The sequence below is a fragment of the Callospermophilus lateralis genome, chromosome 6, assembly GCF_048772815.1.
Source record: "Callospermophilus lateralis isolate mCalLat2 chromosome 6, mCalLat2.hap1, whole genome shotgun sequence".
Taxonomy (NCBI): Eukaryota; Metazoa; Chordata; class Mammalia; order Rodentia; family Sciuridae; genus Callospermophilus; species Callospermophilus lateralis.
In genome coordinates, this window is record NC_135310.1 from 68225093 (window position 1) to 68297181 (window position 72089).

General features: G+C 31.8%; 1 protein-coding gene and 1 non-coding gene across 5 annotated transcripts; both read right to left on the reverse strand.

Annotated features, from left to right (window-relative positions):
• Positions 1–4474: 4474 nt before the first annotated feature.
• On the reverse strand, positions 4475–36204 carry Manea (mannosidase endo-alpha). Of its 4 annotated transcripts, none has more exons than XM_076859917.1 (5): positions 36105–36204; positions 30998–31215; positions 18668–18777; positions 9227–9303; positions 4475–8209 (listed from the first exon to the last, which is right to left on the reverse strand). In XM_076859917.1, exons 2-5 carry the CDS (start codon positions 31023–31025, stop codon positions 7558–7560), a joined length of 867 nt encoding a protein of 288 aa, XP_076716032.1. In that variant the 5' UTR covers positions 31026–31215; positions 36105–36204; the 3' UTR covers positions 4475–7557. The 4 variants fall into 4 exon arrangements, with proteins under 4 accessions (XP_076716032.1, XP_076716028.1, XP_076716029.1 ...); XM_076859913.1 differs by having other exon boundaries at positions 30998–31579; XM_076859914.1 differs by lacking the exon at positions 36105–36204 and adding an exon at positions 35882–35969 and having other exon boundaries at positions 30998–31579.
• Positions 36205–55551: 19347 nt separating this feature from the next.
• Positions 55552–55658, reverse strand: LOC143402712 (U6 spliceosomal RNA). Its single transcript, XR_013091775.1, has one exon. It is a non-coding gene; the product is annotated as a U6 spliceosomal RNA (small nuclear RNA).
• Positions 55659–72089: the final 16431 nt, after the last annotated feature.

The following is a 72089-nucleotide window of genomic DNA, read 5'->3' on the forward strand; positions in this document are numbered from 1 at the left end:
CAGGCTTGTGCCACTGGGCCTGGCAAGGCTTATGTGACTTTATAAGATTTCTTTTTTCCATAATAATTTTATGGTAGTGTTATAGAAATGCATTTTTTTCTAGTTATCAATAACATAAAAAATAATTAATGTTAAATAGCAATCTCAGAAGATATCTAGTCCAATCTCCTCATTTTAAACATAAGTAACAGGTAAATCATAAACATTTTGGCTTCTTTTTCCTAATTTATGAGTTATGGTTAATATTCTGACAATTGAGCAAATGTAAATCCTTTTTCTATATAAAATTGTGACATATATAAGTAATTTCATTTTCCTTTATGGAACTTATGTTAGTTTTAATTTCCTTTAACTTTGATCATTTATGAGAAACATTATGACACAGACTTATCTAATTAATCATAAGGACTCAATAGACATAAAGTTGTAAGACCTAGAAAGACTAAAAAGCATTTTGAAAGCAGAAAGCTAGTGTCTAAGTCGAATAAATCCCATTCATCAGTGTACTCTGGGGCATAAACTCAAGAAATAGGCAATTAATATAAATACTCCAAAATTTGTAGGAAATCTCTTGAAGGATACACGCATGGTTTGTTCACTCGTGTGTGTGTGTGTGTGTGTGTGTGTGTGTGTGTGTGTGTGCGTTTGTATGCATTTGATATATGTATCAAATTGGGCTTTGGCATAATACTTTAGTCATTGCATTCATAAGAAAGAGTATTGTATAATTTTTTATGATGCTGCTGCTGAAGATACTTCATTATATTACAATATTTTTATAAAAATTCTTAGAAGAAATTCTTCGTGAACACCAACAAGTAGCCATACTTGTTGATAAATTTACCTTTATCTTATAACCATGAAAATTGTTCAATATAGATGACTTTTTCATGTTGTCTATTAAAATTTTAGAATTGAATCTGTTACCATTAGCATAGTAATACATGTTGTCATACTCTTCAGTTTTCATCCAGTACTGGTCTCAATGTGATTCAATAGGTATACTCCTAATTTTGTGGTGCTTCTAAGATTGTATTTTCATGTTCTGTCCACTCTAATAAATTTCTGATATACTTTTCAAATCAAAATGGATAAGAAAGAAAGGCAGGTAAACTGAGAACTAGAAAGATAAAGATTAAGTAGTAAGTAGGCAAGTAGAGACACGTGGCAAAAAGAACAGAAAGTAGACTGTAAAAAGTGGGATTTAGAACGAATGTAGGTATGTTTATCTTTTTTTACCTACTTCTCAGCTTCAAAAATGGAACTATATCTAATAAAAAAAAATGTCAAATAAAAACATGTCAGATCCTTTTCAGGGAGTATAAAATCAAACTAGCTACCCCAAAGTCAAATTAGTACCAATAATAGAGAAAATTGGTTAAGAAATATACACCTGGATTTCTTCTGCTCTTAAAAACTGTTAAGCTCTGGGGTAAGTTATCACAATGCCCCTTATGAATCCAGGGATTGTCTATTATTGTTATATGCTTGGAATTTATCCAATTCATCACAATAAGTAAATAATCATAAAATCCTGAGTGTAACAAAATACTGAGGACATTTATCATAAAAGTTATATATTCTTTTGTTTTTTGATGTAACCTTTCCAAACTCATTCTATGATGCTAGTGTCACCCTGATACCTAAGCCAGATAAAGTCACATCAAGGAAAGAAAACATCAGACCAATATCCCTGATGAACATAGAGGTAAAAATTCTCAATAAAATTCTGGCAGATTGCATGCAGAAACATATTAAAAAGATAGTGCACTATGATCAAGTGGGGTTCATCCCAGGGATGCAAGATTGGTTCAATGTATGGAAATCAATAAATGTGATTCATCAAATCAATAGACTTAAAAGATAAAAATCATATGATCATCTCAATAGATTCAGAAAAAGCATTTGATAAAATACAACATCTTTTCATATTCAGAACACTACAAAAACTAGGGATAATAGGAACATACCTCAACATTGTAAAAGCAACTGATGCTAAGCCCAAGGCCAACATTATTCTAAATGGAGAAAAATTGGAGACATTTCCTCTAAGAACTGGAACAAGACAGGGATGCCCTCTCTTACTACTCCTACTCAGCATAGACCTTGAAACTCTAGCCACAGCAATTAGAAGAAAAAAAATTAAAGGGGTACAAATAGGAAAAGAATGACTCAAAACTATCACTATTTGCTGATAACATGATTCTATACTTAGAGGATCCAAAAAAACTACACCAGAAAACTTCTAAGCTGGATCCATCCTACATTCAAAAACACTCTTCAATACTTGCTAACATGTTATAAATAGAATATAATTATATATGGATATAGGTGGACATTCTTTTTAAAAATCCACTCTTTATGTTTGGGAGGCTGAGGAAGAGGATTGCAAGTTCAAAGCCAGCCTTAGCAAATTAGCAAGGCCCTAAGCAACTCAAGGAGACCCTGTCTCTAAATAAAATATAAAAATAGATGCTGGGGATGTGGCTCAGTGGTTAAGCATCCCTGGGTTCAACTCCTAGTACCAAAAAAAAAAAAAAAAAATCCATTCTTTATTTATTAACTTGTAATATTTACCTTTGGTGGCAAAATACTTAAAATCATTTCTACAGAATCTCAATATCTGTATTCTAATTAGAAGAAAAATGCCTAAAATCTTTTTAAGGATGAATCAAGGAAAAATAAACATAAAATGAGAAAATAGTACTGCACTAACAGAATATTTTATTTGGGAATTAAATTATGACTTTGATTACAAAGACCTAAAACTCAGGTGGAAAGGAGAATTTGGGTTCAGCAACTGTTCATATAATCATTGTCACTAAATAATTTTTGTAAAATATATAAAAAGATGAGAGAGTAATGTTCAATCATTTAATTGAATAAATATTACAACAAAGGTATTTTTAAAGAATTTTGCAATCATATTTGCAGTTGGGCTTTTTATAGCTCCATTTTATGTATGTGTATATGTATTTAATTTAATTTTTTTTTTTTTTTTTGTGGTAGTGGGATGGAACCTAGCACCTTGCACATGCTAGAAAAGTGCTCAACCACTGAGTTACATTTTCAACCATTTTTAAAATTTTTTGAGACAGGGTCTCAGTAAATTTCTCAGGCTGGACTGGAAATTGCAGTCCTCCTGTCTAGCTTCCTGAATACCTGGGACAGGCATGTGCGATCATGCTCACTTTTAGGCAGCTCCATTATACTATTAATAACTTAATATTCTGGAATGTGGTTATTATAAATTTGGGGAATCAAGGTATAATATATAGGCCACATGTGGTGACTCATCCTTGTAATCCCAGCTACCATCTCAATATAAAATTTAAAGAGGGGCTAGAGACACAGCATAGTGATAGAGCTCATTATGCATGAAACACTCGGGTTCCATTTGTAGTTAGTACTGAAAAAAAAAAAAAGACTTATAGAAGAGCCACATTCAATAAATACTAATTTAGTATGTACAAACAAAATATTTTTCATCTAAACTTGACTAAAGATGAATGAGTATCTATAAACAATGAAGGCAAAGAAGTACCTCAATTCTTAAGGAAAAAAAACTGCCCTAAACTGACAATTCAGCTTTAAAGTAGCTATATAACAAAGGAATGATAAATTTAACTTGGAGTACATAGTTTTTTAAAAAAGGAATGCTCTATACCATAAAGCTTTTTTGCATGTGACTAGGTCCATTTATCATTTGGAAATGGTATATATTTATGTGAATAAATAAAATTTTGCTGGTCTTTAAGAAAATCTTCTTTTTTGGCACTGTAGTATGAGAGTGTTTGACTTTAATTCAAAATTTTCCATTTACCCTAGTTTTATTCAACACAGTACAAGATATCCTAGCTAGAGCAATCAGAAATGAGAAATCAATAGATATTCAAATTGAAAAGGAGAAAGTCAAATTGTCACTGTTTCCAGATGACATAATCTTAATTATATTAAACGCTGAAGATTCCACACACAAAAAAGCATTAGAAAAACAATTTTTAAAATTCTTCGAAGTTGCAGAGTACAATATTAACATACAGATTCAGTAGTGTTTCTGTATTCATCAATAGAAAGTTACCTGAAAAAGAAATCAAGAAAACAATCTGATTTAAAATTGCTATAAAATTTTGATATAAATAGTTAAGGATTGTTTCTATAGGCATTGTAGAGTTTTGGAAGAGTCATTATGCCTACTTAATAACTGATCACTCTAAAAAAGCACCTGGTGATGAATTGGTAGATTCTCTGGTGACTTTGCTGTTTTATGAGATAAGTTTTCCAATAAATGTTAGAGTTAATATATGATTTTACCTGAAGCAGGAAAAAAAAGTGGAAAAATGTCTTCCAAAATTAAAAAGAAAATCTTTGTATGTGAATATGTGAATGTTGACAAATACCACCTATCATCTATTAATAAGAAATCAAAACATTTCATAAATAAAAATGAATACATTTTTATACAACAACAAAATATTTTCATGTATGCTTTTATTAGGTGAAAATTATCTATTCCATATAAGAAAATAGTTGTTTCTCAAATCATACCATCTTAAACAAAAAAGTAACACACAACTCAGATAAACATTAATAACAGCAGTTTTTGACAACATTAGTCCTTAAAAGGGGCAATAAAATATTTGGTGTCTGTATAATCAAACTAAGTGACTAAATCATAAAAAACAAAATCCTATAAAAGAATCCTTTATGATTCATGTATTACATATATCACTTTGTATTTTAAAGGTTATTTTAGCTTATCAAATTTGAACACATAGTTTTTAAAACAAGAAATCAATTCTTTGCTTTTATTTATTGGGATCATTATAATCTGAATTCTATTAAAATCAAATGGCAAAGGGAATTGTAATGGATACCTGAGGAAGATTATGAAAGCATTCATCCTTAAGAACTAACAAAATTATTAGAAACAATTTAAAATACAGTCACCCCTTGGCATCCATGGGGGATTCATTGCAGGACCCCCAATGAATAGCAAATCTGTGAATGCTGGAGGAGTCCCTAATATAAAAAGATATATAGTATTTGCATATAACCTACACACTTACTTCTGTGTATTTTAAAGCATTTCTTGGTTATTTATAATACCTAATACAATGTAAATGGTATGCCAATAATTGGTAGATTGTATTATTCAGGGGATAATAATAAGAAAAAGTTTATATATTCACTACATATGCAACTTTTTTCCCTGAATATTTTCAATCAACAGATGGATAAATATGCAGATGTGAAACCCATGGATACAGAGGAATATTCAGATAATTGTAAATGAGCCATTATGAAAAAATACTTCAACAGTTTTTGGCATTGAGAATAATTTTTACAATGAAGACAGAATATATTTTATTATACTTTGAAATCTAACTGCTACTCTCTGGTTGGAGAAAGGTGTTAGGAAATCACAACAAAGCATAGAGGTAAAGCATGAATTACCTATGTCTGCAGTGGGAAGAAGGTATTTAGAGTGGTGGTATCCCTTTTGGGAATGTGTTGATCATGTTTTTACATATGTTCTCTTAATCTCAACTATTTAACAAAGTTTATATATATATTTTTTTATCATGGAGGCTTCAAAGATACAATGTAAGAAATGGAGAAATTTCCTCTGTAGCAGCTATTTCTCCAAAAAATTTTAATAAAACATGGTATATTATAAAAGATTAATATATATGTTATAATTTACCTTTATAATAATATATAGTGGTTAACTGGATATGAAGGAAAAAATCAACAGGTTACATTTGTATGACTATCGCTCTGAAGATGCTTGGTTGTATCAAAATATTATTATAGTGATTCATTCTTATAATTTCCTCAGAGAATCTAATTTTCTGTGGCCTGATTATTCTCTGGGAAATAACAACTTTTAAGTTATAAATAAATTTAACATTAATGATGAATTTTTTCAGAAATATGAAATTTTACTTCAAAAAATCTTTTTATTTGAAGGATTATTTTATTATAAATTCTAGTATTAATTTGTTTCTGAATATTTTTATACTCAGAAGATTCATATGCAAAATTTGTTAGCATTTCCCTATTTCTTCTTAGTAGAATTAAATATGTAACAAGTAACATTTATATAAAAGAATATATTTTAGATTTTCATTGTATGTAGTTACAAATATTAAGTAGAATAATAGAGTGCATTGTATTATTCTTTTGTTTTTAAAGTTAAAAAGATCACCTGTTAGCTTACAGCACACAATGATCAATTTGTCACAATCTGACACTTACTGATCATAAGTATGTTAACCTGACAGATACCATAAAATAATAATATTTTCAATTGGAATATCAGTATGTACAAGAATTCAAAGTATTGTATTTTTCAGAGATTACTTTAAATATGAAAGAATTTTTGTTTCTTTTATATCTAAAGTAATAAGTAACTGGACCCAGTATGCATGCTTATAATCCCAAGGATTCTGAGACTGAGGCAAGAGGATTACAAATTGGAGGACTAAGGCAAGAGGATTGCAATTTGGACCCTGTCTAAAAAAAAAAAAAAAAAAAAAAAAGAATAGGGATTGGGTAGGGACAGGTGTGTAGCTCAGTAGTAGAATATCACTGGGTTCCATTATCTATGATAAAAAACAATTTAAAATATTAAAAAACAATCCAATAATAGTATTAACTTTTTGCTTTCTTAGTTAACAGTTGGTCTTTAACATAAAATTTTGAGACATGAATAATAAACAGTAACTAAAGATTGGCAAAGAATCCCAAAAATAATACTTGGGGCACTGTATCTTGATCACAATCGGGAAAGGAATGCTTTCCTAATAATTGAGAGGCAACCACTTATTTTTATAAAGTATTTCCCATAGTTTCTAATATCTGGAATGCAGCATAAGAAGCACTCTAAAGATACAAAACAGCAAAACACCAAGCAAGCTACAAGTAATCAGAGACCTTAAAATGCTGATACAGACTGTGCTGTGGAAAAGAAATCTTCTAAACACAATATGGTTCACAATAAGCCTTAAGATATCTTATTTAAAAAAAAGACTATTATTTACAGCAATTTTAAGTTCACAGGAAAATTGTAAGAGTGATTATATTATACTTAAACATTTCATCACTATGGGAAAGTTGTCCAGAGTCTGAATATTAATACAATAAAGTTGATTGAATCATGGTCAAAATTAGAAATGAAACATATACACCATGTTTTTGTTTGTTTTTCTTTAGGCATAGTGAATGCACAGGAGGCAAGCAGGAATTTACCATGTGCTAACTGATTTCTGTAACACAAGCATTTATCTAATGTGAAAAAAAAAATTGCCATCAAATTAGAACTTCAATTTAAGCCAGACATGTAATAAATAATGCCATAGGAATGTTATTTACACAATTTTTGTTACATATTTACTCAGTGCAGTATGGTAATAAGTGGCAATGATAATACTCTTTTAAAAAGGTAAAAATTATAACATCAATAATGCATATTGATTTTTACAGTTTTTTTCATAATTCAAAACTAAAGTCATTTATTGAAATGAGGTGCTTCTTAAAATTATTAAACCTTAATCAATGTAGCTGTTGATCTGATGTGTAAGTTGTTCTATCCTTACTGTATTTTTCAGACCACTTGCGAGTTAGTTCCAGATAAAGACTTGGTTTATGAGGCCGATAATCCAGGTAAACTGTATTACTGGTTCTTTTGGGTACAGCTTTTTCAATTTGAGTTCCTTCATGCCACTCATTAAAAGACGTGATAGAAATTAAACTGGGGTGTGTCTGAAGAGCAGCACTAAGCGCAACTTCATAATACTTCCCATTGATTCGGTTCCGAGTGTTTTGAGAGTTCCAGGGACGAATGCTGGTATCTATGTATCCTGGGCCCACACTTGGAATAAATATTAAATTGTATTTATCACAAAAGTATTTTAGGTTGGCCCAATTCTGATGTGATGAACCATAAGTAAATCCATTTGTGGCAAAATATGTGTAAATTCCATCAAAGCCACTTTTAAGAATGTCATATTTATGTTTTTCTTCTACGAGAAGTGCAATAAATAATCCATCATAAGGAGAATTGCGAACACTCTGAGACCCTGATGTGGTTAACAGATTGGCCCATTTTTCAGGTTTTGTGATATAGGAATCATAGACATAAAACATAGGAAGAGCATTTCCAGTCTTTGTCTTATATCTATAAAAAGCTGGGTGATTTCCATACCTAGAACACAAACATATTTAAAAGAAAATTAATATTCATGATTTGTTTGACATAGAAAAAACTGATATGTATCAAAAATGAAGGTAATCAGTACAGTTTGAGTACACCATTGTTCTTCAGGGAGTTAGTCATAAAAATATAATTAAAATGCATTTTTATAAACATTAAAATACTGGACATATTATCAAACAAGATATTACATTACTAAACAATATATTAAGTACACTGAGGTTTACGAATGGTGACAAATGCCATAAAAAGCTCATTATTTTCTACAGGGAAATAATAAACTGATTATTTTATATCAGTAATAAGCATTCCTTTGTTGTTGACAAGTGTCTTTTGTAAGAGTATGGCATCTGTCAAAGATTACTATTAGTAAAATCCTTTAAAAAATGAAACTATTTTAATAAATTCTTTCCTGTTAATGATACTAGATAGAAATAAAAATTAGGTAAGTGTCCATTGGTATAAGTAACATTATCTAAACCTTTTTTAAAAGATAAAACTATATTTATATTATTTTTAAAATATAAACTTAAAAATCAATGACAGAAATCATCTTATAAATGTAAAACAATGAAATCAGCAATCTTTATTTTTGCAAAAGAAACTTGTAAAAAATGTCAGAAATGGTTGGGCATTGTGGGTAAACCCAGTGGCTTGGGAGGCTGAGACAGGAGGATCACAAGTTCAAAGCCAGCTTTAGCAAAATCAAGGCACTAAGCAACTCAGTGAGACCCTATTTCTAAATAAAATACAAAATAGGGCTGGGGATGTGGCTCAGTGGTTGTCAAGCACCCCTGAGTTCATTCCCTGGCAACAACGAGAACAAAAAATCAGAAATATTCCTCAAAAAGTTTGAGACGTTTATTGTGAGTATAGTCTAAATTAATTTTATTAAAATTCAAAGTTCATACACCATTCAAACCTCTCAAGTATAATTTAAACGTGGCCTTCTTATAATAACTATCACAGGATAATACAACAGTAATTATATACATTGAAGAAACTCACTTGTCTATAATGTACTTGACATTTTTGTACATGTTTTCATCATCTCGATTGCTATATGGTTCTATGTGAAAAGTAACCTAAAAGAAGAAAATAAAATCAATTACAGAAAAAAAATTATCTAAGGTAAAAATAAAAATGAATTATATTTTATATATTTTTAAAAGTGACTGATTCAATAACCTTATCTTAAGGTCAATTTTTTTTTTGTACTTAGAAGATATCAGAGAATTCTTAGTAATAAGGGTTTCCTCTGCTAATCAGTATGTGAAACTCTATATCTATTACTTCAGTTAACCTTCAGAGTTCCATAAAGTAGTTACTGTCTCCATTTTCTAAATGAGGGAATTTAAAGTTAATATAGGTTCAGTAATATTCACAATTTGTTTGACATAGAAAAAAATGTTAATGTATCAAAAATGAAGGTAATCAGTACAGTTTAAGTACACCATTGTTCTTCAGGGAGTTAGTCATAAAAATATAATTAAAATGCATTTTTATTTTTAAACATTAAAATACTGGACATATTATCAAACAAGATATTACATTACTAAACAATATATTAAGTACACTGAGGTTTATGAATGGTGACAAATGCCATAAAAAGCCCATTATTTTCTACAGGGAAATCATAAACTGTTTTTTTTTAATATCAGTAATAAGAATTCCTTTGTTGTTGACAAGTGTCAAAGTGTAGGAATGTTATTTATACAATTTCTGTTACATATTTACTCCCAGGGTCATCCAGTTTGTAGTAGGCAATATAGGTAATCTGAATTCAGAACTGAATTTAGTGTGCAAATACTTTATGAAACACGTCAAACACTGTACAATACTTTATTTTTTAAAATATCTTATCATAAAATGTATAACATATATCTTTACATTGTACATGAAATATATAGGCACACACTCAACATTAAGATACATATTTTTAAATGTTTTTCCTAGTGGATTACAGTTATTCATGAAAGTGAGGCTCATGCTATATAGAATATAATTATCTCTACTTCAGTCCCAAGTACCTCCTCTTCTCTTTCCTACTCTCTTCCTGTTCCCATTCCTCTACTCTTTGGTCTGCCTTCTATTTTCTTATAGTTTTTTTTTTTAAATTTGTGTTTGATAGATATACACAAAGGTGAAATTCACTATATTTGCGTGTGTGTGTGTGTATGTATATGTATGTGTTTGTGTGTGTATATATATATCATATTTTCACTAAACTCACTCCACTGTTCCTCCCTTTTTCCACTGCTCATCCCTTCTCTACTCTGTTGATCTGTATTTTTCCTTAGTTTGTCTACTTTCTGAATATTAGATAAAACATTTGACCCTTAATTTTCTGATTCTGGCTTATTTCACTTAGCATGATAGTCTCCAGTTCCATCCATTTACCAGCAAATGCCACTATTGTGGGCTGGTTCCACAACTTGGCTATTGTGAATTGTGCTGCTATAAATACTGATATGCCTGTATCAATATAATTTATGCTGATTTCATTCTTCAGGATAAATACCAAGGCATGGGATAAGTGGGTCATATGGCAGTTCCATTCCTACTATTCTCTTTTGAGGAAACTTCATGCTGCTTCTCACAGTGGTTGTAGTAATTTGCAATTCCACTAACAATGTATAACTTTTTTCTCACATTCATGCTAGCATTCATTATTATATTCTTAATGACTGCCATTCTAACTGGAATGAGATAACATCCCAATGTAGTTCTGATCTGCATTTCCCTATTAGGAATGTTGAACGTTTTATCATTGATTTGTTGGTCATTTATATTGCTTCTTTTGACAAGTTACTGTTTAGTTCTTTTGTCCATTTATTGATTGGGTTATTTATTTTTTGGAGTTAGGTTTTTTGAGTCCTTCGTATATTCTGGGTATTATTCCTCTGACAGAGGAGAAACTGGCAAAGATTTTCTCCCATTCTGTAGTCTCTCTTTTCATGCTCAATTCCCCTGCCATGAAGCAGCTTTTTAATTTGATGATGTCTCATTTACTAATTTTACTTCTAGAACTTTACTTCAGGGGTCTTGTTAAGGAAGTTAGTGCTAATATATTAGAGTGTTGACCCTATGTTTTTTTCCAGCAGTTGAAAAGTACCTGGTCTAATTTCTAGATCTTTGATCTATTTTGAGTTGATTTTTATGCTGGGTGAGATAGGGATATAGTTTCATTCTTATATGTATGATCCAATTTTCCAGCCATTTTTTAAAAAATGTTATTTCCCAAACATATATCTTTGGCACCTCTGTTAAGTATCTCATGACTGAATCCATGTAGACTTGACTGTCTTCTCTTGTAGTCCACTGGTATTCCTATGAGTTTTTATGCTGATACCATGCTATTTTTGTTACTATAGCTCTATAGTATAATTTGTGATTAGGTACTGTGATGTTTCCACCATTACTCTTCTTGCTCAGGATTACTTTGGCTATTCTGATTCTTATTCTTCCATATGAATTTTTGTGAAGAATGTTATTGTATTTTGATGGGCATTGTATTGAATCTGTGTATTGCTTTTGATAGTATAGCCATTTTGACAATATTAATTCTGTCAAGAACATGTGAGGTCATTCTATCTTCTAAGGTCTTCTTTAATTTCTTTCTTCGGTGTTCTACAGTTGTCATTGTAGAGGTCTTTTACCTCTTTGGTTACATTTATTCCCAAGAATTTCTTTCTTTAGGTTATTGTGATTGGGATAATTTTCCTGATTTCTCTCTTAGATTAATTATTGGAGATTTAAGCATTAGAATATATCAAATTGGCAGGAAACAAAACTCATGTCTCTATAATAATATTTAATGTAAATGATCTAAACTCTCTAGTCAAAAGATACATACGGGAAGAAAGCATTAAAAAAATAAGACACAAACATATGTTGTTTATAAGAGACTTATTTTTCAGGCAAAGACATAAACAGATTAAAGATGAAAAGATGAAAAAGGATACACCATGGAAATGGAGACCAAACACAAGAAGGGGTAGCTACTCTTAGACAATGTAGATATCAAGTTAAAATTAGTTAGAAGAGACAAAGAAGGTCAATGCGTACCAGATAAGAGAATCATTCAACAATGAGATATAATAATTGTAAATAATTATCTCTCAAGTATTTATGCACCTATGTACACAAAACAAACCCTTTTCAATATAAAGAAATAAAGAGACCACTATACAATAATACTGGGTGATTTCAACAAACCCCTCTCACCAGACATAAATTAAGACACCTTAGAACTAAAAAATACTGTTAATCAAATGGACCTCACAAACATCTATAGAATATTTCATCTGTAACAACTGAATTACTTTTTTCTCCATGGCACATGGAATTTTCTCTAAACTAGATCATATTTTTGGACAGAAAACAAATCTTAACAAACAAAAACACAGAGATTAATCCTTGCATTCTATCAGATCATAATGAATGGAATTAGAAATCAATAAGAAGATAAAGAAGTAGAAATCATTTTAACACTTGTAGATTAATAAAATGCTTATGAAGGAGGAATGGGTTTTAGAAGAAATCTAAGGAGAAATGAAAAGATTCTTGGCAACAAATTAGATCAAAAAGAACATAACAAAATATCTCAGGCAGTACGAAGGCAATTCTAAGAGGAAAGAAGAACAAACTAATTTCAAAATCAGTAGAATACAGGAAATAATTAAATAATTAAGATCAGAGATGAAATTGAGAGTAAAAAATAAATATAATAGATCAATGAAATAGAGAATTATTTGAAATGATAAGCAAGGCTGATATCTTTCTTTAAATGTCCAATTAACCTGTACTGTTATAACAAATTACTGACAAAGTAATATCTAATAGTGATATAGAACAATAACTTTCATAGTGTTTATGCTGTTTATATCTTAAGTCTCTATAATAATAGTAGAAAGCAGTAATTTAAATTCTTTTGGCTGGGGATGTGGCTCAAGCAGTAATGCGCTCGCCTGGCATGAGCGGGGCACTGGGTTCGATCCTCAGCACCACATAAAATAAAATAAAGATGTTGTGTCCACCGAAAACTGAAAAATAAATATTAAAAATTCTCTCTCTTTAAAAAAAATGCTTTTAAATGTACTGTGAAGAGATTTAAATTTTCTACCCAAAAATGATTATACATAAATCTATAAAATCTGATTATGACTAATAAAACTATCTTGTAGGCCACTTCAAATTGTAAGGTAAACAATACAGATGATGACTTCCCATAAATTACAATCAATTTAATATTTTTAAAAGAAAAAATATAACAATTTTCACGTTTATTCCTAATTTTACTTATTTATCAACAGCAATTAAAAAATTTATCATTTCTCACTCAAAAAAAAAACTGGTTCACTGATATATTATTCTTCATGGTGTAAGATAGGGAGGATATTGTGAGTAGAAACAATCCTACTGATTTTTATATTCTTTTCAAAATCATCTTACCGAATTACAATTACAAGTGCTAAAGCCCCTGTTCTAGCAAATATTTAGGGAAGATCCAGCTCTTTTGGAGACTGGATCTAATAACAGAATGGAGCACAATCCCTTTATTTAAATGGGGAGGAAGGCCAATGGGATTAAGAGTGAAGAACTTCCTGAGGAAAACAGGAAAAACATGGCAAAGACAACTTGGTTGGGGCTTAGCAGGTTGAGCTCACCTCTATGCCAAACAGCTGCATTTGAACCTAGGGCTGTGTGAGCTAATGGACATGGTGTCGCATAATCTTAGCAGTTTCAAATTGGGGGAATTTCATACAAGAATTCTCAGAAAAGCAACCCACCTGCCTTGAGATGGCTCAAACAAACTCATAATAAATTCACAGCCCCCAACACATTTTAAAAACCACCTGAAAGTATAAAAACAGTTTCTTGAGCTCTCATTTCCTAGGACTATTTCAGGGACTGATCAGAAGAGTGGCCCTTGAATTTGTTTTATAGAAGTGACATCAATAACTTATCCAGTCTCAGAGATGGTATCAGAGCCTGGGGGCTCGCCTATTTGCAGATTTCAGATAGCAATGAAAACTCACAAAATGGCACTGAGAGACACAGCAGGTGACAACTCTTCCTAGTCAGTTTATTTGAGAGATGCTATCCTAAGTTTCAGGACTTTAAATTCAAGAGGAAGCAGCTATATGAAAAAGTATACAATAAAATGTGTGCCTATTTAGCTATTTCTGTCTCCCTAGAGTTTCACTTCTGTTCCCTAATAACTACTGAATTTTTAAATTGCAAAAAGAAAATTAAAACAAAATTAATTTTTTATATATTTATTTTGAAAAAAAATTGACTGTGATTCAAATAATCTTTTACACAATTCAATGACAAGTTTTGGACAAACCAGTCTATGCTCAATTAGGGTATATGAACTCTAAGAAGTTAGAGACTAGGTTAAAAAAAACTCAACAAATTTAGTAATGTGAAAACTCAAAGTAAAGGGTTGCTTGTTAAAAGCCACTCCACTGCACGTTTTCATTAGGATTCGCAAACACACTGAACTGAACAAGAATAAACTTGAAGAAATATGAGCAACCTGAAGAAAAGTAAAAAGTATCAGACATGAAATATTACTGCCCAAATACAAAGAACAGAGTAGACGATATAAAAAAAAAGAAAGAAAAAGGAGGAAAAAAAATGGTATCATGAGCACAAGAGCAAGAATAAGCATTAGTTTTATATTGATTTTAAGTGCTTCTTAAATTACATTATTAGGTTACCACATGACATGACTTGTGCCTTTTTTGTATTGTTTCATTGAATTCTTTCTCCATACTTAGGCAAATGTCATATTCTTTAATTCCTGCCATTTTATAATACATTTTGTTATCTGGAAGACAATTTTCCTTCATTTACCATTCTTTAAAAGTCTTACTTGAATCAAAGATATTTATAAACTTTTATAATTTCTCATCAAATTCATGTTTATTCATTTATGCAGATTCTATATTTCCCTCAATAAAGTACTGAAGATTTTTTTGTATATCTACTGATTTTATCTTCAATGTAATTTTTTCAATTTTTTTCCAAAATTTAGGAATCCTTTTGAATTCTACACTTATTGGCACCAGCCATCTTATTGAAATCATTATTATTTAAAACAATTTTTTTAAGATTTGTTCTTTTTAGATACACATGATAGCAGAGTATATTTCGACTTATTATACATACATGGAGTAAAACTTATTCTAATTAGGATTCCATTCTTGTGGTTATATATGATGTGGAGTTTAACTGGTAGTGAATTAATATACAAACAGAAAAATTATGTTTGATTCTGTCTTTCCTATTCCCATCCTCCTCCCTTCCCTGCATTCCCCTTTTTCTAATCCAATGAACTTCTATTCTACCCTCTTCCCTGTTATTGTGTGTTAGCATCTGCATTTCAGAGAGAATGTTTAGGCTTTGTCTTTTGGGATTGGCTTATTTCATGAAGCATGATAGTCTCCGGTTCCATTCAATTACCAGGAAATGCTATAATTTCATTCTTCTTTGTGGCTGAATAATATAATATTGCTGTGTGTGTATAAAATATATATATACACACTTATATATATACATATTTAAATATATATGGGGTTACATGAAATTCATATAATATATATATATATATATATATATATATATATATATATATTTATATTCATATTTATATCCTTATCTTTACCCATTCATCTGTTGAAGGACACCTAGGTCAGTTAAAGTATTTCTAATAGTGTCTAGGTAATTTTCATGATGCTACTCTTTTCCCATAGGTAAAATTATTGATATCAGTTATTAAAGATATCCTTTGCCAAGTTAAAGAATTTTGCTTATTGAGAATTTTATAGACCATTATTACCAAGTAGTTATTGCCTTGAATTTACAGTATCCATTAAGATGATCCTGTTTTATCTTCTTTAAATAGTCAATGAAATTTTATTTAATAACATTTATAGATTGCTTATTCTGTGTCAGATACTAACCTCAGAGATTTTACATGTATTACCTCATGAATTCTTCTTACCACTCAATCAGGTAGGTTCTATAAATATTTCTATTTAGGAGATGAAGGAACTAAGACACAAGAGTTGTATATGAATCTAAAGCCAGGTTTGAATACAGATTTGAAATTGGATTTCTTATTCTTGGAACCATTCTTAGATCACGCTAATATATTAAACAGTTTCACCCAAATTTTCTTTAGGAATTTTTATTAGATCAATCTAGAAGTCTCTTTTTTGTACTATTTTTGTTGAGTTCTAAAAAAGGATTGTGTAAACTTTATAGAATAAATTAGAAAGTTTTCTGAGATTGCATCCCAAAGGTAGCCCACATTGACCCTCATCTTCTGGTATTTACAACCTTCGTAATCCTTCCCATATTATGACAGAACTAGTTTATAAATATACAAACAAATAGTAAAGGGCAAAAGTGATAATACATCATTTCCAAACTTAGATCAATGACAACAACAACAAAGAGTGTAACTTCTATATTGTACCCTCTTTCTGTCAAATCATTCAACGTATTTTGGAGAATCCAGATGCCATGTCTTAAAGTGACTCTAGTAGTCTTGTGAAGAGGTGTACGAAGAGGAAAACTTAAAACTCCTCGTACTTCAGCTGGAAGGAACTGTTGTCAACTACTATAAGAGAAAGTTTATAAGTGGATGCTCCAGTCTCCACTGATAATAACACCAACCAACAACTGGCCTATAACTTCCTTGAGAGATCCTGAACTGAACAACCTAGTTAACACACTTTCGGATTCTTCACCCTTAGAAAATGTGAGAGATAATAAATGTGTATTGTTTTAAGCTACCAAGTTCTGGGGCAATTTTTTTTATGCATAAATAGTACACTTTACAATATCAATATTTCAGTATCAAAAGAATCAATAACTAATAAGAAAATCTAGTACTTTGGGGAAGGCATTTATTTAACTAACTTTTAGATTATTTACTAGGAAAATTAATTTAGAATTTTTTAAACCTCTTTCTTGTACAAAATTTAAAAATTAAAAAAAAAAAAAAAGAAGACAAAACCTTGGGCATTTTCCAAAAACATCAATTTCTTCTGAATTTCAAAAATTCCAATATATAATTTAAAACTTTCTTTTATACCTATAAATATATTACCTTCTAATTTTTGATATTGTTTTCTCCATTTTTTAAAATTCATTTTTCAACTCACAAGTGGTTCACGTATTCCCTCTCTCCCTAACATGGAAACAATTATAATGAATCTATGTAGGATACTGATTTTAAAGATTTGGATCTTATTTAATTAGTATTAATATTTTAAGAATTCTCTTTATGTTGCCCAGGCTGGCCTTGAACTTCCAATCCTCGTATTTCATCCTGCTGAATAGCTAAAATTATAGTAGTGTGCCTTAATTCAGTTTTAATTAATTTTTCATATCATTATTATTGTTCTTTCTTCTATTTAATTTTATTATCCATGTCCCATTGATATGGATCATGAAATAATCTTTATTATCTATTTTATAACATCTTCAATGAAAGTTTGATTTTTTGTTTACAGCAGGTACTATTTAAATTTTATACAATTTTGTATTTTTAAAATAGTTTTACTTTAATCAACTTTAAGCTACTTTGAAAGTGGTTAGAAAATATAGATTCTATGACTATAATTTTGTGAATATTATAATTAATGTTGCTACCTATACACAAATTAATTATACTTGAATTTTAAAATGATGCTTACTTTCTTATTCAGTAAAAAATTTCCTCTTGTAATTTCTATTTAAATCCCTTTAATCATCACTCATTCTTGTTTCCATAACTAATTAATTTGTAAAATAAGTAATATCCTACCTTGTGAAAAACTTTCCCTCATTTGGATATACCTTAATATTTGAGAATATATTTACACTAACAGCTGTCTTCCAACTTTCACCTGTTCTAAATATATACAGGATTGTGTGTTTATGCATATTAAACAGACCTTAAGAAAAAATCAGATTTGGGAAAATATTTGAGCAGTAATTTATTTTATAATTACTTTATAAAGATGTAAAGTCATATGATTAATAATACTTTTTTTTAGATTTTTGACATCTATAACCTTTAGATATAAATCATCTACAATTTCTGCACTATCTTTAACAAAGAATCTTTCTGTCCTCTTTCTGCTAAAATAAACAAAGATTTACATAAAACATGACTAGAAAATTAGTAAGGGATCTTTAAATTATTATAATTTGGACAATGTTTGAAACTGAAATAGAAATTTTTATAATTTATAGAAATTATTATAATTTGGACAATGTTTGAAACTGAAATAGAAATTTTTTTATGAAGCAGTAATATTTTAAAAGATTCTCAATCATTACTTTCATGCATATTAAGTTCTTAATTAAATTATCACTCCAAAAATTGCTTTACTATCTTCTTGTACAAAAGTTAACTTACGTATATCTTGAAAATAAATTAAATACCTTCAGATTATATTTATGAGCTTTATCCAAAATAGTTGGTACCAAGTTATCAGTAGCTTCTCCATTCTCATCACTTGAATCAGGTGGGTACCAAGATAGAGCTAGTACACCTAATAGAAAAAAAGGAGGAGGGAAAAAAAAACAAAAACAGGAAACAAGATGATTGCAAGTAGTCTAAAAAAGGCAGAATAAGTTTCAAATAGCTAACAGTATGAAAGAATAATTAACAATAAAAAAGAAACATATTCAAAAGAACTTATTACTTTCTTCAGGTCACATAATATGTTAGTTTGTTTAGCCAATATTTATGAACTCTTTATCAACAAATTCTTTTTAATATCAATGTTTTTAATTAATACACTTTTTTCACAATAAGTTTAAGGTTTACAGGAAAATAAAACAAAAAGTATAAAGTGCTCATATATACCTGCTACCAGCCTCCAATATCCCCTCCCCAGTTTTCCTACTTAGCATCTTACATTATTGTGATACATTTGTAATAACTAATAAACTAATACTGACACATCATTTTTAACAAAACACCATAGTTTATATTAGGATTCACTGTTTGTACAATTCTATGCATCTTGAACAAATGTATAATGTCACATGCTCACCATTATAGTATCAGACAAATTAATTTTACTATAAATCTCCTGTACTCCGTCTATTTATTCCTCCTCCATCTTCCTTTCACTCAGGGCAATAATTGAACTTTTAACACTGTCTATAATTTTGCCTTTTCTACAATGTCATATAGTTGAAATCATAAAATATGTAGCTTTCCCCAAATGGTTTCATTCACTTAGCAATTTGCATTTTAGTTTTCTTCATGTCTTTTCATGGCTTGATAGCTCATTTCCTTTTACTACTGCATAATATCCATCAAATGGATGTTTATCCATTTACCTATTGAAGGGCATCTTGGTTGCTTCCAATTCTGGGAAATTATGAATACAGCTTCTATAAACATTCACATGCTAGGTTTTGTGTTTATATTATCTGTTAACAGCAGATTTAAAAAAAAAAGGAAAATAATTGTAATTTCTCCCTGTAGTACCTGATTCATTTTGCACTGATAAATTACAAACTGTTAGAAATATCAGTTTGCACAGAAATCACTAAGTATAGAGGGAATATTTAAGATCAACCTATCCAAAACTTCACATATAAAGTAATGTGAGGCTATTAGAAAGATGAACTGATTATTTAATTAATCAATAGAGTTTTTAATACAGGAGTCAAAAGTAATAGTAGTAAAAGAGAAGTTTGTGGAAATTAGGAAATGAATGTTTAGAAAATATGAGAAAGCTAAATTTAAAGATTTGAATTATAGTATAAGTACTATGTAAAAAAAAGGAGTTTCATTAGAGAAACAAAATAGTATTTTCTTGAAAGTTGACCAAAATATATATATATATAAAAAAAAGAGTCTATGTCTTCTGTCCTTTCTGAAACTACAAATAGCAAGAAAATGAAAGACAGAAAAGGGAACCTAAAACATATGGGGTTGCAGGAAAGCTCTGAATAGCCAAAGAGGGCATTGCAATCTAGAAAAGGATGTTTGTGAGAAAAATGTAGGGAAAAACTGATCAAATATTTGAGCTGCCTACTAGCCCCATTAGTAATACCATCAATAAAGAGTGACAGTAAAAAACTTCCAACATGTGGCCTATTAAAAAAAAATTTACAAAAGATAAAAAGTGAAAAAGAACATGAAAAAAATAATAAAGATCACACAATAGAAAGATTATGCCACAAAGCATGTTAAAATTATGAGCAAAGCATTCTTCCATAAAATTAAATATTAAACAAGGTTCCTGTTTCTAATGACAGTGGAATAATTTCTAAAAATGGTGTAAAACTAAACCAATACTCCCATGAAAACAACCAAAATTACTAGGTAAAACATGAGTAACAATAAATTTCTTAAAGCCAAGAAACTGAGGGAAGAACTACCTAGGCAAACTGAAGGGTGAATGAAAGCCAGGGAGGTAAATTAGCAAGGAGGCCAGTTTGTCCCAACCACAGATAACAGAAGCAAACTGGTTCTCAAAGTCAGGGGATTACATTCCAGGTTCACAATGCTTATGTAGTTCTATATCTTTAAACTCAAATTAAGATGAGTCATGACTTGGTATTCTCAATAATTGCCAGGCAAAAACAAAAAGTAAATTTTCTCAGGAGGAAGGGATCTTCCCCCTGAGTTTCAAACTACTGTGAAAAGTATTTTTTAAAGAATAAAAAATAGTAATGCATTAACATATAATAAAGAGCACAAGGAAATAAAGCATCAAATACAAGAATCAACAAAAACCAAAAGTCAAAAGAAATTAACATGAACAACTTAACATATCAGCATGACAGATATTTAAAACACCTATCTTCATAGTTTAAAAGATAAACATTCACTTCGAAAATTTCAAAATATTGTCATATGTCCTTCAGACAGTGTGGTGGGCTTTGAAGATGTATTTAAATATTTCACTTTCAGTTACATGAGCAAATGATACATTAACCTTTCTTGTTTCTGTGGCTTTATCACCAAACACATAATTTTTACTCACAAAGGTATATTTTAAATATGAACATAAAATTCCAATTTCTAGTATACTGTTCAATAAATTTTGGTTCCTTTTCCTATCATGCTGTTATTTCTCACTTTGATCCCTCACTCCAACATCAGTGCGCCTTCTACCACATAGGATAGTTTTGTATTTTAATACAATAGTCTCCAAATTATTTCTGTACTTTTTCCTCATCTTCATTACACTCTAGTCTCATGCTGTCCAACTTGATACACACTTATCAAACAACTTAAAATTTTAAAAATATGTTGTTCACTTAACTAACCACATTTCCAGTGCCCACTAGCCACATATGGTCAGTAATATCTACTGTAATAGATAGTACTTGTATACAACATTTTCATCATCACAGAAAGTTCTACTGGATAGAACTACCAAACAATTCTGGTTATACTACAACATGCTAACCACTTCAACCCTAGCTAGTGACTTATCTTCATCTCACATTCTCTCTACTGGTAAAATCCATGGCTTGGGAAGAATTTTTTTTTCTCTTTTACTGTTATTATGTTTCAGATTTTCTATTGCATTCATTATGGATTCAATATTTCTAATTCTATCTTCATACTGTGCTTCACAGTTCAATTTATGTTTGTACAGTCTGGTTCTTAAAAAATCTGAATACAAAAGGGTTGGGAACCAAACCATTTATGGTCCAATTCCAGAAGAGGATTAGAAAATTTATAATAATAATGACTCCATGATAGTAACCTCTACAGTAAGCCAACTGAGCAAGAAATAAAGCTTAGTGGTGGAGTACTTGCCTAGTACATGTGAGGCCCTGGGTTTTATTGCTAGTGACATAAAAAGGAAAAAAAAAACTGTCTAACTAAAAGAAGCCAACTGAATATCTGTATTATTTATATGTAAAATTTATTACACTCGATCATTCCAACTGCTTATTCAACTAGGAAATTCTTTGAAATTGATTCTAGGAATATTAATATACAAGATAGAAAAACCCATGTCATAATTATGCCATCCCTTCAAAGCAATTATCATATAACCTTTAATATAACTCATATGCAATGATTTTTAAAGTTAAATGATGCCTCTAAGTGGAGTAATAGTTAATAATATATTATAAAATCAGATAGACCTAGAGAATCAAGTACTAATTTTATCACTGGATAGACTTGTATTTGTAGATCATTTTATTTAAATTACTTACATTCTACTTAAATTACTTAATTTCACACCTATAAAATGAGTGAATTTTTTTTTGAAAATAGCAAGAGAAAATTAATAAGTTCCTTATAATAGAATCACCATTAAACTAAAAACAGACTTTGTAGTAGAAATCTTATAGGCCAAAGAGAATAGTATAATATATCCAAACTTCTGGGGCAGGGGAAGCTAATTAAGAATACTACACCCACCAAAACTTTCCTTCAGAAGTAAGGAAAAAATTAAGACTTTCCAAGACAAGAAGTCAAGCTAATTTATCAGCCCCAGAGTGGTTCTACAACTGCTTAAGGGAGTCCTATACTAGAAACAAAAAGACAACAAGAACCATAAGAAGCATTAACAAGTACAAAATTCAAGAAAAGAACATACATGAAAAAGAAGGAAGAAAATTGAGCCCTATCAATGCCAAAAAAACTAACAAAAACAAACAAACCAACAAACAAAAAAAATCCCAAAAATAAATCACAAAAATGAACAAGACAGGACAAAAGGAAAAGGATATACAAAAGAATAGGAAAAAAATAATAGAAAGGCAGGAGTGTATCTTTATTTACATTAAAAATCTTAAATGTAAGTGGAATAAATTCCCCAATTAAAAGATACAAACAGACTGAATAGATTAAAAGCAAACAAACAACAAACCAGACTGAACATGTGCTGCCTAAAAGAAACTCACTTAAATAGTAAAGACATATATAGATTGAAACTGAAGGAATGAAAAAAGGTAAACCATGAAAACCAAAAGTGAGGGGCTGGGATGTGGCTCAAGCTGTAGTGCACGAACCTGGCATGAGCGGGGCGCAGGTTTCGATCCTCAGCACCACATAAAAATCAAATAAAGATGTTGTGTCCACCGAAAACTAAAAAATAAATATTAAAAAATTCTCTCTCTCTCTCTCTAAAAAAAAAAACTCAAAAGTGAGCAAGAGTAGCTGTACTTACATCAAATAAAACAGATTTCAAATCAAAAACTTTAAAAATAAACAAGGAATGCACTGTATAGTGATAAAAGGATCAATTCAGCATAGGAAACAACCATAAATATATATGCAACTAACAATGAAGGACCCAATTATATAAAGCAAAGTTATTAGATCTAAACAATGAAATTCTAATAAAATAAGAGCAGGGTCTTCAAAACCTCACTTCTGTCAATGGATAGATCTTATACACACACACACACACACACACACACACACACACACACAACATCTGCAGGTTAACTAACCTGTGGACTAAATGGACCTAATGGGCATTTACAAATATTTCACCCAACAGCCACAAAATATGCATTCTCCACATCAGCACATGAACATTTTCTTGATGGACCACATGTTAGAACAAAAACAAGTTTTGACAAATTTAAGAAAATTCCAGGTATAATAAGTATCTTCTTTGGCCACAATGGAGTAAAATCAGAATCAATAATAAGATGAATTTTAGAAATTAGAGAAATCAACAACATTGTCTTGAATGACTTATAGCCAATGCAAAAAGCAAAAGGGAAATAAAAATTTCCTGAATTAATGAAACTGAAAAAAAAAATTTACCCAAAAATATAGGATACAGCAAAAGCAGCACTAACAGGTAAATTTACAGTAATAAATGCCTACATCAATAAACAAGAAAATTTTAAGCAAACAATCTAATTATGCAACTCAAAAAATTATAAAGGCAAAAACAAAGCAAATCCAAAATTAGTAGGAGGAAAGAAACAGCAGAGATCAGAGCAGCAATAAATGAGATGGAGATTAAAAAACAATACAAAAGACTAATGAAAACAAATAGTCTTTTGTAAAGATAAAAATTATTGATAAAACTAGACTAAACAGACATGAAATCGGGAAGGAGTCAGAGAGAAAACAAATCAAAATAGAGATGAAAAAGGAGACATCACAACCAATAACAAAGGAATGCAAATATCACTAGGAAATGTCATAAACAACAATACACTGGCAAATTGGGTAACCTAGAAACAATATAAATTTTGGACACATAAGCAAACAAAACTGAGCCATGAAGACACAGATAACCTGAAAAGACAAATGAGAATAAATCAATAATAAAAAGTCTCCTAGCCAAGAAAGGCCAGAGACTGGAGGGCTTCACTGTTGAATTTTGTAAAGCTTATAAAGAAGAAAAAACAATACTTCTCAAACTATTTCAAAGTGAAAAGAAGAAAACTCCTCCACCTCATTCTACAAGGCCAGCATTATTCTAATTCCAAAATCAAAGAAGGATGTAATTAAAAAAGAAAACTACAGTTCAACATTCCAGATAAACACACATGAAAATTTCTCAATATATAAATAAAAGCCAAGAGCACATCAAAATGATTATACAATATGATAAATCTGAGTTTGTCCCAAGGATGCAAGGATGTTTCAACATATGCAAAGCAATAAACATAATATAACACATCAACAGAATGAAGAATAAAAAACCATATGAATATCTGAATAGATGCAGAAAAATAATTTGATAAAATTTAACATTCCTTCATAATAAAAATCATAAAGCAATTCCTCTAAGATCAGGAGTAAAATAAGGATTTCCATTTTCATTACTCTAAAGGACATCCATATGCAAAAGGATGTCAAATTATCCCTCTTTGCAGATGACATGGTTTCATGTATATAGAAAAAAACCTAAAGACCACACACACACACACACACATGCACCCATACACATGAGAAAAGAAAAACTGTTACAGATGATAAAGGAATTTATTAGAATTGTAGGCCACAAAACCAACATAAAAAATTAGTAGCTTTTTATATTAAAACAACCAAATTGCTAAGAAATTAAGAAGGCAATTGCAGTCACAATAGCTACAAAAACCATGCATAAATAAATAAATAGATAAATATACATGGGAAAAAACTTAACCAAGAAAATAAACAATCTATACAGTGGAAATCAGAAAACCCTGCTGATATTAAAGAGAACATCCTGTGTTTACATGCTGGAAAAATCAATATTATTAAAGTGGTCATACTAACCAGAAAAGTCCACAAATTAAATGCAATCTCTATCAAAATACCAGGGACAGTCCTTACCAAAAAAAAAGAAAAAAATGAAATTTGTATATAGCACAAAAGACCTTGAACAGCAAAGCTATTGTAGTGGGGGATTGGAATGATTTGGAGATATTACATGGACTGACTTCAAAATAAACTACAAAATGACAGTAAACAGAACAACATGATATTGGATAAAAATAGACACAGACTAATGGAATAGAATAGAGAATCCAGAAATACGTTCAAATTTTTACAATGAATTTTAGATGAAGATAGAAAATTCACTATATAAAACCATTTAACAAATGATAAATAAATGATACTGGGAAAACTAGATATTCACATGCAGAAGAAACCAGACTTTTATCTGTCACCAAAGGGAAAAAAAATTAACTAAAATGGACCAAAGACTTAAAAATAAGATCAAACCCATAAATCTACTCATAGAAAATATAGGGCACATACTTCCGGACATTGGTCTGGGAACAGATATTTTCAATATGACCCCAATAGCAGAGAGTGCAGATGCAAAAATTGACAAATAGAATTAAACCAAAATAAAAGATTCCTGTACATCCTGAACCTTCATATCATTTTGGGGAAAGGTGATATATATATTATACTTGTTTATGGAGTAGAGTTTGACATTTCAATACTTATATGCAATGTGTAATGATCAGATCAGGGTAATTGGCTTATCCGTTACCTTAGATATAAATAATGTCTTTGAGTTAGGAATGTTCAAAATCCTCTCTGCTGGCTAGTCTGAAATGTTGTATTAATTGTTGTCAACCATAGTTATCTTACTTTGCTGGTATTAGAATTCATATACACCCCTGTACCCACTATACATCTTCTCCTTCCTTCCAACCCTAAAAATCTTCTCAGAATTTGCTAAACACTATTCTATACTTCTTTGAGGTAAATTTTTTTTAACTTCTACATATAAGTGGGAACACATGATATTTGTCTTTCAGTGCCTGATTTATTTCATGTAATATAATATATTCCAGTAACATCTGCAATCTGATTTCATTCCTTCTTATGAATGAATGATATTTAATATATATATATATATATATATATATATATATATATATATATATATATATATATATATATATAATGTAATATTCCTAACTCAAAGACATTATTTACATCTAAAGTGACGGATATGCCAATTACCCTGATCTGATCATTACACATTGCATGTATGTATTGAAATGTCAAACTCTACTCCATAAACAAGTATAATTCCTATGTGTTAACAAAAAAAAAACAATTAAAAATCTAAACAAAGAAAAAAATTTTAAGTACTATAGAAATAGTCATATACCAGATCCATAAAATAGAAGATTCAATATTATTCTCAATTCAATTCAATGGTGTTAATATATCACCTTTCCCCAAAATTATATGAAGGTTCAGTGTAATCTAAATCAAAATTCCACCAGAATATTTTGCAGATACGGACCAATTGATTTTAAAAATTTATATGTATAGGCAAACAAATTATAATGCCAAAGCAATTTTGAAATGGAATACCAAATAAGAATCATATTACCTAATTTTAAGAACTCTCATAATGCTACAGTAATCCATATGATATTGCAGAAAGGATGGACAAATAGAAATAATGGATAAGAATAGATAGTGTACAAATAAATTCAAGCTAGAAAAACTGGATGCCCAAATGAAGTGTTAACAGAAAGAAAGATATGCCCATTTTCCAGCCATAAAAACTACATAACCATAGACTCTAACATATACATGAAATGACATACTTTCAACAAAATTACGATGCATAGGAAAGAGAACACACAATCAAGAGAGCAATCAATCAGTAGAAATGTACTTAAACGTTTACAGCAATATGAAAGCTATATGGATATCACAACTATACAATAGTAAACATAAATTTAAATTTATATTACAAACAGTTATTCTAAAGGGAATATTCAGAGCATCATGTTAGCTGTTATTAGGTGCATTTAAACTCTAAAAATTTAATTCATCTTAGTATAATTTCTATTTCTCCTACTTTTTTTGCAGAAACTTATAAATAAGATGAAGAAATGAGAATTATAAACTTAATAATACAATATTTTATGCTTGCAGAAAATATTCTATTATTGATTTCATCTAGTATTTTTGAAGCATCAATGTTGAAAACTAAGAGACTAAAGACTGTAACACAGTAATTTTCTTTATCTTTTTCTCCCCCCACAGTGTTGTGGATTGAACCCAGGGGTTCTCTACCACTGCTATATCCCCAGCCCTTTCTTTAAATTTTATTTTGAGAAGAGTCTTGCTAAATTGTCAGGGCTGAGCTTGAACTTGTGATCCTCCAGCCTTAGCCTCCAAAATATTTGGCATTACAGGTATGTGTCCGCCACTGTGTCTCCCTACTTCTTTATGTGCCAAGACTTCTTTAAGCGCCAAGACTCTAACACTCTAACACTATAAATAGTGCTAAACTGAAAGAAAGGAAAGATAATTTTAAAGATATAGAATGAATTGTTTTCTACATGTAATTTTCTAATGCCATATTATCAAAAATTTATGAACTGGTGTTATAATTTAGTGGTAGAGTACTTGACTAGCATTCATGAGGCTCCAGGTTCAGTCCCTAGTATCAGGAAAAACAGCAATAAGCAACAACAACAACAACAACAACAATAACAACAACAACAACAAAAACCCTCAATATTACAATTTACTTGTTTTAAACAATATAAATGTATTATCTTAAAAGTTTTATAGGTCAGATATTTGCAACTGGTCTCAAATGGCTAAAATAAAGATGTTGGACTAGACTACATTTATTTCTGTAGGGTTTTAGGGAAGAATCTAATTATGGGTCATGGAAGTTTATAGAGGCCACCACATACTTTTGCTCATGAACTCCTTTTGCCATCTTCAATGACAGCAACAGTGGGTTGAGTCGTTTGCACATCACATACCTCAGACTTTTCCTTTTCCCTCTTCCTTGTAAGGACCCATAATTAATGTAATATAAATAATCTGAGATAATCTCATTCAATGGATTATAGAAACCTTTGCAACAGTAATTCTAATTTTCTTTTGTCATGTAAAATAGCATATCTACAGACTCTAGGGATTAGAATGTTTTTCTACTAAGAGCCCTCATTTTGACTCATGAATATTTCTAAAATTGTTTAGAAATAAAAAATTATCCATTGGGTACTTCTATAATTTTTAGGTATCAGCATAACAGAAAATATGTTGTGTTATCCTTTAGCTAAAAGATTTGATACAGTAAAAGAATCCAACAAAAAGTAAAATATTTGCATCAGAGTAAAACTACCAATATTTAAAATAACAATTATACTATTGTCAATGTTTAGAAATAATTCATATTCATATATAATTTGGTAGTAAAATAATGAGAAATAAAAAGTTTTATAAACATAAAGGCATAAAGCCAAACATGAAATAAAAATATTTTTCCTAACCACAATCATACTATGACACTTAAATATTAGCTATGTAACTAAGTAATATTCGCATTTATTTATCTTATAAAATATACATGTTTTATAGTATGAATGTATAAAATATAACAGCTACATTTATAATTGAGGGGAAAAAATCATTGTATACAGTTCAATCTGTATAAAGAGAATTAACATTTTGAACAATAACCATTTTCTCTGCCAAACTCAGCTTTCTAAACAACAGTGTAGTCTTAAAATTACAAAGAAGACTTGGATCTGCTACTGGTTCATTTGTTTGTTTGTTTTTGGTAATAAGGGAAAAGTCTTTTAAGAAAGTTTTTCCCTCTAATATAAATCTGGAAATAAAGACAGATACATATACCACACAGAAGCTAATATAGTCTAAATAGGCTTTAACATATCTATTTATGGCATAATATGAACAGAATATAGAAACTAGAGTTGTAAGTTTATTCTAAAAAATAAGATATCATAAGTAACTGAAAAAAGTCACTCCATAGGAAAAAAAAAAATCATTATCTTACATGTTTAGTGTAGACTCACAGAATTCTACATTGTCTTGTTCACGAAAGAAACTTGCATTTTTCTATATACTTATCAACTCATTAGTGAGTTCGTGCCTTTATATAGAGAACAACCATTTTTCCTTGTGTTCCTTCTACAAAGAACACTAATGAGATAGAACTGAAACTGAAAAGTTTACAAAGGTTATAAAATAAAACTGAAGAATTTTCAGACATCAAATTATTTTTTAAATAAAATTGACTATTAAGAAAATAGAACTTTCTAAATAAATAAGTATAACTGTAATATAAGGAGGAAAGGGAAGAGAAAGCTGATGGAGATTTCTAAGAACATTAAGATCAACCAATGACTTAACATCAGTTAAGTTCAAGGTGCATATTTTGAACTTTAGAGCAATTACAAAATAAATAAAATGAATAAATATATTGTACTAGGCCAGAGAATATACAATATACATAAAAATGTAAGAGAAGAAAAAGAAAGGAAAAAAGATGATTAGAACAAATGAAAAATAAATAACAAAATAGAATATTAAAAAACCATATCATTGCATGATATATAAACAAAATAAACACAAAAAATTTTAAAAGACTATGAAAGTAGTTTAAACAAATAGAAACATGTGAAACAACACATATGTCTTTTAACAGGTGAGTATAGAAGAAAAATTTCTATAATTATATAATTAAATATTATTCAGCAACAAAAAGACTAAACTGTAGATATATGTTAAGTTAACATAGGTGCATTTGAAAATATTGTGGTAAGTAAAATAAGACACACAAATGATGGATGGTTCTATTTTCACAAAGTAATAGAACATTCAGAACTACTTGACAGTGATACAAATCAGATGCACAGGGTCTGTATCATAGTGGGTAAGTAAGGCAATCACCAATCATGATGAAACTTTCTAGACTACAGAAGTACTTTACCACTTGACTGATGATATTTATACAGGTGCATGCATACCTTTAAGAAACATAATTAAGCATTGTATTTTATGTAAAGCATAAATAATACAATTGAGAAAGAGAACTAAATTATTTTACATATTATGTATTAAATTATAACTAAATTTAATACATGATATATATATTATTATTTAATATTTTATTTTTATTTATTAAGAAATCAATAAAAACAATATGTACAGAAATACCCCAAAATTTAGAAATTAAACAACATACATTAAAGGCAGTGTTAAAAGGTAGTTACTGTTCTGGGGTCGTGGCTAGTGTTAGAGAGCTTGCCTCGCATTTTGGGGGCAATGGGTTTGATCCTCAGCACCACATAAATAAATAAAATAATTATAAAGGTACTGTGTTCATGTATAACTAAAAATTTTTAAAAATGTTAAAAGTAAAAAGGTGGCTACCTGGATTTTTAATAATACATATATAGTTTAATTTGTAGGTATGAATTTAATAATGTAATTAATAACAATGGAGAGACCAACTCAGTAATTTAATCTTCCACCAAAATTTGCTTATATACATAAACACATAAATAATATAAATTAATTACCAATGGAAGCTGAATGCATCTGTCTCATGTGAGTTTCTATGACAGTGGGATCCCGAGAGCTGTAACTTCCCAACTCAGGATAAAAGCTGGAGCCAATGTCATCTGGAGGACTGTGTCTCCCCTGTGGATAATTTTTGGCTATTCTAGGGTCCCAATGCTCCAAGACTGGGTGATTCCAATGTATATATTTACCATCAAATTGTGGGTTTCCATACCAACTGTAATAAAATACATGCAAAAAATAATTCAGAGGTGGCAGTTCTTCCAGGTTAAGTTCAGAAGTTTTGGAAGGTTTCATAGTGATTTCAACACTTTTTAAATTCTTGGTATTTGTTTCACTGTTGATTCTGTCACTCTTTTGAAAATCAATTTTTTTCCCCAAATGAATAGTTTGTTGATGAAGTTCTGGAAGAAGGTCAAGTCCAAAAGGAGCTCCAAAAGTAGCTGTATTTGGTCTCAGCAATTTTAAACCCATCATCAGAGAGAAAATAAACAGAATAAAAAGCGACAAAATGATGCAAGTCCTTCTCCGAAATTTTGCCATGATGACATACTTTAAAGTCCAAGATAGCAAATGCTTTGCTGTAATTTATTGAAAAAAAAAATTAGTAAGAGGTATCAATAATATTTTCTAATGTATTCAAAATGAAAACTAAATCCATAGTGATTAGATTAAAATTAAGAAAATGCAATATTATGTTATCAAGTATTAGTATCTGTAAAATAATCAATATATGCATAAATTAAGTGGCAGTACTGACCTGGAAATATCAACATTAGCATGCAAATTATATTCTGTTAAATAAAACTTTTAGGAATTTCACTTAAGAAAATAAAATATATTTTTCATCATTTTAAGAGATTTTATGAATATTGAGTAAAGAAAGGAACTTTTCTGCATATAGGAACTAAAATTTTCTAATTTTAAACATAGAATTTAAAAAACATAATAAAAAGAAATGTATGATGTACATTAAAGTTGAATCATAAACTGGATTTAAAATAAATCATTTTTAATTGAAATTACAATATTGTAAGGAGGAAATAATTATAAATTTAAAATGATGTTTGGAAATGAAATAGAATCAAACATTTTTTTAAAAAATGACAGTAAAGAAAAAAGAATCAAAAGTTGATATAAGAAATTTGAGCATTCATGAATTTTGGTATCCAAGGGAAATCATACAACTAATTCCATGTAGATACTGAGGGACAACTGTATTTACATGTAATATAATATATAAATATATACAGATGTAAAAATTATCATTGGGTAATATGCAAAATATGTAGAAATGGTTGAATGTGCATTTTTTTCTATAAGACTATAGTAATTCAAAAATAAAAAGATGAAGAGAATACCACCAGCAAATGAGAGGGCTCAAGCTACTAACATAGTATCTGTTCATTTCTGCTATTAATACAGTATCTGTTCATTTATGGGAAGGGACAACTCCTACAGTCCTTCAAGCTCTGCACTCCATAACTCCAGGAACTGAAAACTCAGTGAACATAGTGAGCCTGTTCACTGACTAGGAACAATGGAACAAGATAACCATTTTGGTCTGCCTCTAAAACTTGTCCTGACATTTCCAAGTTATTGAGATAACAATAAATCCTTTTTGTGCTTAAAAAAAGTGAGCATTCTGACAAGACATGAGTCAGAAAAACATTTTTGTTGATATGATTTCAACTATATTAACCATATACATAGAGGCAGGGAATATACTTAAAACATGTGATAGTTACCTCTAAGTGTGAAAACAGTAATATTTTCATATGTCTACTACAATTATAATAGTTTTATTTTATAAAGAATTATGTAATAACATCATTATCCAAAGTATATGTATGAAGACACAAATTGGTATCAACATACTTTATATACAACCAGAGATATGAAAAAATGTGCTGTATATGTATAATAAGAATTGTAATGCATTCCACTGTCATTTATTTTTTTAAAAATCAATTAAAAAAGAAAATAGAAACAGGAAAAAAAGAAAAAAAAAAGAGTTAATTGATGGCAATGAATACTGAGAAGGCAGAGAATGAAAGAAATAACCAAATTACTATGAAATGTATTTTTGGAATGTTGACTTCAGCTGAATGGAAAGTAATACTGAAACTTTTTTATATTTTTCAGGTTCATCTCCTAGATCCACCCATGAAACAGAATATAAAATTTGAACTATTGAGGCTGTCTTCTTTTTTCTTTCTCTTGACTATAAATATAATTTTTGAAGCTAGTCCCTTTCTCTTTATACATAACTTAATTCATTCACTTAAAATGTTTAAAATCCGTATCATTACAGATAATGTACCAGATAAATCTTTAGAGATAACCTACTGGCTGTAACCCAACCTCCATATTTCAATTGAGAATAAGTCATCTCAACCTAAATAAAAGCATCAGATATTGTGATTAAAGTTTCAGCTCTGTAGTTGCAATATATGACTTCAAATTCCAATTGTGCAATTTATTTGGTTTGATCTATACAAATAACCTGATCTTTCTGTACTACTTCTCTCCACTATGAGTTATCTCAATCACAAGATTTTTGTAAGGATCAGGAATAAATGGTTTAACAACATTCCTAGAAAAATGTCTGACTTAAAAAAACAGCAATGAGTATTTCCAAAGATACAATGCAGCCTCCTTGATAATTCTGGATTCCAGAGTGAAATAGTCTATTGTTTTAGCATTATCCACTTCTCAAATTGGCAATTCTTACATTATGTATTACAACATGTTATTTACATACAAGTCATATCCACAAGAAATGCAGTCTTTACCTTTACACTCCAGTAGAGACCAACATATCTTACACAGTCAGTGATCATTAGTTTTTCAGCTTATTTAATTTCTGGACGTTTTGCTTTTGACATTGGTATGTATGTGTTCAGATTCTACTGATTACATATACGTTTCATATGTTTATAGTCTATATTGATCATACTATACAGGAAGAATTATAAAGATTCAATAATTTTATAAACCCATTTTCAAAAAAATTATCACCTTCAAAATTGTAACACTACAGTGACTCTCGAGATACCTAAAATATCTGCTAATCTTGCAGGAAAGGAGAACTACTCATTCAATTTCAACCAAAAAAAATAATAATAAGTTTCAGACGTTATCTGAGAATAAAAAAACAAGTTAATTGCAGATGCACAGGTTCTCAAAGCAGGTATTGGCTACTGACAATGTGTTATCATGAAAGGATAATTTACATTATTCTAAAGTTATACATAATAGGTTCTTTTGAATTTGTTTTCTGTTTTTGTTATGCTTTCAATCTCTTAAAATGTTAGTTTACTTGGAGGTCCCACATTCAGACAGCTAAGAAATCAGATCTTGAAGCACTATACTATCATTATTTTAAAAATATTTGCTAATAATCACATAACTTAGAAAAGCTAAAGTCTCTTTTAGTTATTGTTATCAATTAATTTATACAAACTCTTCATGCTTTCTCTTGGTGGCGGGATGTTTTTTTCCTGCTATTGTTTGTTTCTAATGTTATTCTGTAGGAAATCTCTGGAGATAAATACAACTAATAAGACACATCTGGAACTCTCAGAATCAGTTTCTGTACTAAGGCTTCCTTGCTCAGATCAGTTCTACTGTAAACATTCATACCTTTTGGTCAACAGAAATTCAGTTATGCATAATCTCATCCTTCCAATCTGTGAATTAGAACTTCATTTTAACACTACTAACTTTTTCAAAGTCTGTGGTCTAGGATAGTCTATGGCTAAGCAATCTGCTTCAGAGTAAGCAACTTGCCAGATCAAAAAGAGCAAGTTCTGATCTAGTAGTTAAGCTCTTGTTCCCATACTATTTTGCCTTTCTACAAGGTATTACAGATATCAAGTTTAGAGAATATATCACTTTTTAAGACATGGATGAAAAACATAGTCATGTGTTCATTTAAAATTACGGTTTTAAGAAACAATGACTGTTACCTGTTTCATGAACTGTAGCACAGTCTGAAGACAGCGTATTTTTATTTATTCTGAGCATACACTATTTACTCATATGAATAAGAGAAGCAGCTTTGCAAATGTGTTAAGCATAGAGTCTGAAAATCCACAAAATTTACAGCAACGCCAGTTTTTTTGTCAGGTTTACATACACCACAATGAGTGGAGTAACCAACTTGACTGTCATGAAAGTGTTTTGCAAACAACTTGCAATACCTAGATTTTATTTCGTATTTTTCTTTCAGCCTACTGTCTACACTCTTCAATGTAAACAACCCCCCATCCCATTCTCATTTGCCTTTTTAAGATCATATAATAAATAGTCTTTCCCTTGCACTTGTTTTTTTTCTTTTTTTTTTTTTTTGGAGCCTTTCCAGGTTCCCTTAACGGTTATCTGTAGGGTTTCGTAACAATAAAACGAAACAAACTGATAGAACTGCCTATATTTCCAGTTCTCTTCACTGAATAGAAAAACAAAGGTATTCATGCTCCATAGTTGGTCTCTGAGTCTTAGCAAAGGATAAAGTCTACAATGGCAGCGCCAAACACTTTAATAGACCTGGGGGGGGGGGGGACATCTGCACAGTGGGCCTCCCCATCCTGCTCGCCTCTCCAGATGCCCAAGGGCGCCAGCAGACAGTAGGGCAACCTTCCTGCTGAACCCCAGGACTTTAGGATTTGAGGCTTGTCCTCCCAGTCGCTTCAAGGCCAAGATGCGGCATGAGAGTTATAAGGGCAAGGGACTGAGAAAAGTTTTACCTAAACCGAAATTTCCAACTTTCTTGGAAGAGAAGAGAAAACCAAAGCGACAGAAGGATTCCCCTGCGAAAAGACTGGAGAGGAAGCAGGTGGGGTCCAGATCAAACAGGATTAAAGGCAATGAAAGTAACTAACCTAAACAATCGGGGGTGAGAGAGACAGGGCGGACCTTAGGTGGCCGAGGGCCCAGGCTCAACGCTCAGAGCCTCCCGCTGCCGGCCGAGGGACGCGGGGTCAAAGGGCTTCGGCAGGAAAGCCGCGAGCAGATTGGCTGCCGTGTGCGCGCGCAGGCGCCCACTGTGGACCCCGCGCCCGCCGCAGCCGCGTCAGTGGGTCCGGAACTCTTGCAGCTACTCACCAAGGTCTAGGTTCGCCCACCAGTGGGGACTTAGCCGGAAAAGCGGTAGCCCACAAGACTGAGAAAGCTGACAGCTTCCTTGTCAGAGCGCACCCTGTGCCGTGGCCCAAACGTCTGGCGCAGGGCGTTCCGGGAGCCCTGCGGGCTGGGCCGGCGGGGCGGGGCGCACAAGGGTGGGCGGGGTTCAGTTCGCCCAGCGCGAGTTTGGAGTCCATCGGCGGGAGGGGCCTAGATAAAAAGAGGCTCCCGTGTTTTCAAGGGCGACCCATGCAAGTAAAGGAAAGGGTGAAGTTGAGTGAGGCTGAGCTCCCAGCCACTTTCAGCAAGTAGAGATGGCAATTAGAAATTGTCTTCTATGGCTCAGCTCGGAGAGCTGTTTTGATTTTTTGTTGTTTTAGTTTGGATTTTTGTTTTCAATATGAGGCATTCAAAGGTTGCTTTTAACTCGAGTATACTGCTTGTTTTCAAAGTTTTAACTTGAGAAACTGTTTTACCTTAAAAAAAAAAATTGCTCTTTACTTGAAAGCCAAAGTAGACAGATAAAAATGACATTTTTTAATTTGCAAATCAATTATCTAAAATCACATTTGTAGTGAAATCAATTGAAACAGTTGAAAATAAGGCAATATAAAGAACAGAAATTTTTGAAATAAATGTTACAGCAGAGGGTTTCCATCTTGCATCAGCCTCAAAAGCCAAGAGAATTCAATGTTTTGTTTTGGTTACATAGTAACGGGGTAATTTTAACTCACAGATTGTAACTATGATATGAAAACTTTTCTAAGGGCTCTCCGTAAAACTCACTGGCTTATTTAAAAACAACTATAATTGTGAAGCATACACAAATGAGTGTATCATATAATTGCACATTTTAAAGATTTTTTTTTTTTTTACATAACCCACTACAGAGCTTAAGAAATTAAAAAATACCTGTAGTTTTTAAGCCTTCTAAGTAGTCGTCTCAGAAAGCGTACTTAGGCTTCACATCACCATTATGCTGAATTTTGTACTTGTCATTCCATTTCTTTAATAAAGTAGTTATATACGTGTAATTCCATAAAAAATAATTTTCCTGGTTTTGCATTTTATGTTACTGGAACACTCCATCCATCCCACTTGTAACCTTTTTTGTCTCACTGCACATTCAGATTTTGAAATTCATCAATACACAAATATGTTTCACATCAGCTACTTTGGTGCATCCTTATCCATAGCATCTGCTATTGTCAACCTTAAGTTTTCACCTGAAAATAGCATCTAAATGCATTTCTTTTAATTTGCATTTTCTCCTTCCTATTGAAGATATTGATCTTTTTGTATTCTATGGGTAATAAATTTTCTGGGAAGATACAAAAACAGATCTAGACAGACACTGCCATCTGATAACTTGATAAAAAGTACCAAAAACACACTAGAGAAAAGATAGCATTTTTAACAAATGGTGTTAGAAAACTGGATACACACACACACACACACACACACACACACATGAATGAATGAAACTAGATCCCTCTCTCTCACCCTGAACAAAATGAAACTCAGAGTGGATTAAGGACCTAGGGATTAGACCGCAAGTACTAAAAGAAAATAGAGGGTCAGCACTCTAACTTATTGGCATAGGCACTGACTTTCTTAATAAGATTCTTTAAGCTCAAGGAATATAACCAAGAATCAATAAGTGGGATGGAATTAATTAAAAAGCTTCTGCAGAGCAAAGGAAGTGAAAGCATGAAGTGAGAACCTATGAAATGGGAGAAAATCTTATCCAGCTACCTTTTCAACAAGGGATATTGCCTATAATAAACTAAAAGAAAAATCCAATCAGTAAATGAGAAAGTGATCTAAGCAGACATTTTTCAACAGAAGAAATACAAATTTCCAACAAATACGTGAAACATTTGTTCAACATCCTTAGCAGATCAGAAATGCAAATCAAAATTGCACAGAGATTTCAGATCCAGTTACAATCAAGCAGAGGAAAGGGATCAAAAGGGAAGGAAGAGGGGGGGATGGGGGAAAACTGGGAAGAAAATCAACTAAATTATGCTGTGTCCATGTATACAAATACACCATAATGAATCCCACCTTCAAATATAATTGCAAAACAATAATTAAAAGTAATACTAATAGAAGGGAGACCAGTAGAGTAGCCAATATTAGAGGAGAAAAGAGGAGAGGGAAATCAGAGATAGTGGGGAATGTGATTGAGCAAATTTTGTGCTTGTATAAATGTGGTATAATGAATCCCACTGTTATGTATAATTTTAATGCACTAATGAAAATATGTTAAACAATTTTACTTTAGCTAGGCTTCAATCTTCTCTTTCATATAAATTTTATTATGGCCAGCCAGGATGTATTAAAAGTCTGAGTTTGTGTGTGTATGTGTGTGTGTGTGTGCATGTAGACATGCACATGTACACATGCACACACACTAATGCATGCTTGCATGATAGGGGGCCTTGAACCTAGGGCAAGTCTACCATTGAGGCACAGGTCTCATTAAGATATAGAGGCTGGCCTCAAACTTGAGATCCTCCTGCTTTAGCTCCATGTATGCTTGAATTACAGGCAAATTGAAAATCACTTTCCTGTAACTGCAGCAGGACACCTATTTGGGTTTCTATTTGACGTTTTAGATTAATTCAAAATTTGAATTTATAAATTAATTTAGGAAAATATCTTCTTATTCATGAATATTTATATTTGTTGATTTATGTTTAGGTCTTTTATGTTCTATAACTCTTTGTAATCCCTTTTATTAAAATTTGCATATTTATCATTATATAGTGACTTTTTATTGCTAAAATTGAAGAGTGTTCTTTAAATTGCATTTTCTAGAGGGCATAGCTCAGTGGTAGAGTACTTTCCTAGCAAGTGCAGGGCCCTGGATTCAATCCCCAGAACCACAAAAAAATTACATTTTCTAATTGGTTATGGTATTCTATTAAAAGAGCACCAAGTTTTACACATTGGTCTCATATCAAAAAGCTGTGATGAATCTTTTTGCTTTATTTTTATTACATCTCTAGAGTCTACATAGACATTTCTATCATTTGTAAATGAGAATTTTTTTTACTTCTTCACGTTTAAAATCACTTATTCATTTTCTCCTGTTCATTAACATTACCTCAGTATAGTGTTTAATGGAAGTATTGATAGTATTGTTATTTTTACTTGATTTCATTACTGTTTATATTTTGTCATGAAATACAATGATTTCTGTGGGGTTTGCTAGCTACCTTATCAAGATTATTAATTGTTTTATTTCCGGTTCCTAAGTGCTTTATTTACTTATTTTTTTTTTAACCACAAGTGACTGTTTAATTGATTAAATGTTTTCTCTGTTCTATTGAGAAAATATTTTTTTTCCTATTTTAATGCCATTTGGGGACTCAGTGAATATTCTGATGTTTAATGAGAGGAAGATTATTTCACTTTATAAATATGTTAATTCATGCCCACTCGCTTAAAAACTGTGTCCATTATTACTATCAGTGTAAATAGACTAAGTAGATTCTCATTGCATCATCTTCTCAGAAAGTCAGATACATTGCACAGTATTGTTTCTAAACTGAATTGGGATTGCAGCTAATGCCCTAGCCTCTAAATTTGACTATTCTGCTCATACCCTGTTGTTGTCCAGGAATGCTGACATGGCATTGACAGAGACAATGTTTACAATATTGGTTTTTATTTCACATAGTTTTTTAATATTTATATTTTAGTTGTAGTTGGACACAATACCTTTATTTCACTTATTTATTTTTATGTGATGCGGAGGATCAAACCCAGGGTCCCACACTTTTGAGGCTAGCGTTCTACCACTGAGCCACAACCTCAGCCCCTATTCCAGATAGTTTTTAGCATAGATTATATGTGTGTGTATGTATTTTTTCTCCTTCAACATCCCTGGTAGATAGCAAAGCAATGTTGTGTTGTTATTTTTACATATGTAATATTACATGATCAATCTTGCCATTTTTCAAATATGTGGTAGCCATAATTAATGACAAGTTTTCTTTTATAGTCTAGTTTTCTATTATAAACTAGTTTTATATTTCTCATTTTTTTAATTGGTTAAATAGTTTCCTGAATAAACACAGTTTAGGATTTGGAAGGTATGTAAGTACTGATTAGAAAAGTCTTCAAGATGAGTGAATACTTTGTAAGCTAATGCTTAAAAGAAAAGTCCATTTGCATACATTTAAAATATCTATGTCTACATATGTATACATCTTATACATAAAATATCTGAAAGGATAGATGCACTGTGACTTAAAATCTGAGGAAAAGGGGATTAAGAAGGGATTTCTTTTTACTGTAAATCTGTAGGATTTTTTTCTGTTAGCACATATTTATGTGTTTAATTAAAAATATAGCACTGGAGGAATATGCCATTCACTTAATAAAAGAGTTCTTAGAAGTAAATAGAACTGTGTGTAAATTGATTTTATTAAATAAATAAATATCTTAAATATGTTGCATAAAGGTGATCAGTCACTGAATGCAAAAGATAATAATTTGAAATGGGAAGATTCTACAGGGAAAGCTACAAATTTTTCTCATCAAATTCTAACAACAAACTAGCAACCTTTGCTGTCTCCTAAGTACCATTTATTATTATAATAGCTCCCACTACACAGGCTTCTTGAGATATGTTTTCATCTTGCTACTAGAAAGCAGCAGCCTTGTATTTTTCTTTTGCCCTTAGAAATGAAAATGTGTTTCCTTATTTCTCAAACATAGGCAAATTTTATACTTTTAGTATTTTTTTCTAGCCTCTATTTCAGTGGGCCTTACTATTTAAGTTAATTATTTATTCATATCATCTACATTTTCATTAATCAGAGTCCTTTTGTTAAATAATAGAAACCGAATCTGGCAAACCTATGCACAAACAGAAAGCACCAAAGGTTACAGAGTTGGATGCAGCATGAGGGTGAAGGATAGTACATTAGGTCATAGCAATAATGAGGAACCGAAAGGACTGGAAAATTGGGAGACAACCTCACACAACAGTATGGATTAGGGCACTGCTATATTCTTGGTTTCACTGAACTCTTTCTAACACTGTGATCCACCAAGAATAATTTCTCAACTCTGACCCTATTATCAGTCTCCTTCAAAATCCATATTTTTTATTGAGATAATTTTGCTGCCTAAACCTGCACTGTATTTCTAAGCCTCCTTGGCTACCTTGAAATGGGTACTAGCACTTTTTCTTCTTTAAAGGAAGACAGAACGTGAAACACAATAGAGCATTCTTCCAAACTCAGAAGGCTGTTTTGTTTGTTTGTTTCTTTTTCTGGGTGCTTAGTATCAACAAAACAAATGAACAAAAATAAATCCATAAATAAGTTGTATTTATTCATTACAGTATGCTGCATTGTCCATGTCTGATCTGCTTTCACCATGGCAGTTCTATTAAACACTATTTTATTCTTTTCATCCCAATTACATTTATAATTTCTTCAATATTTAAAGTCTTTCTCTGTATCACATCTTGCTTTATGAAAGTGTGGCTAGAACATCCCTTGACACAGTTTGACATTCAAACAATGTAACTCCAAGTATTCCCCTGAGTAGAACAGGAAAGTTTCCACCTTCTGAGAGCAACACTCTTCTCCCTAATGCCCTCATCCTTTTGTCATATGCAGTCAGAGAGCCAAAGATCTTCCAGAATTCTCTCAGCATGGAATCTATTGTAAATCTATCCTACACAAACTCACAAACTGTGACACATGAATTTTATTATACTATGTTTTATAGTCATTCCATTTTGTAATTGCTTATTGTTGATCTCTTTACTGTACCTAATTTGTGAATTAGGGAAAAATATAGTATTCACGCCAGTAATTCCATAGACTCTGGGACCTGAGACAGGAGGATCCCAAGTTCAAATTCAGGCTTGCAATTTAGTGAGGCCCTAAGCAACTAATTGAGACCTGTTTCAAAATACAACATAAGAAGGGCTGGGGATGTGGCTCAGTGGTTAAGCCACAATACCAGGTTCAATACCTGGTACCAAAAAAAAAAAAAAAAAAAAGTTGATGTGGGGATGTAGCTCAGTTGGAGAGTGCCCTGAGTTCAATACCCAGTACCAATAAGTAAATAGTCATCAAAGAATAACTAAGTGCCAGCACATTTGAAAATTTAGGTCAGAATTAATAGTTTTTAAATTATCAAAATATGCTCAAGGGTGGGTAACCTGAACAAATGAATCATTATTAAAGTTTTAGATTATTAATAAAAAATATACTCACAATAATCAAAATAGTAATTATAGTACCATTAGTTATACAGCCAATATCTAAATAATAGTAAATATACAAATAGTAAAAATCATTAGGATTAAAAAGTTTTAGAAGTGGTAATAAAGTATCCAAAGTACAAAACAAAACAAATAAACAACAACAACAAAAAAAACCTCTTACATCTCAGCAATTATTACTAAATTTTAATTGACTTGTGAATACAAGAATTTTACAATTTTCTATTAATATATTAAAATATTTTATAATTTAAAATATTAAAGAAATATCTAGGATAAATTTGGGGACATTTAGTAAGCAAATGTAATTTTAAATTCTCCCTGAAAAGGTTCCAAGAGTCAGATTTGTTTAAAGGATGATTTTGACTCACTTACTGCATATTGCTTTTGTGTTTATAAAATATGGGAAGGCAGGTACCTCCATGTTTTCACTCAAATTGTTTAGGAACTGATACTCTCAGAACATAAGATAAGTAGAGTGGTTGCAGAAATAGACTGAAGAGTGAAACTGGACTCTTGGGTAAGTGTCAGTAACATCAACTGTGGAATGGTGTTATGCTGAACCTGTATAGGTAATAGCCCAGGCATTTAATTCTGAGTACAAAGTTTTGAAACTCAAGAGTATGGATTTTAAATTCAAAATTTTATTTAAATATTTTCTGAATTAATGATTTTTATGCTGCCAATTCATTACAGATGCTAAGAAAATCTAGTAGATAAAGAGAAGATTTATAAAACCCTGTTTGATCCCAAATGTGTTTTATTGGGTACATGTGAGGATCAAGGCCAGAAAAAATAATGACATTCAATATAAAAGCAATTTTGCCTCCTGGAAAGGGGACAGACAATGACATTAAAACAGGTATTATTTTCAGTCTGGGAAAGGATGTGGAATATAGGCATTCTCACATATTATAGTGGGTATATTAATTGGTGGGATCTTCTTGAAAGACAATTGGGCTGAATCTGATAAATTGTATCTGTAATGGGGGTCCATTTTATACTCTGAGTATAACCTTCCTGATGGAACTTTATTAAAAAACTAACTTTCTTTTTTTTTTCTTTTCTTCCTCTTTCCTCTCTCCTGTTCCCTAAGAGTGAGGGGGAAACAAGACTAATATTTTTCCTGTTCCAGGCTAAGCTATTATGTCTTTGACTGCCTGGAAGATTTTCACTGCCCACAAGAATAAAGAAACTCCAAACCTGGAAATTGGAGCATGTGATAGGTCTCACAATGATACCTGATGGACACTAATTAATTATATTTACTGATGATATTTTACCTGAGTCATTGTAGTCCTCTTTTAAAAGCCTTGTATTCCCCCTCACAGGAAGAATCACAGCCTCTGTGAGAGGAGAACCCTGAGTTTCTTCTTTGCTAGCTAAGCAATAAAACTCTATCTTTTAATCTAAAGTTCTTGGGTTGGCAATGGAGACAAGTATCCTGTCTACTATTTGAGTACGCTATTCTATTTTTAGCAATCTCTTCTATATAGCTACACCCATAATATGTAAATTGTGCAAGTAAATTAACTCTCTTTAGAAATGGCATGAAAAGGTATCCATGTAATATTTAGGGAAAATGAAGTCACAAAACTATATGGATAGTTATATAAAGATATTTATAGTTGTATTAGTTTTCCACTGCTGGCCCCATAAATTACCATAAATTTAGTAGCTTAAGCTTCTAAAACACAACTTTATTATCTCAAAATTCTATAGGTTATATGTCAGATATGGGTCTCCTGAGACTAAAATCAGAGCATCATATTAGTTGCCTTATTGAAGGCTCTAGGAGAGATTCTGCTTCCTTGTTAATTTACTTTATTGGCTTAATTCATTGCCTTGAAGTTTTTAAACAGAGGTCTGTGTTTTTTTGATGGCTGTAATTGAGGACAGTTCCTAGGTTCCAGAAACCTAGACATTATCTAGCTGGTGAGTCTTCTCTTCCTTTTTCACAGTCATAAATGACAGCTCAAGTTCTTTTCATATGATTTTTCTGCTTTCCTCTTCCATTTTTAAGAATATAAGACTGTATTGAAAACTTCAAGACAATCACCCTATCTCAAGACCCTTAACTTTAACTGCATTTGTAAAGCCCCACTGTCTTGTAAGATAGCATACAGGTAATCATTAGTGGGTTGTGGACATCTTTGGGTGCCCATTGTTCTGCCAACCACAATATCTGTATGTGCATTTAAAAACCTAAATTATTTGATGCAAATAAAAATGCATACATGAAAGTGTGAAGAAAAATGAGAAGATATTAATAACCAAACCAAGTATGTATGTGGCATAAATTTGTATAAATATATGAAACAATTTAAAACTTCTATTTCTAGGATTAAGATTTCAGTTTTGTAAGTACTTTAAGAATGGTTTGTATATGTGTGATAAGTATGATTCATTCAGCGCTTAAAGTACAGAAACAATAAATTGATCAATTAAGCTCATATGCTTGATCTAATTCACTTGCCATGTTTCTTCATAAAATCACTTAGGGAAAGAATCAGTCTGAGTAAAATATATGTTCTTTGAATTATTCATCAAAATAAATTAGAGATACTTCACCACAGGTGTCATATGCTCTGAACTGAAGAAATTAACTTTTAAATTACTGATTGGTTGAAATGCTGAATGTCTAAATAGAGTGCTAATACTCAGCACAGAATAATCATAATACTGCTACTACTAATAGAAACTTCTCCAACCTTATAAAAATACAAATAATAGGCTGATTTATATTCTGCTGATTTATATTTTATAATTTTCCAAGCATGTTCAAATGCATTTTCTAAATTGTTAAGACCACCGTGAATACTAAATTGACAGAATAGAAAATATTTTCATCACTTTTCAAAAGAAAGAGTATTCGGAGGTACTACATAAGATTTCATCCAGGTTCAGTAGCTCAAAATTTTGTGAAATCAAAAAAAAAATACAAAACCAAAATATGTATTTATGTTAGTTTTAAGAAATATGTAAAATATAAAAAATACACAAAATTTCTGCCCTTATGAAGTTGATGGTATAGAAAAGGAGATCAGATATATATAGCCATAAAGGAAAAGTCATAAGTATTATTAAACAGGGTGAAAATGAAATGTCATCAATTCAAAGGAAATAAATTGCTTGGGTGTGAAATTATTAGGGAAATGGTATGGTTTAGATGTGAGGTGTCCTCCAAAAGCTCATGTGTAAGACAACATGAGAAAGTTCAGAGGTGACATATTGGGTTATAATAGCTTTAATCTAATCAGTACATTAGTTGACCAATAAGGATTAACTGGGTGACACCTGAGTGTGGCTGGAAGAGGTGGGTCATTGAGAACTTGTCTTTGGAGTATATATTTTGTCAGTGGTGAGAGAAGTTCCTCTCCCTTCCCTCCATACCTGATCTCCCTTGGTGGTAAAGTCCTGAACTGCTTTCCTCCATCACACTTTTCTGCCATGCTGTTTGGCTTCATGCCAGGACCTGAGTAATGGAGTTGGCTATCTGTGGACTGAGACCTCTGAAACCATGGCCCCAAAATAAACTTTCCAGCCTCTAAAATTGTTCTTGTCAGGTTCATGTCAGGTTCATGTCAAACAAGGAGTATTTGAACTGGGTCTTAGATGATAGCAATGCTGTGGTTTTCTCTGAACAAGTCCTTGAGTAGTGTGGGAGTATAAATTCAGGATTAAACAGGAGTGACTCTTTTGGGGGCAATGGCAAAGCAAGAGCCATTGGGTAGTCTGACAATATCAGAGGACAGATGAGAAAAAGAATCAAAGGTTATTTCATATTTTCTTTTCCATATACATGGAAAAGTTTGACTGCTAACCTTAGGCATGGTAAATATTTCCTCACCTTCCATTACTGCCTAAGCTTACTCTACCCCTAACTGCCCCTGACACTCCTCAGAAATTGCATTGTTCCACGTCTCCAGAGATTTCTTTTCGCTCAACATAGTAAGTCCAGTTCAGTTCATATTTCATGTTTTGGCTACATTTAGCTTTGTAGTTTGTTGGCTCCATCTGTCTTGAACCACTTTCTTTGATTTTCTTGATCCTACACTCTTTGATTTGACACTAGGCAATCCATATAAAATGCCTGCTGCACTTGATGTTTGCTGCAAACCCATACTCTGAATGTATTTTCGTTAGTTCTGCTATTAGTACACCTACTTTTCTGATGACACCACAATTTCTTTTGTAGGTTTTTGTTCTCATTCTAGCATCTAAATAGATCATTTTCTGTCTTGGTACTTTATCTTCTTATGTTATATACTCACTATTGGCTATCTCTATTCAGTTTCATAGCTTCAGTAACTATCTAAGCCCTGAGGATTACCAAATTGAATTTTCCAGTTTAGGCTTTTCTTTTGTCCTCTAAACCATTAACTTTCTTTTAACTAGTTATAAGTACCATAGAACCACAAATGCATCATGTAAAAGATTAAATTTATGTTTCCTCCCAAATCTGTCCCTTTTCTTATGTTCCATAGCACAGTGTAAAGAATTACATATCCCATTGCCTAAGACATAAATTCTGGTCTCTTCCCCCCTCGAGTCATAATAAAATAAATTACCAAGTATTTCAAAATACAATTTATTTTTTATCTTTTTAATCTCTAATATCACCACTTTCTTTGTTTTTAATATGATTTGAACGTACTCTCTCCAAAATCATGTGCTGAGAGCTTTGGTACCTAGTGTGGTGATGCTGAGAAATGGTGAGATTTTTATGTGGTAGGGAATTCCCCTCAAATGGAATTAATGCTGGTCACAGAGTGAATTAATTCTCCAGAGAGTATCATGTTGTAAAATGAGGACACCGCACAAACTTATTCTCTTCTGTACCCAGCTGATTCCTTTTCTGCCATCCCCCTCAACATCTTGTCATGCAGTCAGGAGGCTTCACCAGAGAATGACAAGATGGAACCACTCAGGGGACATTCAGCTTCCAAAAATGTGAACCAAATAAATGTCTTTATAAAATACTCAGCCTCAGGTATTTTACTATGGCAATAGAAAATAGGGTAAGACACCACTCACTACTCCAATTAAAGATTTTATCACTTCTCATTTGATCCTAATTTATTTTTTACATGCCTTTGGCCTTTCAATTCAACCTGTACACTGCAGTCAAAATGATCTAAATTCAAATTTGCATGTAATTACCATCTTTATAACCCTCTGATACACTCTGTCCCTGAGGATAGAATCCAGACTCTGTAACACAACTTAAAGAGCCCTTTAGGATTTAGCTGGTGATTACCTCTTTTAAACTCAAAACTCACTACATAATACCCCCTTCATCTAGCTGTCATGAACTGTTTTCTATTCCCAGACTTGCTTGTGTGACATGTTCTTTCTTATTCCCACACTACTGTTCTCTCTGCCTAAACACTCTCTTTCTCCCTTTACAATGCTAATTAATTTCAAATTGCATCAATCACTCTAAACATTAATTCATTTTAAGAAGATTTTTTCTGACACCCAAGTTGAGACTACGTTCCTCATGTTGTTCTTGCATCCATTCCCAAACTCATCATACCTTGGCACTTATCATGCTGTATTATTATAATTACTATTATCATCATCATCATCATCATCATCATCATTTTATTTATTTTTGCTTTCTGCATGAGTGTTTCTTAATTCTATGTATACTTCCTCAAGAAAATGACCTTATCTTCCATATTCATTAATTACTTCATACAATAACAACTGATACAAAAGCAGATATTCAACGAATATAACAAAAATGGCTGAACAAAGGAAAATAAGAATGAACAAGTAGAAATATTTGAGAAGGTAAAAGATAATTGAGTTTAGTTTTGGACATATGGCTATGACTTGAGGCATCATCAGAATTTTCAAGGCAGGAGCAGACAATCATGGGAATGGTTGAACCAGAGCTTATGGGAAATGCAAAAGCTGGGATGTGGATCTGACAGTCGTCCACAGAGTAGAGATAACTGAAGTCACAAGACTGGATGAAATTGGATATAAGAAATATAGATTTAAGAAAAAGAGAACTAAGGGTGAAATATTAGTTAAAACCTACCTATGTCCATTTTATTGGGGAGGGAGGGTTTACCAGGGATTGAACTCAGGGACACTCGACCACTGAGTCACATCTCCAGTCCTATTTTGTATTTTACTTAGAGACAAAGTCTCACTAAGTTGCTTAGCACCTTGCCATTGCTGAGGCTGGCTTTGAACTCAAGATTCTCCTTCCTCAGCCTCACGAGCTGCTGGGATAACAGGCGTGTGCCATCACACATGGCCATATGTTCATTTTTTAAGTAAAAATATAGTGAGCCAGAAATCAGGTGAGTAAAAACTCTATGAAGGGCTTCATACCAATAAAAAGTGATAAAAGTTTATGACTATGAATAAGAAGTTGTTTATGGTGACTTCCAGAAAAATAAAAAACTTGATCTTTGGTATATCTGGTCACTTTGACAACCCAATGCTCTTAATTACCTAAGAATTATGATGATGCTGTCCAAAATAAGATAAAAACCTGCAAAGGTTTGGGAAAATGGCTACTCAGTCTTCTTTGACTATGAAGGAATTTACCTGGAATAAAATAGGAAAGGTATATTGCTTCTTCCTAAGAGTAGTGTGGCGTTATAGAAATAAATAGGAAATTCTGGCACTTTATAATTTCCAGTAGAGAAAGATAAAGGCAATTAAAAGATAAAGGCAATCATATTCCCAGAACAGAACAAATGTGAGGTACTTCTCTAAATCCCTTTATTTCCTCTGAAAAGCATCAGTCAGAGTTATCTGCACTAAGGGATATGTAAGAAAGAAAGATACTCAAAGAGGAAACCAGCAGATAGTGACTTTCTTGTTGATTTGGGCAGTTATATGTTTTGGGTAACAGATGCCCTCCAAATCTTCTGGGTTAATTCAGGAATGCTCAGATGTAAAGTAATTGGATTGTGGAAGCTGTAACTTCATCAGCACATCCTAATTTAAGTCCCTGAGTGGGAAATGTAGGCCAGTGGGGCATGGCTGGAGGAGGTGTATCACTGGGGCGTGCCTTGGAAGGGTACATTTTCCCTGTAGCCCCTTCCTCACCTGTCTACTTTGTTGCTGTCATGAAGGAAGCAGCTTCCCTCAACCATGCCCTTCTACCATGATGTTCTACCTTATGTTGGGCCCAGACTAATGAAATTAGCCTTCTATGGACTGAGACCTCTGAAACTGTAAGCTCCAAATAAATTTCCCTCCTCTAAGTTGTTCTTATAAGGTATTTTAGTCACAGCAACAAAATACTAAATCAGGCAGTAACTCTTAGAAACATAAGTAAGTATATGGTGCACCAAGCCTAAAAGCTGGGCAAAATGGAAAATGAGACACAGAGAAGTTCTCATTAAAATACTTATTTTAGTTGGGCACAGAGACACATAGTAGTAATCCCCGAGGCTCTGGAGCCTGAGGCAGAAGGATCTCGAGTTCAAAGCCAGCCTCAGCCAAAAGCAAGGCAACTCACTGAGATGCTGTCTCTAAATTAAACACAAAAAAAGGGCTGGGGATATGTCTCAGTGGTTGATTGTGCCTGAGTTCAATCCTTAGTAGCCCCCATCAAAATACTTATTTTTAAACTATGGAAAGAAACTCATGCATATATTAAATTATTTCATTAGCCATGCTCATGCCCTAACCTCCTTCCAGTTCTTTCTGTAATGACAGATTATTAAGCTTAAACCAATTGTCTTTTTAGTTTAAAATATTAGAGAAATACTTTGATAAATATACTGAGGTGTCAATAAAGACATTTGTCTATTCCCATGTGATATCTAGGCACATACATCCATAAATGACCTCTTTGCATTCAAGAAGGAGAAATCAACATGAGAAAAAGAAACAGAAATATACTTTTTAATAAAAGTACTAGAGCACAACTGCTTAAATGTATTCTTGAAGAAAAATTTTTTAAAAATTTCTTGAGAAACCAATGAAAGTATAAAAAAATCTATCTTATGTTGTAAAAAAAATTCATAAGGACTCTTGAAAAAAGAGATACAATATGAAATGACAATTAAAATGATAAATTCTTACTCTATAAAACTCTCTTAATATCTCTTAGTCTTGGGAGATTTGGACTGAATATATTTAATTGAGGCCTTGTTCATTGCTATATAAGTGACAAGAGAGGAAAGTTCTCCAGGGGATTCCTATGGTTACTTTCCTCTGAGCTGGTGAGCAGCTAATAATAAGGAGTTTCACTCACTGAACTAAGGAATGTGTAAACCTTGAATAAAACAAGAAACCCAAATTGCTAAGACCTGAACCCATCAATGGGGACCTACAGGTGAAAAAGTTTATGATTAAAGGGAAAAGGCAGCTAGGCACCAAAGAGAAAATAATAATAATAATTATTATTATTATTATTATTATTATTATTATTATAGTTTTCACTTCTCCAAATTTCTTAGATGTGTGAAAAATTTACCATAAACAGAAGATAAAGACAAGTTACACATCCCTGCAATAAATAGTGGATATAGTACCAGATGAAGTCATTTTAATAATAAAAATCCCTTTGCTCTGGTGGTCTTAGATATTAAGTCTCACTCTCCTCAGGAAATTAGACAATTAAATAGGTAATCAAGCCTTAAACTCTGCCATATATTCAACTATATTCTAAGTGAACGATTAAATGGGTTCTAGCCAATGGAAGTATTAAAGATAATTTAACCAGTATATTTTAGGACAAAGTCATTTTTCTGCAAATTAGAAATGCTCTCCTCTCTGGACTGATATGGTATTAAAGGAAATTCATTCCTCTGGACTAATTCAGGCTTTCATCTGACCTCTCTCTCCTTGTACCTTGTCCCCCAATTCTGTGTTGAAGTCTCCCATTGACTGAACTCAATCAGAAAACAAAAGCAAATTTCCTGAATCTGCTTGATTCAGCCCCCAGAGGACCTCTTCCTATGGCAAGAGAAGAGTGGGAAGAGGTGGAAAGTACATCTAAAGAAAGCAGTCTAGTGACCAGTAACATGATTAATACACACAATTAACATTTTTTTAAAAACAAGCCTAAAAAAGCAGAATAAACATCTGAATATGCAGGAACATAAAAAAAACTATAGTATGCCATTTATAGCACCACAATTCACAATAGCTAGACTGTGTCCTTCAATGGATAAATGTATAAAAAATTGTGGCATTTATACACAATGAAATATTACTCAGCACTAAAAAATAACAAGATCATGGCATTTGCAGGGAAATGGGTGACATTAGAGCAGATTATGCTAAGTGAAGTTAGCCAATCCCAAAAAAACAAATGCCGAATGTCTTCTCTGATATAAGGGAGGTGACTCAAAATAGGGTAGGGAGGAAGAGCATGAGAGATAAATTACTTCTAGATAGAGAAGAGAGGTGGGAGGGAAAGTGAGGGAGAAGGGGAATTACACAGAAAATGGAAGGAGACCCTCATCATTATACAGATTACATGTATGACAATGTGAGGGAAAAAAAAAAGAAGTGTGTCACATTAGATGTGTGTCACATTAGATTGGGTAGAGAGAAGTAAGAGGAGGGGAGGGGTGGGGGGATAGGAAGGACAGCAGAATAAAATAGACACTAGTATTGCTGTATGTGTATATGTGACTGTACGACCAATGTGATTCAACAACTTGTACACTCAGAAAAAGGAATAATTATACCCCATTTGATTCAAATGTATGATATGTCAAGATCATTGTATTGTCATGTGTAACTAATTAAAACAAATTTAAAAAAAAGAAAACTATATTCTATTGAGGCTATTTTAAAAAGAAAACAAAAATGGAGGTTCGTCTTATTTTGAAATTTGAAAACTTAGTGTTGAAATACATCAATTTGTCCAGTTGAATCCAAATGTTCATTATTTTTGCAATTAAAATCTCGAGGGCTCCATTTCACAACTGAATGATATAACACACACATACAGGTTAGAAAATTAACTTGTAAGAAAATAACTAGAATTATTCTCAAAGAAGAAGAATTAATATAATCATAAAAGTACAGTATTCAAAATAGTGTGGTTTTTTTTTTGCGGGGCGGGGGGGGGATATCAGCCAGTTAGATCAATGGAACTGAACAGAGAATACATAAATTGACTTCTATCTTCTTATGGAAAATGTAACATTTCTAATCGTTTGGGAAAATATAGATTACAGATAAATGATGCTATGTAAATTGAGTAATCAATTTGGGAAAAAGAAAATGCAGTTAATATCTGATCTCAAGTAAGAACATTGCAATTAGATTAATATTTCAGTGTATTTTAAATGTAAACCAAAAACTTCATAAATATAAAATTACAATTGGATAAATGTAATTATCCAATTTCCTTGAGTGTGAAGTTTGTAAAATATTTTTAATAGACCAAAAAAAAAGGCAAATTAAACTAAAAAGACAGTGGAATGAATCTGACATAATTTTCCTATGTACATATATGAATATATAGTGAATCTCACTATCATTTACATCCACAAGAAATTAATTACAAAAAAAAAAATAACTATGCCATAGGTAGAAAGGCAGTAGAATAGAGGGAAGAGAGCAGTGGGTAGAAGGCTGGGAGGGGAGGTTCTGGGGACTGAATTCGGACAAGGTACATTTCATGCTTTTATAATTATATCAAAATGAATTATATTGTCATGTATAACTAAAAAGAACCAATAAATTTTGTTTTGTAAAATTAGCAATGATTTTTTTAACAATTAGTTCTGAAATTGGAAAAGTTGTAATTAAAAATTTTAAATGTAAAAAGTTAAAGAATAAAAATATTTTCTATTCATCTCAATTAAAAATACTTTAACAGTGGAAAAAAGGGATAAACTAGAGTATTTTTTAAATGGATGAAAGACACTCATAAAGAATAGCCAGACATAAAATCCAAAGGGCCAATATGCAACAAAAATGCTAAATTCAGGATCAGTTTCATGAATGAGCAACCTATGGAGACACACAGGGCCCCAAGTAGATAAAGGCCCCATGTTTTATTAATCCTCTGATGTCACATTCTTGAAATTTAAATAATTTTTGAACAAATGTACCTGACTGTACAAGTTAAAATTTCATTTTAAAAACCCTGAAGATATAACATCAAGAGTATAGATCAAGGAACACTCTCATACACTTTTAGTTCAAGTAATTGCAAACACCATATATCAAAATTTAGAACAAATATTTTTGCCCCACACAGTTTCTGTTCAGGAATATATATGTGGGAACTAATTAAACCCATATACAAAATGGTCATAATTACAAAAATAATTAACTAATATAAGTGTCCATAAATATTATTTATGATTGAAGGACACATTTATGTAATTTTATATTTCAGTGTGAAGGCCTCAATAAATTGTATACATTTACAAAAAAAAATGGAATGTAAAGATGAATAGCTTATGGAGAAATATCCATGATTCATGGTTAAGAAAGAATCAGGTTGCCTAACAGCAAAGAAGAATGAAATGCTGTAAGTAGCCCTAGAAGAATTTTATACATACACATACAAATGTTTGAAAAAGAAAAGTGTAAAGATAGTTTTCTTTGGAATTACAGCAAATTTTCATTTTGTTGTTATATTTTTAAATACTTCTTTGACAATGAGCTTTTATTTCTGTTAAAATCAGCAAATTTGAATATCAATAAATAAAAATTGTGAGATTTTACAATTACAATATTTAAATAAATAATTGAAAAAAATAATTTAAGTTTGGTAAAGTGTAAGGTAAACTAAACATTGTAAAAATTTTGAAATAAGCAATATAAAAAGTTTTAAGTTATTTCAAGCTTGCAAGTAATGTACCTAAAAGCTGGGAAGTGGAAGTAAAAGCATACTATACTAATTTTCTCAAGAAAGGAACAAATAAATGTATACTGATTCAGCTCTCATGTACATGATTAGAGAAATAGGGTTTCATTTGGTTTTGCAAATCATAAAGGAGGTAGTTTATGAAGATTTTGAGAAATATGAAATATTATATTAGTACCTGATTTGATATAAAAACATAAGGTAATATATCTGAAACTAAAGTGAAGAACAGAACTTAATGAGAAACAAAATAATTTATTTGGATTCAAACTTAATTGAAGAGAGAGAAAATCATACCATACTTTGTAAACTGTAGAAAGTTTTGGTATTTCATCTGAAAGGAAAACACAGAGAATGTAGCTGAATCCAGATGATGTGTTACAGTTGTTGAGCTGATTCTCTGTTGATTAAAATAAATACATAATCTCCAATAAATTGCTTCCTGATATTCCTTTAAGTTGTTTTACTTGAAAGAGATTTAAAATGGAGGAAAATAGCAGGCATCTAAAATAAATGCAAGACCACCTGCAGTGTGATTCTCTGAAGTCTGATGATTAGAGATATTTTAGTCAAAAGAGTCTGAGATGAAATATCACATTTCTATCATCATTTTTATCGAAAAGGGGTCTCTTCAAGGCAATCCAGGACAATATGAAAGTCAAATTTTATCTGTGTGTTTGAGCTGTTAAAACTTACTTTTTAAAAACTGAATTAGATATTTTGGGAAAATACCAAGGCGTGGGATACTGGGTTATAAGGTGGTTCAATCCCTAATTTTTTGAGGAATCTCCTCACTGCTTTCCAGACTGGTTGTACTAGTCTGCTGTCCCACCAACAATGTACAAGTGTACCTTTCTTCTCACTACCTCACCAGCATTTATTGTTCATTTTCTTGATCATTGCCATTCAGACTGGAAGGAGATGAAATCTTGGTGTAGCCCTCCCTGACCAAGGTATTTATTTTTATTTCATCATTCTTGGCAAATGAGACAATTCCAGAAAATTTATGAAAAACACTAGGCAAAAGGCAATACATAGATTTTAAAAAATGTTTTAATTTTTGCACTATAGCTGTCTTATTAAGGAAGTCGGGGCCTAATCTGACATGATAGAGATTTTGGCCTACTTTTTCTTGCATTAGGCTCAAGGTCTCTGATTTGATTCATAGGTCCTTGATCCACTTTGAGTTGAGTTTTGTGCATGGTGAGAGATAAAGGTTTAACTTCATTTTGTTACATGTGGATTTCCAGATTTCCCAGCAGCATTTGTTGAAGAGGCTATCTTTTTCTCCAATGTGTTTTTGGTGCCTTTTCCTAATATGACATAACTGTAATTATGTGGGTGTGGCTCTGTAAAAAAATATGGAATGCTTCACGAATTTGCATGTCATCCTTGCGCAGGGGCCATGCTAATATTCCCTGTATGGTTGCAACTTTAGTATATGTGCTGCCAAAGTGAGCACCTTAGTGTAGTTTTCATTTGAATTTCTCTGGTTGCTACAGATGTTGACCATTTTTTCATATATTTATTGGCCATTTGTGTTTCCTCTTTTGAGAAGTTTCTGTTTAGTTGTTTTGCCCATTTATTGATTTGATTACTTTTTTTGGTGTTAAAATTTTGGGGGTGCTTTATTTATTTTAGATATTAATATCCTATTTGGGTAGTAGCTGGGAAAGATTACTTTCCCATTTCATAGGCTCTCTCTTCATGCTTTTAATCATTTCCTTTGCTGTGCAGAAGCTTTTTAATTTGATGGTATCCCATTTATTGATTCCTGATTTAATTTCTTATACTTTGAAGTTCTTGCTAAGGAATGATGCCAGTACCTATATGATGGAAGTTGATTGTATGTTTCCTTCTAGCAGTTGTAAAGTTTCTAGTCTAATTCCTATGTCTTTGATTCGTTTTGAATTTTGTGCAGTGTGAGAGATAGGGTCTAGTTTTATTTTTCTCTCTACAGGTATCCAGTTTCCCCAATATCATTGATATATTTAAGTCAACTGTATTTTTTCTTTCTTTTTTAGCCAAAAAAATAGTCTTTTCTTCAAAATATATTCTTGTTGTCTTCGTCAAATATCCAGATGACTGTAGGTACGTGTAACTTTCTTCATGACTTATATTCTGTTCCACTGGTCTTCGTGCCTATTTTGATGCAAACACCACACTGTTTTTGTTACTACAGCTCTGTAGCATAATTTCAGATCAGGTATTGTGATGCCTCCTGCTTCATATTCTTGCTTAGTATTGTTTTAGCTATTCAGGGTATCTTGCTTTTCCAAATGAATTAAATGAGTCTTTTTTTTTTTTTCTAATTGTGTGATGAATGTCATTGTAATTTTGATGGGATTGCATTGAATCTGTATATTGCTTTTGGTAGTATGGCCATTTTGACAGTATTAATTCCACCTATTCAAGAACATAGATGTCTTTCCATTTTCTAAGGTCTTCTTCAATTTCTTTCTATAATTTCCATTGTGGAGCACAGTTTTAATCAGCTTTTTTTTTACTGCTGTGACTAAAAGACCTGACAAGAACTGCAGAGGAGGAAAGGTTTATTTAAGGGCTCACAGTTTCAGAGGTCTCAGTCCATGTACAGCCAGCTCCGTTTCCCCAGGGCTTCAGGTAAGAATAAACATCATGGCAGCAGAGTGTGGAAGTGCAGCAGAGGTAAGTGGCTCACATGATGATCAGAAAACAGAGAGATTTCCACTTGCCAGATACAAATATATATCCCAAAGCCACAACCCCAAAGCCCCACCTGCTCTAGCCACTCCCCACCTGCCTTCAGTTACCACTCAATTAATTCCATCAGGTGATTAATTCACTGATTGGGCTAAGACTCTTATAACCCCAATTATTTTTTTCTAGGACCTTTTTGCATTGTCTCACATGTAAGTTTTTGGGGAGCACCCCATATTCAAACCATAACAAGCTCCTTTATCTCTTTGGAGTTTTGTGTATGTCAGGTACAGCACATGCTTAGCACCTATGAGGCATGGGTTTGATCTCCAGCACCACACAAAAGACATATGTATACATATTAAGTATAAAATAAGTATAAAATAAAGGCAATGACAGTGACTGGATCCTCTTAGCTGTCCCATGGAAAAGGGAGGGGCTGAAGTAGGAGTAAACATAGGGTGAATAATGAATGCTATTTTATTCTAGGTAAAAGAAAATGATGATTGATATGGGGTTTTCTAGTGAAATTCATGATAATAATTCAGTTTAAATTTTTTAATGTGAAACCACCAAAGTTATTGATAACTTGGCTGTAGGAGTAGCTAGATATCACAAACCATAACCCTTCCTGCCTTCAGTTATGACTCAATTAATTTCAGCATAGGAAGGGAGTCAAGACAGATGTCAGTGTTAGAAGCTATAGTGACAAAGGCAGCCTGCTGAGAGGGACATATTTAGCAGCTCTAGCAAGGAGGTAGAGGGGCAGATAGTTAGCCTTTGAATGTCCTCCTTAGAGCTGGGACCAGGCTTGAATTTCAAGGCAGGATTAGGATTTTTTTCCTTTGTCACAAGAGATGAGTAAACCCAAGGGATATGAAGGACTGGGTAGGTAACTAAGAAAGGGTTTTAAATCCCCTAGGGAAAAGGTAGGAGCTTAATTTTCAGAACTCTCTTAGGAGAATAAAACCAAGGGATTTTTTTTTTTTTTCTTTTCTAATGCACTGCAAGATCACTGGCATAGGTGACAAAGCTTAGTGTTAGAAGATTTGCCTAGGGATGATTAGGTCAGGCTTGTCCTAGAACTTGCAGGGCTGTAAATGGGAAGCTAGAAAAAATCGTCTGTGGGAGAAGAGGAAACACAGGTTAGATTTATACCTACATGTAAAAAGTTCATGGTGCTTTAAACCAGGAGGCAGTGATAGTGCCATGTACAGTATGAAATTAATATGACACTATAGAAACATAAAATGTGCTGAAGGAAATGTGCCACATATGTCAATGGAAGAGAGCAAGTATCAAAATCATCATTATTAGTATGGCTTGACTAAGTCTTTACCAACTTCAAGCTATGACACCTATACAAATATTAAAACATGGGTATTCATAACCCCAAATGAAGACAACAAGAACTATCCGTAATAATTACAAGTCCTTGAGCCAAAAGAAGAGCTCTAATTAGTGGGTGTTGTTTTCATGTACTTTGTCTCCTGAGGGTAACAAAGATGTAAACCTAAAGGTCATTAATCTTCATTGTTTTGCCATAGATAGCCTTTGTCCTCAAAGCCAATGTCTATACTAACCATAAAACTAATTTTTTTCCTCTCTGTGAAAGAAGAAGCTACTTTTTCAAACATCCAGGACCATTCCATCATTCAATTTCTTCTACTTGTAGAGCTTTCTCTTGATTTATGTAATACAATTATCTTAATTTCATTCCTGCCAGTGGCAGACATGAAAGAGCTCTGTTGTGTGGACACAGCAGTTGGGAAGGATTGTGATCATGAGAGTCAAGAGGCACTGTATTCTAAGTGCTGTCACTTGTCTTACATTGTGTTCATCAGGGGAAGATGAAAAGTCTATTGCCAATCATCAAGATGTAAGTTAGCATTCTCAAGACAATAAGATGGCAAAAATTGAGGAATATCTTCTGTGCCTAAAGAAATTTGGCTACAGGCTTTGCACCCTCATAAATCCTCTGGCTCAAAATCCATCTAAGGGAAGTTGTGTTAGAGTTAGATGGCCCATGAATTCATCGTATGCTTCTGAAGAAATAAATATCTTATTTTGACAATATTTTTTTTCTTATCAGAATAGGAAGTTATGTTGGTGTATTAACAAATGTTACATAAAAGAAATATAAACACATTTAAACTACAAAGATACACTTTTAGAAAAGAGTTATCAGAAATTCAAAGCATATTTTTAAAGCATCGTTTTGTGTCCTTAGCCTAATTTAAGCAAATACAAACTCTAGTGGGAAAGATAAAAATATGATGTGAAATGTCAATAGATTGTCAAGGGAAAGATACTGAGAGGAAGCTAGAAATTAAAGTAAGAAATACAAAAGGAAAGACTCTCCATAGAGAAAAGCTACTCAAGACATGAATAAATCAAGCCAAGATATTAATTTAAATTGACTAAAGAATGCCTGTGTACAGCATTAAAACCAGGTGGAATTAAATTTTGAAAAAGATTACAAAAAGAAAATCCAAAATTAATTATTGAAATAGAATATAAAACATGTAATAAGTAATCTTATTTTATACGTATTATAAATTTCAGATGATAACAAATTCTTATCACCCAACCAAGAAATAAAGAAGAGATGAAGGATGCAAAGTGATGCTAATATACAAAATTATATTGGATGATATCAAAGAAATTGTAAATTTGATCATTAAAATTCATTTTATTACCATGTATATCTATAAAATTTGAATATCAAAATAATGATTTCCCAAGTACTAGCAAAGAAGGTGTTGAAACTAAACCCCATGGAGAGCTACATAAAAAGAGAGAATATAGAGAAGCATAAAAACATCATTTGAAATTTAATGGCAAGTTAAGAGGCTACTCAGGCTTAACAGGCTTAAAAGTTTTGAACTTGGAAGGGTTAAACTCTCCTATTAAAATCCAAATGAATGGAATTTTCAAGAGACATGCCTAGGAAAATATGGCCTAGAAATGTAGACGAAGAAGGAGAAGAAGAAGGTGGAGAAGGAGAAGAAGAAGAAAAAAAGAAAATAGAGATTGACAAAGACATATCATGTAAAGGCAAAAAAGAAAAAAAAAGAAATAGCACATATTAAAGTCAGCTATAACTGTTTGCTTTTTATTTTTTTTGCAAATAAATCATCATAAAATAAGAAAAATGCCTGCTCTTATAGAAAAATGATGCCTACAATGAAAATATTAGAGCAAAAATCTTTTTTTAAAGTAATTTTTAAGAGATAGAGACAGAGAGAGAGAGAGCAAAAATCTTTATATTGTGGATAACACAGCTACAAAATATTAAAAATGAAGACTATGCTACAAAATTTTAAAAAAATAGAAAATTAAAAAAAAAAATCTCTGAAGAGATATCTTCAAAATTTTGAAGAACCATGTAGGAGCAAAGTAAAAACAAAAGGCTATATAATGATCTAATTTATAAGTTGTTTAATAAAAGGATTTAGTGTATTCCAAATAAGTTGCATATATACCATATTTGAAATGACAATGGATATCTGACAAAAATGGCCATTTACATGCCACATAAGAGTTGAGTATATTATAAAAATGCTGAAATTGTTCATTCCTGTTGCTAGTTTACAATACAAAATAGCCATTAATAACACAAGCTGAAAATTAATTATTTGGAAATAAATAATGCATGGCTCATTAGCATGGATGAAGGGGGATTACTGATTGTTTACAAAGCAATACAAATGAGAGTACTTTATTAAATATTTGATAGGAGCATTATATTCATAAAGCTTATGGCTTAAAATGGGGAAGGTGGGAAGTTTTAGCAACAGGTGGATAGTGAATAACACTAAGATAATTCACCTAGGTTTATGAACAAATGTCATGTATGACTATAGTTTTTCTTATGAAGAATAAATAGATTTTTAAAAAATAATAATATGCATCTATATAGTAAAAAATATAGCACTTAAAATACAGTCAAGGCTATATGTATGGCAGTTGTTTTTTAAATACAAAGAACAAGAAAGAACAGAAAAAACAAATATAAACAAAGGGTAAACAAAAATAAACTGATCATTCAAATTATCTACTTGCTTAAAAAATGTAGATTTAATTATTATTCCAGTATTTTGAGACCCACAGATAGAAGTCAGTTGCCATCGTAAAAGCAGTTTGTTGAGCTGAGGATGTGGCTCTGTGGTAGAATGTTTGCCTAGCCTGTGCAAGGACATAGGTTAGATCTCCAGCACAATAATGACAACAACAAAAACAGCAATTAACGAACTCATAGTTCCCAAGAATGATGCCCATGCCATGCCATTCACATGGGACCACATTGAGAAGCATCAGAGTTAGTCGAGACGTGTGAACAGGTTGGGGGAAATATAGGCAAGAATTTTTACTGTGGTTTTTCCATCATAAAATAAGCCAGTTTAAGTTTAGCTAGTTTTAATAACTTCAACAAGCAAGCTCAGGGTTTCAGGGACTGTCATCAGATATCTAGTACCTAATTTTGAGGAGATTATGGTAGAGGGAAAGAGATCCTGAGTACATGCCTAATGAAAGTGGTGGTTGGGTGTGAGAATTCTTGATGATTTTCATGCTCTTGAGGTAGTCATTTTCTATCTCTAGGAGATGGCTAGCTTCCTGAGAATAGTCTCTTCAGATCAGCAAAGTCACAAAATGTCAAAGCCTTTGAACTACAAAGAAAAGTCATGATTAATAGAAGGATGATCCCAGCAGTGTTTGGAAGCTGGTTCCTCCTTTGTCAGGACCACATCTGCTATGCTTCTGTAAATCCTTCCACAACCATAGCAAATGGTGTGGCACACTGCTGCATTCTTAGGAATAAAAGACTCCAGCTGCTGAAAGTGTTGTCAGCGGATACCTCTAGCTAAAGAATTTCCTCATCTGCACCTCTCTCCCTCTCTAGGTGGACATCCAGTGATTCATCTTTGTAAAACAGTGTTTCTTTACAATGGCGCTACTGATAATTTGTTGTTTTGTTGTTGTTTTTGATGTTGTGAGAGGCTGTTAGTTTCACTGTAGGATGTTAAACACCATCTCTGCCCTCTACCCGCTAAATGTATTAGAATCTACCCTCAGTCATGGCATCAAAGTATCTCTAAAATTTGCCAGCATCCATTGAAGGAAAAACTTACCTCTGGCAGAGGACTGTTGACATAATTGCACTTGCATACATTAGTTGATAGGTGTATACTGACAACTTTCAAATACATATGTCCAGCCTGATATTTTGTTTAAGCATCAAATCTGTATAATGAACTGCCCATTGACCATGACTTTTTTTTTTAATCAAGAGACATGATTTATTCGTGCTTTTGCACACGAGCTCTACAAGCAGCTGCTTATGTAAAGAACTTAATTCACCAATTAGCTTTGTGACATTGGGGTACCACTGAGTTCCTTGTTGCCTCAGCCTTATATCTTTAAAATTTACACAACAATAGGAATAATAGTTTTCACTTCATAAGTTTGTTGAGAGAATCAAATGTGTTAGTGCATGTGAAGTTTAGAACAGTTCCTTGTAAAGTTTAAGTCCTCAATAAATGTTAGCTATTACTATCAGTCACTCAGATGCCATGCAAGTACCAAATTAGATTACCCATCTCCCAATCTGGTGGTTTATCCGTATTGTGTATTTCAGTAAATAACATCACCAACCACCCATTTATATTGAAGGCTTAATCAATGATGTCATAACTAGTTTTTTTTTAACTACTTCAGCAAGTACTTCAAATTAATTACCGTAAATCTGTATTCTTAGAGTTGGTTGAATTTATCCATTTTCTTCATGTCAGTTGCCCGCATTATGGTTTAATCCTACATATCCTAATGCCAGACTCTGGTAAAGAAATTAGAACATGGACTACAGAGTCACAGAAAACTGAATTTAATGCCCAATTCTACCAATCGAATGATAATGGCTAATTTAAATTTTCTTTCTTTACTCATAATTTTTGTATGAAAAACAAAAATGATCATGCTTACCTTAAAGAATTGCAAATATTATCAGAGAGGTATCCTTTGCTTAACCACAATTTAAAAGAACTCAAATGACAATTAAAAGAGACTGAATTAAATTGTGATATTTTTATATAATAGAGTAGTACATAATATTGAAAATGAGCAAACCACCACTGCACACTAAAGCATGACTGAATCTTAGAAAAATCACGAAGATATAAATCTAATATACCTATTGAATTTATATAAAATTTACAATAAGAAATACTTAACTATTGTACAGAAATGTGTAACACAATCCATTAAAGGGCAAGTAAACTAAACAGACATTTTTCAAAAGAAATCATGTAAATGTTCAACAGATATATGAAAAAAAATGTTCAATATTGCTGTATCAGCAATCAAGGAAATGAAAATCAAAACTATGCAGAGATTTCTTCTCACCACAGTTAGAATGGCAATAATTGAGAATATAAATAATAATGAAAGTTGGTGAGGATATGGGGAGAAAGGAACACTTATACATTGTTGGTGGGATGGCAAATTAGTACAACCACTATGGAAATCAGTATGGAGATGCCTTAGAAGACTAAAAATGGAATTACCATATGACCCATCATTTTTACTCCTCTTATTTATCCAAAAGAACTAAGATCAACATACTATGATACAAAACACCAGTGTACTGTGGATTTTTATTTTATGAACATTTCTTATGACTATATTTCATAGTTTATAAAAGGTTAAATTAAAAGGATATGATAAATATTAAATATAAACACATAAATAAAACACAGTGACATTTCATCTTATGTACATATATATATGCATACATATACACATGTATGTAAATGGTTACTACCTGCTCTGCATGTCAGGATTGCTTTAAAAAGATTTTAGATTCTCATATAACAGTTTCCTAGGAAACAGTAGATTTAAGGTAAATGAGCCATATTTTATCTGCTTCATTTGTTCTGTGGAATACATCTATCTACCTTGGTTTGGCATGGTTGGGACATGGACATGTGTTAATTATGGAATAAAAAATTTTGATGGAAAATAAAAGCTCTAATTTTCTTGCCCAATTTCACCCACATACGTTACCACTTATCTCTGATAGCTGTAAACAAATATGTGAGTAAGGATGCAAAAGAAGCCTCTCTTTTATATAATTTTGTGTACTTGGGTGGCAGGCAAGATGACATGATGAGGAAATGAAGACGCTGTACCTGCCACATACTCTGACTTATTTCCATCTACAACACTAAGGAAACGCAGTTCGGTTGTCTATATGTATTCACTGGCAATTAGTTACAAGATATGCACTGTCTGCCTATGAGGCTATTCACATTTTTCAGGAATGTTTTGCCCTTTTAGAAAAAAAATGGGTCTCTGCTATGCTTTAGTTCTATTGTACTTACAGAGGAATGCTCTGGGTGTTTAGATCCAAAGTTGACCAGATGCTTCTAAAATGTTAAGGACCACCTGGATTATAGCAGCATATCACTGAGTTTTGTGGCCTTTATTATCATTCTTTATAGCATGTGTATCATGAATTTAAGAGGAGCTTCCATTATCTATAATGCAATTAGTGCTAATGAGCAGTATAATACCAACACTGTGTTCTCCCTTTAGGTTAAAATGGTTGTGTTTTACATTCCTACATAGGAACTAGTATTAATAAAAACCTGTTAGTTCATAGCTGGGGTATTATTAGACCCACAGGCCAGAAAGAATCCCAAATTTCTTGGGCACTTAAGTGACCATTCCAGTCAATGAAATTGTATGGCATATGGGTAAGGAACTTTTCTGTTGGGAAGGTTGGGGAAATTACTTTGTAATAAAAATAAACATTTGGTATGCAAAGTATTACTTTAATATCTTATATACTGTTATTTTGTATAATAACAAGTTGTTTGTGTGCTAAGCATTATGCTAATCTCTCATCTATTGCAATTTGTTGTAATAAAGTATTAATGGGTTCAAATAAAAGAAAATGGAATGTATGCTTAAATGACTCCTGGGATGAAAAGATATTTTGGGAAAGTGGTTAAAAATCCCAAATTGATGTTAACCCCATGGAAACTGATTATAGTTAGAGAATCTGGGCACATCTAAATGTATGTAAATTTGGCCTTAGAGAAACAAAACACACATCTAGATGGCTCTAACTTAAAAAAAAAAATAGATGTAATAGTGCATGAAAGGGAGGCATTCACAATCTACAAGAAAGTATCAAATGACTTGCAGAGTATGCTGGTTAAGATTAGTATAATTAGAGAAAAGGATATCTACTTTCTATTAAAATAATATAAATATGGTGGTCAAAAGTGCATAGTCCTGCTTTTTTTCAGTGTACAAAACATTAAAGTGTGCCTATCAGAAAAAAAATATTTCAGAATATTTTAGGGATATGCTTTACAAAAATATTAACTTGTTCTCATGGTGGGGAGTAAATTATGGGGAGAAATTTAACATTAGCTTGGTCTGATGTGAACTTCTCAGATCTCAGTCACCCACAGCTTTCTGTTCATGGATGAAATAAAACTAAGAATTGTGAGAAATGTTGCCTTTTTGTTGTTGTTGTGTGAAGTTAGCTTTTGGTTGGAGTACCAAAGGCTGAAAAGCAACTTTGGGCTGTTATGGATTTGAACAGTACAAGGGATTAATGGAAAATGTAGCCTCTAGTTTCTGTTTGTTGAGCTTCTGTTTGTCAACACACACACGTAGTCTCATCCATGGAAGCCAAACACCCATCTGGTGAGTCAGACTAAAGAACCTATGTGCATTAAAGTTTCTGCACAAGAGACGAAGATGAGTTATTATAGCTGCTGCATTTCCTGCCTGTTTTCTGTCATAACACTGAATAAATGTAGTAACATGTTACAACTGTTTGTGTCTTATTAGTCTACTTCCCATCTTTAACCTGGAACTATAGCTTTGATTCACTACTTTCCTCCCCAAAATGGAAAATACTTTTACACATTAGGAAATGTCTCTATTTAATTCTTTATATCCATAGAACAAATATTTTCTAAACACTAATTATGCCAAAATTTCTTTTTAAAACTGCTTGAGCTGCTATAAAAAATTTTCACTGATATATGAAACATATTTACTAACATAATCATTTCTAAGTGATAGTAATTATTAAAATAAAATAAAAGCCTCTTAACTCTGTCTATACTTGAAAATCTCCAAATATTCCTTCCCATGATAACTAAAATAGACATACCTAAAATCATGCCTAAAAATATTGAGAATCTTAATACAATTTCAATTTATTATAAGACTGTATTTATATCCTTTCATAGATGTCATTTATATTCTGTATACCTATGGATTAATCAATAGACAATGGTATTTTTTAACTATTTGCATTTCAGAAAAATAAAGATTTTCTCTTGGCCTTGATCACCCATGTCAACTTAAACCTTTCCTATCTCTACTCAACTTAGTCTAAAATCATGTACAGAGTTATAATTTTTCAAACTTTTTTATGACTTAAATGAATTTTTTCACAGCATCTTGTGCCTTTCTTTCATCTAACTTCAGTATCATCAAGCCATCTTCTAATTCTCCCATATTTGTTTTTAAGAATATTTATCCTAAAAACTTTTAGAATAATAAAGTCTCTAAATGGTAGGCATTAGAATTCCAATGACTAGGCTGATACCTGTATCCTTGAATTATTATTTAATTCAAAGTGTTTTATGATTTTATTAATTTACAAATATGAAAGAACTGAGAAATTGTGTTTATCTCATCCACAAAATTAAGGATTATGCCATAGACACCAAAAACACTGGTTGGTGAGACTGTCTTTTAAGTATTTTCTCCTTCTAGCTGTAATGGCCAGGCTTATATTTTTATTAATGTATGTCTTCATAATAAAAATAATGTTTCTCTTTGATGAAATTTATACTGTACCAACTTTACTAAATGAAAGAAAGCTTTGTAAATAGGTCCACATAACTTTGTTCTTAAATAATTAAGATAAACATAAAATTATATTTTTCTCCTATATAGACGAGATATAGCATTGCTGTTAATACTATGGATTTTGGAGTCATAACTCTTGTGTTTGCATTTCGGATCCACATTAATTTGTATGACCTAGCGCACTTAAGTTTGTTACTTGTTTTTTTCATGTATGAAACCAAGAACAATGATGAGGGAACTTTCATCACTGGGTAAGCGAATGGATTTGGTAAAATAAAGCATGCTTTGTTGAGAAAAGTGCCCTGCTCACAAAAGACACTTAAAAAATGCTAGTCATAATATATTTTGAGCTCTCTGAGTTTTCTGAGAGTGGAAAACAGTCTTGCAAACAAAAACCTCAGTAGCAAGGAAAGCTTCTGAGTGTGGGCAACTAAAAATTTTATTTAAATGGGAAAGCATTATAATATTTTTCAATCAGTAGAACATAGACTTTGTACAGTAAATTCAAGGTATTGTTTAATGCCCACCTAGTATTTCAAATGCATTTTTAGTGAAAGATTTTTAGTGAAAGATTGGAAAAGTCTGCTTCATGCCTGACTCTTGCTCTATGACTGATTTTACCCACAAGTTAAGAAGTGAATGAAATGTGACCAAGGAACAGCTAAATAACTGTGAATATAGTTTACTAATTTCAGAGTGTTTTGCAAATATTTATAGCATTTTACAGGATCAACCAAAAGGAAGATAAGAGTAACTTGCCTAAGTAATATGCTATTCTTTAGTATGAATTGCTATCACTGACTATAAATTCTTTTGTCTTACTTGTCTAATTACACCAGTCTCTAAGTCATCTCTGTTCCTTGAAAGTAGCCACTCCCTAATATATTGTTTAAGACTTCAGAATAATCTTCTCCAAACACAAGATTGACCATTTCATAATTTTCCTATATTTTAAAACTCATTATAACTATGGTTCTAAAATTTTCTTCAGTCTTGGAGCCATTTGTCCTCAGTTAATTTTTATAAATTACTCTAAGCCAAATAGTCAGCAGTTTATTAGTGAGGTTCCAACAATGTAATGGTGCTGATCATTATGGTGATCTAGAGACATTGCTGATCCTGAAACTTAAGGTGTCCCATGGCACTTCTATGAGTTTTCTGTGACATCTTGGGGTGTCACATCTTGTGTTCTGTGATATGTGGGCTATCTTTCCTTCCACCTCTGTCATTGCCTATCTAACTGAAATTTCTCCTCCCTTTGAAACCCCATCCCATTCACAGACCACATTTTTCCACATGCAAATCTCAGAAATGATGGAGAATTTTTTACAACTATGCTTTGTCAAGTTCTAATTTTTATGCCCTTACTTCTTTTTCTAGTCACTCTCCAACATAATAGGATCTATCCCATCACTTCTAATATCACCTCCTTGATTAATATATTCACAACCCTGTCTGTACCACATAAGAGTTGACTTATTCTTTATGTTTACACTATACCATTTATGGATTCCTATCACAGCAGCTACATTATTTTATTTGAACTATTCTTTTATGGATTTCACTCTCATAGACTGTAGCTCCCTTGATCAAAAGGTAAAATCATATCTTAACAAAATTGAAGAAGTATAAATTTCTAAAAAGTTCATACTCGCCATGGGCAAATCAGGACCTGCTAGAAAGGTTTAAATACAGGTATTTATGTCTATCATTCTAAATTTCATGGTTTTTGTTAAAATTTTTAAGGATTATTTATATTTAATATATTCAGCTTTTAATTAACCTCTGAAAAGGATTATAAACTTCACTTCCTTTCCAATAAGTATTCTTATTTAAAACAATTTTGAATGAAAATTTGTTTCATTTTAGATAACAAATTTATTTTTTATCAAGTTGAAATCTTACAATTTACAAACAGAATTTCATAATATTTGGGAAGCTTTTATTCAATACTCATTTGATTATTTGCATATTTTACATAACTATTGATTGCATTGGGCAGCATATATAAAAATGTATGTGACAAAATTAATTAGTATGCTTTAATTCATTAGTATGGATAAAGACTCTGACTTTCCAAACCCAATATCAAATCCTTTTTATAAAATTTGCCAGTGCATTGCACTATAAAAGGGAAAGTTCTGGCTGCGTCCCAGTAAAGCACTTGTCTCTTGTAGATATGACCAAGAAATGAGATCACATTACACTTACGGTATTATAGGTATTCTACTGAGATATAATAGCATCTTCTTTTTCCATAGAGATGCTGAGTTTTCTCAATGACTTTTTTCAATTTAAAAAGTCATTCAATTGCCATTATGCAGTTTCTTCTGGCCAAGACTCTCAAGAGAATCTTTGCTCTCAAAAGTTACTGACTCTTAAAACATCACCAAATATGAATTACCAACAATTCATCACATATTTAATAAAACAGTACTTTCATCTTGTGTGCTTTAAATTTTCTTTTCTTTTTTTTAGGAATGCTAAAAACACCCTTGAGAGGAAGAGATGTTTTCCATTATTACATCTATTTGAGAAATGGAGGAACTCTGAAGGGATATTCAATTAAAGTCACAGAAATCACTGGTGCACTAAAGGCATAGAATTCCCAAAATGACAACTTCTAGATCATTGCTTGAAACTTTCAGTCATATAGAAAAATTATATGTTTGATGGGAGGGGCAGGAATACAGATCTTTTTTTTCCTGTCAGAAAATTATTGTATTTTCTGATCTAAAAATAATTATAACAGCTTTGTGGCTATTAGGAAGAGAAAACTGGTATTTTACTACAACCACTTACTTTCTAGTTACTTTGTTAGTTTTTTTGCAATAATATCTTATATCTAACCAAAGATTATGTAAGGTACTATTGTTTATCTTTATTTTACAAGAAGGAGTACGTCATTTGCTAAAGGTCACACGGTTTTTAAACATATGTGGATCTCAAACAGAATTCTGAAGTCCATGCTTCCTCTAATCAAAAATTCTTTCTTTTTCATCTCACTATATATAAAAATTGAGAAGCATATAGAATCATATGAATCACCAGGTTTTTTTAAATGATATACCAAAACCTAGAGCTACAGTTATAGATTTTTTTAAAGTAAGTTTACCAAAAGTGCTTCATCTGGCTCACTGTACAGTTGACCAAAACAGTCTTAATGTTCCCTTTAGCTTGACAAATCTTTGGATAGCTTTCCTATTGAATACAGGCCCCTAACTCCTATTTTCTTATAGCATTGACTTTCGAAAACTTGCAGTAGTAAAATTTTTTTTCTCTTCTCTTTGAAATGTATGTAAATCTCTCTCAACTCTTCCTTCTTTCTCATTTCCCTGTTCCTTCCTTCGTTCTTTCATTCCTTCCTCCCTCTTTTTCCTTCCTTCTTTCCTTTTCTTTCTGCTGAAATTTTAAGACCTCTGACCCTTTCAGCGTAACAGCACCTTCCTTTTGGTTGTTTTTCTATATTATAGATTTCAGTGGATTGACAGCAGGTTGAAATTCATATGTAAATCTAACCATTGTGTGTCTATGACTATCCTTCTGTATTGATGCAGATCATCTGTGTTCTAATTGGAAAACTCAAAATAAAGTCAAAGCTAAAACTTCTAATATAGACCCCATTTTTTGTATTTTTGGTGAAGAAACTTTGATGTTCAAATTGATACAAAGAAGAAAGGGAAGATTTATTAGAAACTTCACATTTTGAAAAAAAATAATGTTTGAGAGATGTGCTTAATTTAATTAATATTAATTTTTATTGCAGGCATAGGTATTATATTTTAATAACATTATAAAATATAAATCAAATTCAGACTAAGCTTCCAATGAAATATCACTTTCTATAATGTTTTAATATCAGTACTGCCAAGTTGTTCCTTTTTAAGAAACTATCCGTATTCTATTCGATATCCCAAAATTACAATGTGGCAGAGTATGCTAATTCTTTAGCATTTATAGGTCTTCCCATTCATAATAATACTTTTCCTTATTTTTCATTATCCATTCCCCAACTTATTAGTATTTTATGCTCTGCTAAATGTCTTATCAAAGTTGAATCCAGAAACTGATCATAATCCTTTGAGAGGGAGGCAGTGCTCTCTGAAGTTTGCAGTCCAAAGACTTATGCCCTTCCAGTAAATTTCTTCCTGCCTGTCAGAATGTCTTTGAAAAGAATTTCAGTCTTTTCATTTTTCTCCTTGTCCTTTTCCACAATCTCCCATCTATCTTAAAATAAATGCTAAACAATTTCTCAAAGTCCTGCATGACCTGATTTCTACCTATCTCTCCCATCTTCCATTAGTGTGCTAGGGCTCTCATAATCAAGTACTACAGAAGGGTATACCCTAAACAACACAAATGGATCACAGTTCTGGAGGCTGGAAGTATGAGCTCAAGGTGCCGCCAGCCATCAGGACTGGCTTCTTCTGAAGCTTTTCCTTGATTTGTGAATGGCCATCATCTCCCTGTGTCTTCGCATGCTTTTTCTTCTGTGCCCATCTGCCCTACAATTTATGTTTTGATAAGAATGCCAGTCATATCGGATTAATGTTTACCTAACAACCTTACTTTAACTTAATTACCTTTTAATCACCACATTATCCCCAAACAGTCTATATGGTTCTGATAATTAGGATTTCAACATATGAATTTGGGAGGGATGTGGGCACAATGAAGACAATAACAGAACAGGCTTCCTAAATTGTCTCTGCCTCTGTCACTCTTCTCTGACTGGTTTATAGTTCTCGATCTTGAGAAAAGACATCTCATGGCTTCTGTTATACATCATTCTCTCTTGAATGCTGTACTTTGTTCCTTTACTAATTCATACTGTCCTTTTATTTAGAGTTGCCTTCCAAGACATCCTTTCTGATGTATCCTTTCTCAGGTGCACAAAAACTTTCATCACTCTTACTTCCACTTTTCTTCACAAGGCTCATCTCCCTGGCACACTTTGGTATAGTGTGCTAGATGTTTGTCTACTATGTTCTGCCATCTTAAAATGCAAGTTATTTTTCAAGGTCAGTCATATTTACTGCTAGTGTACTTTGTTTCTATTAGGTGTTTAATACATTTTTGATGAAAGAATGGATTTATTCTAGGCATGCATGAAATGATGGATATGGCTGAAAAACACCTACAAATGCACATACACAGGAAAGGATGAATTCTGAATGGACTGAATCTAGACTATTCAAGTCTTTTGGTGGCAAGATTATTTTAATCCGACAATCATATTGAAAATAGTGAAATAGACTTACAGTGACTTTTCATGATTTTGGAGACCCCAAGATTTCTTTAGTGAGAACTACCA

Coding starts and splice junctions, on each gene's coding strand:
- Manea (XM_076859913.1), bottom strand. CDS start 31,541: ATGGCAAAATTTCGGAGAAGGACTTGCATCATTTTGTCGCTTTTTATT. Junction 18,778..30,997: donor GATGCATTCAGCTTCCATTG/GTAATTAATTTA, acceptor TTTTTCTATTAG/GTGTACTAGCTCTATCTTGG. Junction 9,304..18,667: donor CTCATAAATATAATCTGAAG/GTATTTAATTTA, acceptor TTCTTCTTTTAG/GTTACTTTTCACATAGAACC.